Source organism: Cajanus cajan, chromosome 8 (genome assembly GCF_000230855.2).
Source record: "Cajanus cajan strain Asha chromosome 8, NIPB_CcT2T_4, whole genome shotgun sequence".
NCBI lineage: Eukaryota > Viridiplantae > Streptophyta > Magnoliopsida > Fabales > Fabaceae > Cajanus > Cajanus cajan.
In genome coordinates this window covers 11,968,889-12,040,977 of record NC_138524.1, presented here as the reverse complement: position 1 = coordinate 12,040,977, position 72,089 = coordinate 11,968,889, and the positions used below count along the sequence as shown (strand labels likewise).

Genomic DNA, 72,089 nt, shown 5'->3' with positions numbered 1-72,089 from the left:
TCCGGCTCGGCAGTGTCGTCGACAGCGGCAAAATCCAAAAACTCCCCATTGAAGAAGTCCTTGCTCAACTCAAAGGAAAAGCCGGAAGGAAAGGACCCGAAGTGAGTGGCCTGCTGAACGGCATGCCAAAAACCATCCTCATGCTCTCTAATTATTTTCTTCTCACAGTTGGTCTGAAAGGCCGCCATAGTAGCGTCAACATCAACCCTTGCTTTTTGCTCTCGAGCGTCGAAAAGGGAACCTAAACCGATAAAGAGCACACCTTACCCCTTCGGCTTGGAACATGACCAAATACCCCTTTGGCCTCAAGCATGACCGAATACCCCTTCGGCCTCAAGCATGACCGAATACCCTTTCCCGATCAGAGATACCAGAGTACTCTAAAGTGGACAAGATATAATCACAAGCACCCCTTCGGCATCAAGCTCAGCCGAATACCCCTTCGGCCTCAAGCTCAGCCGAATACCCCTTCGGCCTCAGGCTTGGCCGAAGACTCGAACCTCAAGGTTAGCCGAATACCTCGTCGGCCAACAGCTTGACCGAAGATTCAAAAGGAAGTCAACTCATGAGGGACACATGGCAAATTAAGACATCTATTATACAATGATTAGCACGTCTAACTAAGAAGGATTAGACTAATTAAGACATTACCCATCTCCCAAGGCATAAAGCCCACCAGACCCAAGTATGTCACTATAAATACACAGGTGATGGGACATAAATGAGGTACGTTATTATCCAATATAAAGCCTTTATTGCTCTGAACCGAATACTTACTTAATCGTCGGAGTGCCTTTGCAGGTACCCTCCCCCACCACTTGGAGGCAGTATTCGATCGGCACCAAAGACTTAGAAGACCGCAAGGAAGGAGCTACGAGAGGAGTGTTTCTACGCAGGAACATTAAGTTTAATCTTTTAGAAGTTTTAATTTGTCTACAGCCACTTTTCAATTGCAATTATAATTCCATTCAGTTCTAATTCAAATACGCGATCCATGTGATAAGAAAGATAATTTATTATTTGATGATACCGTACACTTATTATTTTTGCAAATCACATAACAAATAACCATTAACTGGCTATGTCAAAGGAATACAAAATCAAGCCAAAATAAAACAGCAAATAGTTGACAATTTATTCAATGCTTGCCACAAAAGATATGGCAAATTCCCTATCAATGAGATGAATCCTCAACAGACAGTGTACATAATGAAGAATGGCATCTGCAATAAAAACAGTACCCAACCGTTAATGGAATTGTCACATTCTAAGCTTACATGTACACTTTTCCCTTTATATATTGGAAAACAAAACAAAATTACTTTTTAAAGATAATTTTATATCCAGAAGAGATATTCATTTATATTTTGCCTAAGACCATCCATATCATTTATATCAATTATAAGCTATTATGTAATTTCTTTTGACAATGGCTTTGATTTATCTGATCTAAATATTTTAGTGTTTTTTATAAGTGAGGATATGGGTCGAATAAAACAAAAGATTGAAAAGAGTAAAAGAAAATTGAAAAGAGAGTATCATATGAAACATACATAGTGTGGTCCTTCTCTTGCATTGTTGTACTGGTGAGACTAAGGATAAACCTCAATGATAGAGAATAAACCAGAAGTTGGAGTTATCTTGTAGTTATGGAAACCACTGGAGGAAATCAGATTGGCCCATTCTTTCTCATTTCTTTCTTTTGCTCCATAAAGCACCATCATTTCCATATCAAACCACAATTGTTGGTCAATTATATTTTCATTTTCTGTCTCTTTCTCCAACACTGCATCTATGATGATAACCTTTCCGTAGATAGGTATTGCCTCCTTGCACTTTTTTAGTATCTTTACACAATCCTCATCGTTCCAGTCGTGCAATATATTCTGTTTATTAGTTATCAAAGTAACAAGAATAAGAATCACTAAAATGAAATGAACAAGATATAGCTCATTTTTAAATTTGGATATAAGTTGAAAACATTTTAATTTTTTCTTTTTTCACTGAAAAATACTTTTTTATTTTTCATGAAAAAACTCATAAGAATGTTTCTAACTTATATCTAAACAGATTTAATATTTAATTATTTACCATCATCAAAATGGAATCAGCGGAAGGAATTGCTTCAAACATGTCCCCTCCAACATATTTTACGTTCTGAGTTCCTTGCAAGTTAGCAACAACACGTGGGAGATCAAATACAGTACACTTGAGTTGGGGGACTAACTTAGCAATTTCCATAGTGAAGGTCCCAGTTCCTCCTCCAACATCAACTAATGACTCCAATCCCTTGAACACTTGCTCGCTCATGAACTTTTCAATCACCACATTAGAATGTAATTGATTTTTAAGTTTCAGGACATAATTGAACATGTCATTCATTTTGGGCTCACGCTCAGTATAATCCCAAAATGACATCCCATTTGCTGTGTGAAATGGACTAGGGTCTTCTTTTGTGAACCATGTTGATAGTTGACAGCATGATTGAATCAAACTCGGGTCAAGTAAAAATTTGTACCCAAATGCAAAACTCAAGGGATGATCCGTAACGATCAGTTTACCTGAATCAGTTAACTCATATCTTACTTCTTGCTCATTTTCAATGTCTTTGTGAAGAGAGACGAAACCATCATGAGCCAAAATTCGCATTAAGCGGTAGATGAAGCTAGTCTTTGATGGGTGGATTGGTAGTGAAGCAACGAGTTGTGAGAGTGGCATGGGTTGGCCATACTTGTGTATGATATCTGGTATGTTCAAGTCAATTGCACATCTAACGGTCATAGTGTTCATGAATCTGAGACAATGATTAGATGCATGTACAAAAGCTTGTTGCATTTTCTTAGCGTGCTCTTCGCTGAGGGATTCCATATGTAATTTGATATTTGGACTAGCAGCTAGATTTGTTGTATAAAACATCATACATCACTTTGGTCTATTTATAATCCCAACAAGTGTGCTATATCAACATCTTGAAGGAAGGACAAAATAAACATTACTTAAATTTTTGTTATTAAATGCGATATATAAAATTCGTAGCAAATATTATTTCTACGATTTTTTTTGCAAAATTTTATCTTCAAAAAATATATTTTTATAAATTTTAAAATTCGCAAGGAAGTGTCTACAACTCTAACATGTAATACATAACCTTTGATTATAAGTCTAACACTCAACCATACAAATCAACTTGCAAGATAAGTATTATCCTAATTTATATATTCTTTAATTATTTTATTTTTAATCGATGTAGGATTTGAAGTTTTCTTTTAAATATTAATCTAATCGAGTTTTTAGAAAAATGGTTAATTCATTATATTGAACAACAAAATTATATTATTATAAATTATTTTAACTCTTAAAATATTCAATATTCTAAAAAAATTAGTTTTATTATTAAATAATTTTATTTTAAAAACTATCATTAAATTAAAACTCATCATCATTAATTATACATTTAATTAAAATAATATTTAATTTATTAATATTTTTAATTAAAATTAATTTTTGTAAAATATTTATAAATAATTTAGTAAAATAATATTTTATTAAGTAAATATTTTTAATTTTAAAATTTTATAAATTATCATTAAATTAAAACTCATTATCATTAATTTATCATCTTTATAAAATTTTATATATTTAATTTAATTAAAATTAAAATTAATTATAATGATATATTTATAAATAATTTAGTAAAATAACATTTTTAATTAAAAATATTTTAATTATTAAACTTATAAATTTAAACATTTTTTTTTATTTTTCCTACGAATTAAAATTGACAAGAAAATTCGTAAGAAAAATTACCTGCAAAATTTTTCTACAAATTAATAAACATTACTTGCGAATTTATTTTTATAAGAAAATCTACAATAAACTAAATAAAATTCTTGCAACACTTTCTGCAAATTTTTACCATGAAAGGAATTTCTCTCATCATTAAAATTATAGCAATAATTGTAAAAATTTCTTGTAGACTATATTTCATAAAAAAAATTTCTAAGAAATATCTGTAAAATATTTTTTTCAAATAAATGTTATCAATTATTTCTCTCTTTTTTTAATTCATAAACATATATTGTCGTATTTAGTAATAGTAGATAACATAATTATGACAAGTACAAATATTATTCTGCTTGTAAAGTAGAAACATGCTATTTGTTATATAATTTTGATAATTATAAATTAATTAATAAAATTTAATATTATAGTACTACGTATGCTTACTTATTTTAAATTAGTAAGTTTAAAATATATTTCACAAACAAAATTAGATAAAAGTAACGATTTTTAGATAAAATTAAAATAAGCTAAATTTGTTGTTTTAATTAATAATTATATAAGAAATAAATTAATAAATAAAATATTATCTATATATATACATATCAGTATACTTTTTATTATTTAGTTATTAAAATATATTCATGAATGTTAATAATAAATAAAATAATGATTAATTTTATTTAGTTAAATTATACTTTTAATTCTATATCTTATTTTCAAATTTCATTTTATTCTTTATCTTTCAAAATGTTGATGTCAATCATTTACATTCTAAAGTTGGTTATTACAAAATGGTGATATTTTTAATTTTGGAACATAATTTTAATTTTTTTTAATTGACTAAAAACATGAAGTTTCGCTCATTAACATACATGAAACTGTAAAATCCAATTATATTAGTAGACCTAACTCTATTTAATGAACAATTAAATCACAGACATATTTATTATATAATAAATACAATTAAATATTAATTATTATATTAAGTTGTAACATGCTATTTATTTATTTATTTTTAATTGTTGACGAGCACTGTGACACCCTCTACTCCAACATATATATGAAATTTATTCTTGGTTTAAATAAAATCTTTATAATTAAAACAATAAATCCATTAACATAAGAGTAGATGATTCACATTCGTATATTTCAAATATAGTAAAATGCGAAATTTATAACTAAATGAATATTTTCCAAAATAGAATAACAATAAGAAATCCTAAACTAAATCTAGTTATGACCCGATGTCACATATCCTATCAGAGCATGCCTAACTAGGCATGGCAACGGGGCGGGGAACATAAAACCCGCCCCCGCCCCCGCAAATTTAAACTGCCCCTGTCCCCGCTCTTGATACTCGTCGGGAGTAAAATCTAAGTCCCCATCTCTACCCCCGACGGGGTTCGAGTTTCCCCGCCCCGCCCCCGCCCCCGCCCCCGCTCCTATTTTTTTTTCTATTTTCTTTTTCTTTTTTTCTTTTAAATAAATATGAACAATTTTAAAAAAATAAAAGAAAAAAATAATATAAATTTTTACATATAAATATTTCTAATTTTGGTTTATATATATATAAATAATTTTTTAATTATATTATTAAGCGGGGTGGGGGCGGGGGCGGGGTGGGTATTAACATCCCCGTCCCCGCCCCCCGCCCCCGATTTTATCAATCGGGAAAAACTCGAACCCGAACCCACGGGTACCCACGGGGCGGGTTCGGGCGGGTACCCACGGGGACGGGTTAGATTGCCATGCCTATGCCCAACTGAAGCTTAAGCCTCATCACCAACATCCTCGTGCTGATGATCATCTGCAACACAACTTAAACATGTACAAAGAACAACAAGGGAGTGAGAAATACTCACTCGATTCCAGGTGTAGAAATAACAGTTAGGAAACACACACACGAATCATAACAATCACAGCCATAGCTACACAATATTCAGGTGCAAATTCAAATTATACATACAATAGTAACACATGCACAATCATTCATCATGCTATGATCTCATGGACTCAACTCATAAATGCATGTGACGCCAGTCACGTGTCTCATAATCACATTTCTCATCATTTCATCACTGGTAACTCAAGGTACACTTTGTTAACTTGTTACATCACTTGGTGACACAAGGTACACCTGTTACATCACTTGGTGACCAAAACACTACAAGAAAATGACGATTTTGCGACAGTTATATGGCCTACATTGCGACGGTTAGAACTGCCGCAAAGACAACATTGGGACGGTTTGGGAGCCGTCGCAGAATTATCCGTCACCAGGAAATTTTGCGACGGTTATCAGAACCGTTGCACAAACCGTCGCAAACTTGGAATTGCGACACCCTTTCATCAACTGTTGCACCAACTGCCTCTATATTAACATTGCGACCCTTTCATCAACTGTCGCACCAACTGCCTCTAAATTAATATTATGACTCTTTTTTTACCTGTCAAAAATTATAATGTTTTTTTAATTTTAATAAATTTATTAATGTAACAATTCTCATATTTGGCCTCTCAAGGGTTCTATTTCACTATTTAGCGTGTTTTATCCTTACTTGTGCAATTTCTGGGAAACTTCCCAGAAGATCACCCATCCCTGGGATGTTCCAGGTCAAGCACGCTTAACTGTGAAGTTCTGATGAGTAGGCTATCGAAATGTATATGTATGTTGTCAGTATAACTTGTACAAATTAATTCATTTAAGTTATCCTCAAATATACAATCTCATATTTGTACTATAATAATAATATATAATAATTTTATATTATAAATAATAATAATATAATAGTAATAATAATAATAATAATTTTTCTATTTAAAATTATAATTTAAATTATTTAATTTTATAATTTATAATGATAATATAAATTATAAAATTATAAATATTTATTTATTAAATACTTATAAATTAAATTTTAAAATTTTAAATAATTATTAATTAATTTAATATATTTATTTACCTTAAATCAAACATATAAAATTCAAAAAAAATGTATTTATCCTTGTTTTATTTTCTAATTATCAACTATAAAATACTAACTTAAAATCTTATCTAATTATATATAATATTCTCATATCAAATTTAAAAGCAGATATTAGTTATACAAAAATATTAAGATCATATAGTAAATTGTCAATAAGATTTTAGTTAAATAATTTAAAATAATTAATGTTTCAATTATATTGTTAATTAGCTAATAATTTATTCCAAAACTAATTAAATTTTTTATATTAATTATAAGTAAAATTTAATAACTTTTAAATTAACAATTAATTGGATCGATGAAATTCAACACACACCGTGAGTTATTGAGCGAAATAACTTTACCAAGAGTTATTTTGTAAGTTATCTTAAATCAATATATAATATTCAAAAAAATGTATTTATCCTTGTTTTATTTTTTAATTATCAACCATTAATAAAATACTAACTTAAAATCTTATCTAATTATATCATAATATTTTCATATCAAATTTAAAACCAGTTCTTACATTTTCGACAAATATAAATTTTTCTGAAATATTCCATCAATAATATAGCTTCTCCTACAAAAATTTTCTCATCGAAAATATAAATTTTCCGACAGATTGAATTTAATTTTATAAGAAATCATCTTTGATTAATATAACATTTTGTATATATGATTTAAGAGTAAAAGATTTTCAAGTTAACGGTTGAATTTACAAAATTCACATTTAATATAAAGTTATTGAGCGGTGTAACACTTAGTAAAATTTACACCGATGTAATTATAACCCCCCTCATATATATATATATATATATATATATATATATATATATATATATATATATATATTAAATGTGACTATTACTAAGTATTACACCGCTCAATAACTTTATATTAAATGTAAATTTGGTAAATCCAACTATTAGATTGAAAGTTCATATATCTCATAGATTATATATACAAAATTTTATATTAATCCAAGATGATTTGATACTTCATTTTTATAAAACAAAATTGATGTAATATATTCATTTCAAAATACACTAAAATATAAACACTTTGATTACCTTCCAGTTGTTCAATTTTAACAAAATTTGATATACACTTATAAAGTGATATGAATTTTCAAATTAACGGTTGGATTTACAAAATTCACATTTAATATAAAGTTATTGAGCGTCATAATACTTAGTGAAAGTTACACCGGTATAATTATAACCCCTTATATTATATATATATACAGGGACGGATGCACGTTTGGAATAGTGGGGCACTTGCCCCCACTACTATTTGACATATACATAATTTTTTATCTAAAAAATAATATATTTTAAAAAATAAAAATTATATTCTAATAAAATAAAATATAGATTCTGAAAAAATATTTATTTATTTGATATCTGTCAAATTTTTGAAAGAAATTAATTCTCATGTGATAAAAAAAATCTCTTAATAATGAATTAATTTTTAAAAAAGTTTAATTATAATATATATATATTGATATATATATATATATATATATATATATGTCTTAATATTCACATATATAATGTAATATATTAAAAAAAATTTGATAAAATAAAATTTGTCAATGCATGTTATCTTTTGTGTTTTTTATTTATTGTATACGTTGATTGAAAAAATCAAAATAGTAAAATTGTATATATTAATTAAAAAAATCAAAATAAGAAAAATCTGAAGATTTATGTTCCATTTAGAATTGTTATTATAAGATATATTTTAACATAAATTATCATCTAAAAATATATATTAGATATTAAAAACATATTTATATCATAAATAAATTAAACTGGATTTTTATAAAACTTAACATATTTATTTTTATATTTTTAATAGTGTTATAAATGTGACACCCTTCTACCCCAACATTAATAGACAACAAATGTAATAATAAAATTTTTTCTTTCTTTTTGAGTAAATAAAATCTTTCATAGTTGACAAATGTCTCAAATATTACAAGGTAGAAGATTCACATTCATAGCTCATAAATCATAACTCCAATGTAAAAATTACAAAAGAAAAGAAGTTAAGATTTTCAATACAGTTTAGTGACAATAAGAAATCATATATATATATATATATATATATATATATATATATATATATAATAATACAGGAAATATAAATTAACTCCAGTAAAGGTGGCAGTGCCTCCTGGTTAGGAATTAATTTATATTTTCCAAATCATGTAATATAACAAAGATATTCATTCTGGTATTTTATCAAGAATGTTCAAATTACAATTCTTAACATACATTTTCCTTAGATTATAAACTTTATCTACGTTATCTCTTCGTTAGAAATTACAAAAGAAGAGAAACTAAAGTTATTAAAATAATAACATATTAAACTAAGCTAACTATGCCCCGATGTCACATCCTATCAGAGCATGCCCAACTGAAGCCTTAAGTCTCATCACCAACATTCTCATGATGCTGATCACCTGCATCATAATTTAAACATGTACAAAAACAACAAGGGAGTGAGAAACATCTCACTCAGTTTCAGGTGCAGAAATAAAGGTTAGATAGCCCACACACACACAACAAATATAAGTCACATGTAAATAACATACATAAATAATCAATATCACATATATATTCATTTATCATGCAATAATGTCATGAACTCGACTCATAAATGCATGCATGTGGCGCCATAAGGAAGTTTCACATATCATCACTGGTGACCCAAAGGTACACCTGGATACATCACTAGTGACCCTAAGGTACACCTGGTTACATCACTGGTGACCCTAAGGTACACCTTGTTAGCAAGTTACATCGCTGGTGACCCTAAGGTACACCTCGTTAGCAAGTTACATCACTAGTGACCCTAAGGTACACCTCGTTAGCAAGTTACATCACTGGTATGCGGCCTCAACGGCACACCTGGAGTAATATATGCATATGATGCATGTCACACATTCATTATTTCATTAACTCAACATTTAACTTATTACAGAAATAAAGTAGAGTAAATAGAAAATCAGACAGAATAACGGCAAGGAATTGGGATTACATAATCATTTATTATTTTCAACAAGAAATAAAGTAGAGCAAACAGAAAATAAGACAGAACAACAGCAAGGGATTGGGGGCCAATCCGACAAACAAACTATCTAACAATTATCCCCACACCCCTGAGCGAGGTTTCTCACTCCCCCCTTACCTGGATAAGCGGAGTTGAAACTTGGGTAGGGCCTCCTCCTCTGGATTCCCTCTTTTTCTTTCCCTCTCTCTTTCTTTCCCTCTCTCTTTCTTTCTTTCTTTCTCTCTCTCTCTCTTTAAGATTTCACTTTCTTACTCTGTATAAAATTTTCACCCCCCGCCCCTATTTATAGGCAATCTGACGCACCCGGAATGGCCCGTACTGATTTCGGAACGGCCCATTTCAAAAAGCAGAACAGCCCGTTCTGAAGTTCACGTTAACACTGATTGACCATAGTTGGAACGGCCTGTTCCCAACTAAGGTCTTTAGGCAATTTTAGAATTTTGGAACGGCCCGTTTACAAATTGGGAATGGCCCGTTCCACTTTTGGAACGGCCCGTTCTGCTGCTCCAAAAATAGTATATTTCGATTGTTTGGAACGGCCCGTTCCAACGTAAAAAAATAATTTTATAAAATTTTTCATAAATAATTTTAAATTATTAAAAACCTTTACAATATTTTACAAAATCCCCTTTAATTAACTAAAATAACTATACAAAAATAAATAATAATCAACATTATACTAGTAGGAAAATTTAGGGTGTTACAATAAAGATGGAATTTAAAATAAAATTTATAAAATTTAACATTGTAAATTATTCAATAATATGTGATCTGATAACTCAAAAATTAAGTTATAAAATGATAATTTTATTTATTTATATACTCTAACACATCTTAGATACAAGATAAATTCATAAGTTTGTTGAAAGATAAATTTATATTCTAGTCACGATTTTGAAATTATATAAAGAAAAAAAAATCGTGTACCTCATGTTAAAGAAAGTATATATAAAATTGTTAATAAAATATAAGTTTATTAAGATAATATACATAATACTTAAAAAAAATTTAATTTTAATAAAAAAAAATTGTCTTGTAGATTGCGACGGTTTATAGTAAACCGTCGCAATACTGAAAATTTTGCGACGGTTTATGACTAATTGCCGCAATGTTAAAAAAATTTGCGACGGTTTATGATTAACTGTCACAATCTTCAACAAATTTTGCGACGGTTTATCATAAACCGTCGCAATGTTCAACAAATTTTGCGACGATTTACGATAAACCGTCGCAATGTTGAACAATGTTGTGACGGTTTTTGATAAACTGTCGCAATGTTAAACAAATTTTGGTAAACCGTCGCAATGTTCTACAAATTTTGCGACGGTTTACGATAAACCGTCGCAATGTTGAACAATTTTGCGACGGTTTTGAAAAACTGTCGTCTGAAGGGTCGCAATATCAAAGCGACGACGGTTTATAGATAACCGTCACAATTTGTCCGTCGCAATTTATCATTTTCCTTGTAGTGAAAGGTACACCTGATTAGCTTGTTACATCACTTGGTGACCAAAAGGTACACCTGGTTAGCTTGTTACATCACGTGGTGACCAAAAGGTACACCTGATTAGCTTATTACATCACTTGGTGACCAAAAGGTACACCTAGTTAGCTCATATATGCACATGATGCATGTCACACGTTCACAACCTCATGAACTCATCACTTCACTTGTCATGGAATTTCATGTCTTATCACATTTCACATTCTCATAGTCATGGATTATCTCATCTCATCACATTTCACATCCTCATAGTCATAGTGTTCACATTAGCACATTCTCATTCACATCATAAATCATGTCATTTGTTCATATTTCATATAGTTATATACTCATAATTGTTCCTCATAGGGTTTCACACAGGAACCCATAGAGTACTCTAATTTATATCAAAACATATCTAATTTTGAAATCAAATACATATTACTCTCTACATCACACAAGGAACGCAACAAAACATTTAGAAAATAAAATAGAAAACATTCATATTTTGCCTATTTTCTCATAGGGTTTCCCGTAGGAACTCACAGAGCACTCTAATTCATATCAAAATATATTTATTTTCAAAATTAATCACATACTCATACATCACATCCAACAAGGACACACAACAGAACAATCAAAAGGAAAAATAGAAAACATTCATACTTTGCCAGTTTTCTCATAGGGTTTCCCACAAAGCACTCTAATTCATATAAAAACATATTCATTTTCAAAATTAACTACATACTCATGCATCACATCCAACAAGGAACACAACAAAGCAATCAAAAGACAAAACAAAAATATTTATACTTTGCATGTTCCTAGAAGCATGCATTAGGCAAAGGATTGGGGGCCAACTACCCAACAATTATTCCCATATCCCGAGCGAGGTTTCTCACTCCCCCCATACCTGGATAAGCAGAAGACGAATGGTCTTGGTGTGATCTAAGATCGTTCCTGAGTACTATTCCTTAGGAGTTCTTTGTTTCTCCTTTTTTTTTTTTACCCTTTAGAACGCAAGTAAGGCAGATAGGGTTAACGCTACTTGACTCTTTTCTTAAAATTAATCTATTGGGCTGGGTCGACCCAACCTATTTTCTTTCTCTTCTAACCCACTTCTCTTTTTTCTCAAAATAATTAAATAAAATAAATATATGTATATTATAAAATATTTTTCCTCTATAATAATAATATATTTCTGACGCAAAATATAATAATATAATTTTAATAACAAAATATCATATAAAATCAACCTTCTCTTAAAACATATAAGTATTTATTCAAAAATGTTAATAAAAATACTTATTTAATACATACAAAATAATTGTCCAAAATATTAATTATTTAAAACGTACAAAATAATATTTCTCTATAATTATTAAAATAATTATGACCAAATACCATATAATAATAATAATAATAATAATAATAATAATAATAATAATAATAATAATAATAATAATAATAATCATAACCTTTTTGAAAACTGGGATACTACAAGCACATGGACCAATTATTATGTAATTTGTTCCAGCTCAAATAGTAATATTGAGTTCAATTCTTAGCACGAAGATGCATTATGTATTTTTTTAATAAAAAAAACCTTTATTTCCTATAATTTTCTTATTTAACAGATGTGAGTTATATATATATAAATAAATAGAGATATTTAATTAGTACACACTATTGCTAATTAAGCATTTTAGTCCCTTTTAACAACATCATAATATTATATCAAGATCTTAATTTGAGACTTTGATTTAGAGTTGAAGTGAGAAAACTAAAAAATAAAATTACAATGCAAGGTTGTATTTACAATAAAAAAGTATATTTTAATCTTTTGATTTATTAATTAAACATGTTATAAAGTGACTAAGTGAATTATGATTAAATACTTTGCTCTCAAATAAAAACACGGAGAACTATTTTAATTTCATAAGGATTAATTATAAGTATCATGATGTTAATTCTTATTTTAATTATTTATTTATATATTTTTAATATATAATCGGTATGTAAAAAGTGAATTATATATTTTCTAAGTAACAAAATCATTATAAAGTTGAATTAATTCTTGAAACGATAATTTTAATGAATGTGTGGACTTTTTTTTTTAATATAATTGTAGTCACTACAAAAAAAATGTTATAATATACAAAATATGTTATTATAGATACTATATATATATATATATATATATATATATATATATATATATATATATATATATATATATATACGTGTGTATAAATGTATTTGACATATAATTATATACAATTTTAGTTTTGATTTTTAAATGAAATTCAACAATATATATTTATATTACTATAGTCCATATTTACACTTTCTAATAATATACCAATATATATTTTATTTATAGTGTAGGTAAAAATAATATTCCACCTTTTGAGGTGCCTCCAACGTAGCGAGGAGATTAGTCAAATAATAATCAAAAATTAATTATATTAAGTTACTACTTAATGATATTAAAATAAAGAATAAAACTAGTTTATTTATTCAATACTATTTATAACAATTAATTAAATTTGAATATAAAGGAGATTTGAACAAATATTAGTCATTAATTATTACTTTAACTTTATGATAATTGTTGATTAGATGTAATTATATTTAATGGATCTAATTTTACTTAATGAAGAATTAAATTTGCTCATTAAACCTTAAATTCTAAACCCTAAACCCTAAACAATTAATTATATTTATTTGTATTGATTCATCCGTCATGCTGGTAAGTAGAGTTGGGTGGGGGTGTAGGTGGCGATGGTGCAGCTAAGGAGGTGGAGGGTGCAAAGTGTGGAGAGAAAGTTGAGAAAGGTGAAGGAGAGGGAGAGGTGAGTGGAGCAATTGGAGAAGCTAAGGACATTTAGGGAGAGAAAACTTCATTAAAAGTCATGTGCAAATTAAATGATATGCATTTTTTGGGGTCGTGGGAGGTAATGTAACATCTATTTAACTTTTAAGGGATCTTATCGTAAGTCTAAACCTTGAAAGGATATTAGATGCAATCTTAAAAAAAATACAGGAAGTGCAAATATAATTTACTCTAAATATATACTATATTACAACTTATTCATTTTCTTAAATTAGTTACTTAAATGTCAAAAAATAAAAGTTAGTTGCTTAAAATAATCTCCCATAAAATAGTAATTAAAAGTAATGATTTTATAAATATTTAGAGAATTTAAAATAATTCAGATTATGTTATTTTAATTAATAATCATATAAGGATAGAAATTAATAAATAACTATTATGTATATATAGTATTGTAATTTAGTTATTTTTAATTAATCTAGTTTTTAAAATATATAACACAAAGACTAATAATTAAAAGTAACTACTCTCACCAATAGATACTCTATATAATACCATGATTAAAAAGAAAAAGGTAATTGTAGTAATTTTTTAAGTATCAAAATATTAACTCCCATAAATATTAAAATATTATTTTTTTTAGTAAAAATTATATCTTGTAACTATAAATTAATTATTGGTTCATGTATCAGTGGTGGATGACCCATTTTAAGGATTTAGGATAGCTATGATATCATCTTAGAATAGTAGATTTAAGCCTAACTCAACCCTACAAAACTAACTTGTAAGGTGGGGATTGCTCTCCACTTATATACTCTTTAATTGTTTTATCTCTAGTCGATGTGGAACTTGAGTTTTTTTCCAATAGTATGTAAAGAATATGAATTGATATAGGTCAAATAACTAAGTCGGCCTTTAAATATATAAATTAGATTTGTTCTATAAAATTAAGATATAAGTTTGATCTATTATTTAATATAATTTTATGTTTAAGATCTGACGTGACCTATTATGTTTAAAGCCTATCTTATATTAATAGGTTAAATAAGATAATAAGATAACAAACTTAATTTTGAATAGGTGAATTAAATTTTTTTAATTTGTGCGGTAAAAAAAGTGATTTACTACTAAAGTTTAGTTTTAAAAGAATTAAAAGAATAATAGACTAAAGTAAGATACAAAATATTAAAAGAATGGTCCTTGTTTTTGTTCATGAAATTAAAAAAAGAATAGTGAAATCTAGACCTAATAACGCCTACAATGTTTGTAAAAAGGAAACCACGCATAATCTAATTATAAATAATTTATATTTTTTTATTAGTAGTGTAATATTTTTATTAAACTTGTTATTATGTTATATTATATAAATAAATTAACCTATAATTCTATATGATTTAATTAATAGACTTTTTAAAAGCTTAAATATAGTTTTTTAAATAATTATTTTTAAGCTCAAATTTTACATTTTATTAAATAAGTCAGATTATGATAAACTTTAAATAGATTAGATCATAGATTCCTATTTAAAATTTAACTTATTTTTATTCTTAATTATATATATATATATATATATATATATATATATATATATATATATATATATATATAGTTACTTGAACAAATTTAGTTAATAAATCAAAACTTCAACTTTAGGTTATCCTTTAGCCGGATTTAATTAAATATAATGGACCCAAATGTATTTAATGAAGGATTAAATTTCTGACATAAATGTTATTTTATTTTATATTAAGGTAATGGCATGTGAAAGCATCATAAATTGACACCCCAACACCTACCTATCATCTACCTACCTATCATCTAAAGCACACCAAAATTTATTAAATAGACGGGAAGAAAAACTCTAATGGTGTGTTTGGATGAAGAATTTTACAAATTCAAGGAATTTTAAATTCTTGGTATTTGAATTACTTTGATTTCAATTTCTGTCATTCTTAAAATATTTTGTTTGGATAAGTCAATTCAAATTTATCAAATTTTAAATTATTAGGTTGGATATAATAATTTGATTCCACTATAGTAAAATTGATTTTAAAAATATATTTATATGTTGATAATTTTTAAATTAAATTTTATAAAAATAAATATTAGCAAAATTTTAAATATTTAATAATTTTAAAAAATTAATATTATATAATATTTAATAATCTTAAAAAATACTTTTGAATATTTAATAATTAAAACATGAAAAAATAAGAGATAAGATAAAATATATAAGTGAAATAAGAAGAAAAAAATATGAGGAATTTCAAATTCTTACTTTTTTGGGAGAATTTAAAATTCTACTATTTCAAAGAATTTCACAAATGCTTGAATTTCAAATTCCTTATAAATTCTCCATCCAAACAAGGTATTTTACCTCAAAGAATTTGAAATTCTTTAAATAAATGAATTACTCCATTTAAATTCCCTATCCAAACACACTAAGGTCATGGGAGGTCTATACATAAACGAAACCTAGCTATAAAAAAGTAAAACTAGTCTATTGCATAAAAAGATATCCCTAACAAACACAAAGATCCCACTGATCAAGAACTTTTCTAGTTTGAACTCGGTAATTACCTAATTTATCTGCACGATCATCCCATTTTTTATAAAATATAATATAAATATTTAATAAATATTATTTTTGATATTTTTATTTTAATTAATAAAATTTTGTTAATATTTATTTTAATTATTCGGTATGTCTTGAAATATAATATAAAGTATATTATTAAAGGTTTTATTTAAATGTTTTATTTCATTAAATTAAAAGGGAACAGAATTAGTAATATAAGTTAAGTGTTTTAATTAGAGAGTTATAAAGAGGTTAAGTTTTAAAAATAATTTTCTCTTAATTAGTTTATGCTTCTTTCATTTTTACGTATGTTTTCTTTCATGTTTCAGAGTTTGGAGAACAAGAGTAAAAAGAAAATCAACCCATAATTGTACATCTATTTTCTTTTGCTTACCAAGATAAGAGAGGAGTGTGAGATTATATGTTGAATAGTGAGATTGACTTCAATCCTGTCTATGTTGTATACATACATACATATATATATATATATATATATATATATATATATATATATATATATATATACATATATATATATATATATATATATATATATATATGGGGGGTTTTCCATATGCGTCTTTTTTGCCTCTTATTTTTCTTACACCTTCCAAATGACATAAATTTTTTCAATGTATGATCAATTATATGTTTTAGATTGTAATTGTATAATCTGAGATTCCTATGAAAAATCTTAAGGGAACTTCTTGTGTTAGTTTGTGAAAATATTGATTTATATGTGTAAATTGAGTTATTTGGAATGTTAATTGCATGTTATAGAGCACTTTTACCGATTATATATAATTTTATGCATGAAATTAGATGTTGGCAACCTGTAGTCATTGAGGAGACGTGATTTCTAGGGAGGAAGATCACGTTCTCGCTTAGTAAGACGTGTGTTGGGTGGCTTAGCAAGAAGCCCTAGGTGGCTCAGATTGCTCAACTAGATGTCATTCGCTCAATGAGAGGCTCCAAAGAGCTCAACGATTGTTAGTTGGTTATTTTACCCTTGTAATCTTGATGTTACCTTTTTACTAATGACTAGTTGATGTATTTAAGAATGTACATGGGATTTATAAGATGATATGAGGAATATGTGATACGTGAAGTGAGATCATGTGTATGTTATTGCATTGAGTCTGTTTGACATGCATCATTTGCATAAAATGTGTTTTAGGGGTACAATATGGAATACATCGCCATGAAAAGTCCCTTGTGTAAAAGTTTGGGGATAAGTCATTGGGGATAACTCGGTTTAGAAGTCTTAGTCCTGCCCTTATGTGCATGAGATGTATCTTACGTAGCTTTATTATCATGATCAAACCCTGGTAATATGTTCTCCTAGTGAGAGTACGTAAAGGATGTGATCTGACATGTACTCCTATTGTAACACCCCAGTTTTTATTTCATTTTTATTTTATTTTATTGAGGGTATTTTGGTAATTTTTATAAATGTATAGGGGTGATTTAGTAGCTTGGAACAGGCTGTTCCAGAATTGGAACGAGTCGTTCCAAACTACCAAAATGTATGTGAGTTAGTAGCCCAGAACGGGTCGTTCTAAAGTTGGAACGGGCCGTTCCGGACTATTAAAAACTGCCTATAATCCTAAATGGGAACGGGCTTGGAATAGGCCGTTTCCAAATATGGCCATTATGAGTAATAAATGCACACCAGAACGGGCCGTTTTGGTTTGAGAACAGACCGTTCTGGATGTGATTTTTACCCATGATTTAAGGGTCCAGAACGGGCCGTTCCGAATTTGAAACGGGCCATTCCGGCAAAGCCTGATGCCTATAAATTGAGCTCTCTGCCACTCCCAAAAAGCACACCTCTCATTTTCTGATTTCTTTTCTTCTCCTCTCTCTTCTTTTCTTCTACTTTCTACTTTAGACCGAGGGGAACCCAGCGAGGGAGATCAACCAAATCTTGTGTAGGTTCAGCTTCTACATATCCAGGTACGGGGCAAAAGGGGATTATTTATATGTAGAGTTACATGAGGGGATTGGGTAGAGGAAGAACTCTTAGGATTATGAGTAATTTTATAATTATTTCTGTTTGGAGAATTATTGATCTTATGTAATTCTGTATGTATTTAGGACTATGAATATATGATTAATTTGTAAAAATGATGCTTTGGGAGAGAGAACGAAATTATAGAAAAGTGTCTGTAAGTTAGGTTTTGGAAATATTAGATTATTTCTGTTTGAGGAATTAATGATCCCATTAGATTTTGTATGTGTTGAGGATTAAGAATATATATTTAATTTGTAAGAATGATGATCTGGGAGAGAGAACAAAATTGTAGAAAAGTGCCTGTGAGTTAAGTTTTGGAACAATTGGGGGTTTTACTATTTATGTTAAAATTGTATTAAATTGATAATTCTATTGATTATTATATTAACTTATGAATGTTATTCTTACATTACTTGATAAAAATTGATGATTTAGATGTGAATTGCTTGAGGTGTATGAAACCCATTATTTTGAACTTATCTGTGTGTATGGAATTGAACTATGAGATGTTGTGTGGAATGTGAATGAGATGTGATTGTGGTTCTTCACACTTATGAGCAGGGGTGACCACGACTCGAGATTATTACATGGGTATTGTGACCTTCGTTAACATGTCAGGGGTGAGCACGGCCCTACGTTAGGGGTAACGTGACCTTGGCATAGTGTTATATTAGGGGTGAGCACGGCCTTGGATTGTTACGTGGGTATTGTGACCTTGAATAACATGTCAGGGGTGAGCACGACCCTGGGCTAGATATGCTACAGAGGAATCGTGACCTTGGCATAGTGTTATATTAGGGGTGAGCACGGCCTTGGATTGTTAAATGGGTAGTGTGACCTTGGCATAGTGTGAAGTGCAAGATTTGTGATGATTGGTGTGATTGAGAATTATGACGTGATGACGATGCATGATTGATTGAAATACGATATATTGAAATATTTATGAATATTAAGTTATAATGAGATAATATGTTGCGTTTCTTATGTGCTATATATATAGATGTTTTCTTTTCTCACCGTACGATTTGTGGATGTTTTAGGTGAGGAAGATCCGACTTTGAGTGGCACCTAGAATGCCAACAATTGAATTTTGGGTATGCTCTTATATTGTGACATCGGGACAGAGGATTTTTAGGACATATATTTTTATATGGATTTGGAATTGTAAATATTATTTTTGAAAACAATTTGTAAACTCTTACGTTTCATTTTTATTATTGTGGTTATTGAAGAATAATTTTGAAGATTCTCATGTGAACCCTTTTATCGAAATTGAAAAATTTATTTGTAAGTTTTCATTATTACAATATATGTGTTGAGGTAGTAAGGGTGTCACATTTAGTGGTATCAGAGCAGGTCGATCCAATCAGTCGTGAGTTTTGAGTCTACTATGCTTGTTTGGTAGATGAATGATGTAGTGAATTGATTGTTGAACTTATTGTAATGCTAGTATGACGATTGATTAAGTTTGTTGTTTATTTTTAATTAGAGTATAATTGTTAACTTTTCTGGAAATCAGAAAAGTAATGGTAGGAGGTAGGAATGATCGTGCAATCCCTGATGCTCTACAAGCGATGGCTCAGACTCTTGGTAATATGAACCAACGACCAGAGGTAGATTGGCTGGAGAGACTCCAGCGAAATAATCCACCAAGTTTCCGTGGGGGTTATAATCCTGATGGAGCTGTTGACTGGATTTTTGAGGTTGAAAAGATATTCCAAGCTATGGGATGTCTTTTGATACAGAAGGTGACTTTGGCTGCCTTCATGCTTTCTGGAGAGGCTGGCATCTGGTGGAAAGGTGCTTTGCAAAGAATGATAGCTGCAGGTACCCAAGTGAACTGGGAGAATTTCAAGCAGCTATTCTTAGAGAAATACTTTCCCCGAGATGTGAGACATAAGAAACATATGGAATTCCTTGAGTTGAAGCAAGGAGAAAATTCTGTGGCTGAGTATGTGACTAAGTTTGAAGACTTGGTTAGATTTTATCCTATGTATGATGGTGTGGGCAATGAGGAGGACAAATGTGTAAAGTTTGTGAGTGGTCTTCGCCCTGAGATTAAACAAGTTTTCAATTATCAAGGGATCACTCACTATCATGAATTGGTAAACAAGTGCCAAGTATATGATGAGGAAAACCGTGCTAGGGTAACTCATTATAAGAGTGGAGGACCCATGAGGAATAATAAGTTTGGTTCATCTAGTAAGAGTAAACCTTATACCAAGTCTGCTGGGGACTCAAGTTCTAAGGTGAATAATCAAGGTTTTGTGCAACAAAAGAGCCAAGCTCTAATGGCTAGCCAAACTTCTAGAGGGGGAAGTGTCGGTTTTGTTCCACACAACAACTGCTACAATTGTGGGAAGTCAGGTCATAGGGCATATGAGTGTCTGTTGCCTAGAGTAGTAATGTGCTTCAACTGTCAAGAGAAGGGACACAAAGCTCGTGATTTCCCTAAGAACAAGACAATAGAGGTTGGAAGGAGTGCTAGAAAACCTAGAGCAACAGGTAGGGTGTTTACCTTAAGTGGTGCTGAAGCTACGCAATCTGAAGACTTAATCCAGGGTATGTGTTTCATTAATGGAACTCCTCTAATTGTTTTGTATGATTCTGGTGCGACTCACTCTTTCATATCACATGTGTGTGTGTCCAAATTAAAATTACCTGTTTCTTCCTTGTCTTTTGAATTAATAGTAGAGACACCAACTAGTGGTTCAGTGTCTATTTCTGATGTCTGTTTAAAGTGTCCTCTGATTATTGATGGTAGAGATTTCATGGTTGACTTAATTTATTTGCCTCTAAGTCAGCTAGATGTTATTCTGGGAATGGACTGGTTATCTTCCAATCATGTCCTTTTGAATTGTGCTGATAAATCTATTATTTTTGGTGAGCTTGTCAAAAAAGTTAGTAAGGATTATTTGACTGCCAACCAAGTTAAGGTATCTTTGCAAGAGGACGCCCAAGTGTACATGTTGTTAGCTTATTTGAATTCTGAGAGTAATGGTTTGGTGAGTGAACTACCTGTTATGTGTGACTTTTCGGATGTGTTCTCTGATGATATGTCTAGCTTACCACCTAGAAGATAAGTAGAATTTTCCATAGACTTAGTACCAAGAACATGACCTATTTTTATTGCACCTTACAGGATGTCACCCATAGAGTTAGTGGAGCTTAAGAAACAAATAGAAGAATTGTTGGAGAAAGGGTTTGTGAGGCCTAGTGTATCACCTTGGGGAGCACCCGTACTATTAGTTAAGAAGAAAGATGGTAGCATGAGATTATGTGTAGATTATCGCCAATTGAACAAGGTGACCATTAAGAATAAATATCCATTGCCTAGGATAGATGATCTTATGGACCAGTTGGTGGGTGTTTGTATATTTAGTAAAATTGATCTTAGATCGGGGTACCATCAGATTAGGGTTAAGGGTGAGGATGTACCTAAGACAACATTTAGGACTCGTTATGGACACTATGAGTATCTAGTAATGCCTTTTGATGTGACGAATGCTCCCGCAATTTTTATAGATTACATGAACCAAATTTTTCATCCGTACTTGGATGAATTTGTAGTTGTCTTCATAGATGACATACTAGTTTATTCCAAGACTAAAGAGGAACATGAGGAACACTTAAAGGTAATACTTCAAACCCTCAGGGAGAGACAACTTTATGCCAAGTTGTCTAAGTGTGAATTTTGGCTAGAGGAGGTGAGTTTCTTAGGACATGTGATTTCAAGTGGGGGTATAGCAGTAGATCCATCTAAAGTTGAGGCGGTGCTTAAGTGGGAGACACCTAAGTCAGTTAGTGAGATTAGGAGCTTCCTTGGATTGGTTGGATACTATAGAAGATTCATAGAGGGATTCTCTAAGTTAGCGTTACCCTTGACAAGTTTAACTAGGAAAGGAGTTGTGTTTGTATGAGATAGTAAATGTGAGAATAATTTCCGAGCCCTTAAGGAAAAGTTGACTAGTGCACCTATTTTAGTGTTGCCTGACCTTAGTAAGACTTTTGTGGTTTATTGTGACGCTTCTAAGATGGGTTTGGGTGGAGTGTTAATGCAAGAAGGAAAGGTCGTATCTTATGCATCTAGGCAATTGAAAATACATGAGAAGAATTACCCCACCCATGATCTTGAATTAGCAGCTGTGGTATTCACACTTAAGATTTGGAGACATTATTTGTATGGTTCAAAATTTGAGGTGTTTAGTGATCATAAGAGACTTAGGTATTTATTTGACCAAAAGGAATTAAACATGAGGCAAAGGAGATGGTTAGAGTTCCTTAAGGACTATTATTTTGATCTTAGTTATCATCCGGGCAAAGCCAATGTGGTGGTTGATGCTTTAAGTAGGAAATATTTGCATTTGTCTTCTCTTATGATTAGGGAGATGGACCTTTTGGCTCAATTTAGAGACTTAAGTTTGACTTGTGAGGTGACCTCTAGTAATGTGAGACTAGGTATGACTCGGGTGACTAGTGAGTTGTTGAGGGAAATTGGAGAAGCACAGTTAGTGGATTCATTTCTAGTGGCTAGACGTGATGCTATAGGATAAGGTATTGGAGGAGAATTTACCTTGGGTGTAGATGGAGTGTTAAGACTTAAAGACCGAGTGTGCGTTCCTAGTGACCCTACACTTAGACGTTTGATCCTAGAGGAAGGTCATAGGAGCAAGCTTAGTTTTCACCTAGGAGCAACAAGATGTATCAAGACCTTAGGAAGATATTTTGGTGGCCTAGGATGAAGAACGATATAGCTGAATTTGTGAGTGCCTGCTTAGTGTGTCAGAAGGCTAAGATAGAACATCATAAACCTTCAGGACTACTTCATCCTTTAAGTATACCCAAGTGGAAGTGGGATAGCATTTCTATAGATTTTGCAGTTGCTTTGCCTAGGACTAGGAGAGGGCATGATTCTATTTGGGTTATAGTTGATAGGTTGACTATGAGTGCACATTTCTTACCTATTAACATTAGGTATTCTCCAGAGAGATTGGCTAGACTGTATATTGATGAGATTGTGAGATTGCATGGGATACCATCTAGCATAGTGTTCGACAGAGACCCTAGATTCACCTCTAGGTTTTGGGAGAGCCTACAATGAGCTTTGGGGACCCAACTTAGACATAGTTCAGCTTACCACCCTCAAACTGATGGTCAGACTGAGAAGACTATTCAATCTTTAAAGGATTTTCTTAGAGCCTGTGTGCTGGACCAAGGGGGTAGTTGGGATAGTCTTTTACCTTTGGTAGAGTTTACCTATAATAATAGTTACCACTCTAGTATAGGTATGACACCTTATGAAGCCTTGTATGGTAGGAGATGTAGGACCCCTTTGTGTTGGTGCGAGCCTGGTGATAATGTTATCTTAGGACATGAGATTGTGCAACAAACCACTGATAAGGTTAGATTGATACAAGAGAGGATGAGGACAGCTCAGAGTAGACAGAAAAGTTATGCTGACAGGAGGAGAAAGGACTTGGAATTTCAAGAAGGTGACCATGTGTTCTTGAAAGTCACTTCGTGGACTGGGGTTGGCAGGGCACTGAAATCCAGAAAACTTACTCCTAGATTTATTGGTCATTTCCAAATTCTAAAAAGAGTCGGTAGTGTTGCCTAGCAAATTGCTTTGCCTCCTAATCTGTCAAATCTCCATGATGTTTTCCACATTTCCCAACTTCGAAAATACATCCATGATTCTTCGCATGTGATTGAGTCGGATCATCTTGAGGTTAAGGAGAACCTAACTGTGGAAGCTACCCCGGTGAGAGTTGAGGATCGAATGGTGAAGCAACTTAGGGGTAAGGAAATTCCTTTGGTGAAAGTTATTTGGGGAGGAGTTACACCTCAAAGTGCTACTTGAGAGCTAGAAGAGAAGATGAAAGCGTCATATCCATTTGTATTTGCTTCAAGTAATTTCGAGGACGAAATTTTTTAAAAGGAGGGGAGAATTGTAACACCCTAGTTTTTATTTCATTTTTATTTTATTTTATTAAGGGTATTTTGGTAATTTTTATAACTGTATAGGGGTGATTTAGTAACTTGGAACGGGCTGTTCCGGAATTGGAACAGGCCGTTCCAAACTACCAAAATGTATGTGAGTTAGTAGCCTAGAACGAGCCGTTCCGGACTATTAAAAACTGCCTGTAATCCTAAATGGGAACGGGCTTGGAACGGGCCGTTTCCAAATATGGCCGTTGTGAGTAATAAATCCACACCAAAATGGGCCGTTCTGGATGTGATTTTTACCCGTGATTTAAGGGTTCAGAACGGGCCGTTCCAAATTTGGAATGGGCCGTTCCAGCGAAGCCTGATGCCTATAAATTGAGCTCTCTACCACTCCCAAAAGCACACCTCTCATTTTCTGATTTCTTTTCTTCTGCTATCTCTACTTTTCCTTTACTTTTTGCTTCAGACCGAGGGGAACCCAGTGAGGGAGATCAACCAGATCTTGTGTAGGTTCAGCTTCTACATATCCAGGTACGGGGGAAAAAGGGATTATTTATATGTAGAGTTACATGAAGGGATTGGGTAGAGGAAAAACTCTTAGGATTATGAATAATTTTATAATTATCTCTGTTTGGAGAATTATTGATCTTATGTAATTTTTTTTTTATGTATTTAGGACTATGAATATATGATTAATTTGTAAAAATGATGCTTTGGGAGAGATAACGAAATTATAGAAAAGTGTCTGTAAGTTAGGTTTTGGAAAAATTAGATTATTTCTGTTTGAGGAATTAATGATCCCATTAGATTCTGCATATGTTGAGGATTAAGAATATATATTTAATTTGTAAGAATGATGATCTGGGAGAGAGAATGAAATTGTAGAAAAGTGTCTGTGAGTTAGGTTGTGGAACAATTGGGAGTTTTAATGTTTATGTTAAAATTGTATTAAATTGATAATTCTATTGATTATTATATTAATTTATGAATGTTATTGTTACATTACTTGATAAAAATTGATGATTTAGATATGAATTGCTTGATGTGTATGAAACTGATTATTTTGGACTTATCTGTGTGTATGAAATTGAACTATGAGATGTTGTGTGGAATGTGAATGAGATGTGATTGTGGTTCTTCACACTTATGACCAGGGGTGAGCACGGCCCAAGATTATTACATGGGTATCGTGATCTTGGTTAACATGTCAGGGGTGAGCACGACCCTGGGTTAGGGGTAACGTGACCTTGGCACAGTGTTATATCAGGGGTGAGCACGGCCTTGGATTGTTACGTGGGTATTGTGACCTTGAATAACATGTCGGGGGTGAGCACGACCCTAGGCTAGATATGCTACAAGAGAATCGTGACCTTGGCACAGTGTTATATCAGGGGTGAGCACGACCTTGGATTGTTAAATAGGTAGCGTGACCTTGGCATAGTGTGAAGTGCAAGATTTGTCATGATTGGTGTGATTGAGAATTATGACGTGATGACGATGCATGATTGATTGAAATACGATATGTTGAAATATTTATGAATATTAAGTTTTAATGAGATAATATGTTGCGTTTTCTTGTGTGCTATATATATAGATGTTTTCTTTTCTCACCGTACGATTTGTGGATGTTTTAGGTGAGGAAGATCCGACTTTGAGTGGTACCTAGAATGTCAACAGTTGAATTGTGGGTATGCTATGATATTGTGACATCGGCGCAGAGGATTTTTAGGACATAGATTTTTATATGGATTTGGAATTGCAAATATTATTTTTGTAAACAATTTGTAAACTCTTGCGTTTCATTTTTATTAATGTGGTTATTGAAGAATAATTTTGAAGATTCTCATGTGAACCCTTTTACCGAAATTGAAAAATTTATTTGTAAGTTTTCATTATTATAATATATGTGTTGGGGTAGTAAGGGTGTCACACCTATGTTACTCTACGTGTATTGCTAGAAGCAATGCACAAGTGTGATGTTTTTATTGGTGTCACGTGCATGATAACATGTAGCCCATTGCATATATATTATCATGTTAACTATTATTGCTTATTATTCCATGAATGAACTAAGCATGATAATGATATTATCTGTGTATGTCATGTCTTGTAATTGTATTCTTTGTTTGTATTTGGTTGTCCGATTTACATTCTTGCATTGTGAGCCAGTGAGATGTTTCTCACTCCGTTGTCTTTGTTGTTGTTCTTGTATTGATTCTGTAGATGATGATCAATATGATGTTAAAGATGTTGGACTTTATATTGAATTGCTCTGATAAGATATGTGATATCGAGACGTAATTAGGGGTAGGTATACGGACTAGTCCGGCTCGTTTAAGGCCCGGTCCGTAAAACTCGCGTTTTATACGGGCCGGATAAGTCTGGTCCGTAAAATAAATGGATTTATTTTTTAAGTCCGTATCCGGCCCGCCAAAATCCACAGATAACAGACTGGTCCACGGGCCTAAATAATGGTTCAAAAAAATAAACTTTTAAAAAATAAAAATACATAAAATTAGAAGAATTTTTTTTTTATTTATAAGCTAAATTTAATCATACTAAAATTTATTAATAGTTAAAATGGTTTAAAATACTAAATATTAAAATATTAAAATAAAAAAATTACAAATATTTAAATAACAGTACCAAACTTTCAATAATAAAAGTATCAAAATGTCATAAAATAATTCAAATGACAAATACATACCAACTAAACACAATTTTAATGTCATAATAATTTAAAAATTAAATACAGAACTTAATATTAAAATCGTAATATTTAAAATTATTAATTAGTGAAGTCCGCGGATTAGCCCGCGAGCCCGCGGATTAAATTCGCCAAGTCCGCGAACTTCACGAGCTAGACTCAAAAATTAAACATAGTCATACGGATTTTAAAAAAATGGGTCCGTTATCCGCGAAATCTGCTGGCTTACAGGCCAATCTGTATACCCGGGTCTATCTACTCACCCCTAGATGTAATTAGAATTAGTTTAAGATGTTATTTTGTTGGTTCATTTAAAAAACATTAATTTTTAGTTTCTTTGTAATTCTTTCAATTATGCTATATTTATTTAAGATATAATTCTTTCTACTTGTCATAATATTGAGTTATTTTATTATATTGAAATTGTTAAATTTTTATATTTTTTATATGCTATGACATTCAAAGTAGGGTGTCACAAATATCATCATATAAGAAGACATAAACTACTTCTACAACAAAGAATAAGGCAAACTTTTCAGCGACGATGTATATCGCAAAGAACAATATGGATGAAACTTTTAATGCAACCAACCAATATAGTGACATTATAACTACAAATACAATCTTGCTGCCTGGAGATCATGTTCAATTGCTAACATAAATATTATTTGTACTATTCGTACCGCTAAGCCGAGCTCTAGCTCAGCTTTACTGTGGAGGACGACCTCGGACACGTGCTAGGCGACATGAGCCCGATATCCAAATAGGTCATAACTGATCTCAGGCCCAAGACCCAATGAAACCCTAATTCACACAAAGGTACATGCATTACTTATATGAGACTCATACACTCACAAACACTAACTTTAGCATCGGAGTCTCTTTTGCAGGTACCACCCCCACTTGGAACAGCAATCGTACCAAGTGAAGGAGGCTCACCAATCTTGCCCAGCAGATCGCCCCTACGACCGATCTTCGGTAAGAACATTTGGCGCCCACCGTAGGGCCGAACAAGACAGCTCTTATCGGCCACGCTTATGTTTTTCACCCGAAGCCATAATAGACGAGCAACGGACGACTCAGATCGTACAACAAGAATGGATAGCGAAGCAACACTAAGAAGACTGATCGAACAGGTCGAACAAATGCGGCAACAACACATTGTTGACCTGCAAAGCATGTGTGCCAAGCACGAAACCGACTTAGCGGCGCTGCGTGTCGCGAATGAAACTGACCTAGCGACGCTACGCGCCGAGAATGAGCATATTCGCGCCCAACTTCCTCGGCGTCCTTCTGATCAACCCCCTCAAGCGAGTAATCATCACGAGACAGAGGGGCACTCGGTCTCCCAACCACCAATTGTACCCAGGGCACCGACCCACAGGTCTGCCACACATCAGTCACACGCACCGAAGAATAGGTCAGATCATGAAGTCAGCAACGCGCCCGCCCAAGATTCAAGACATAGGGCGAGCATCTGCCGCCACCCCTTTGTTGACGACATTATGGAGACGCCCGTCCCTTTTGGATGGAAGCCTCTCAACATCGACCGTTACGATGGCACGACTGACCCGGACGAGCATGTCGATCTCTATAGTACACAGGTAAACCTATACACTAATGAAGATGCTATTCTGTGTAGGGTTTTCCCGACCTCGCTCAAGGGGGCTTACCTGGCTTGGTACACACAATTGCCGGCAAGGTGGATCGACAACTTCAACACCTTGATAAGGAGATTGAAGGTGCAATATGAGACGAGCCGACCTCATCATGTCACATCAGCTACCTTGGCCAGTCTCAGACAGGGCGACGACGAACCACTGAGGACGTTCATGGAGTGCTTCGCCAGTGTCTCGGTCAAGATCCGAAACTTGAACCCTAAGGTCACCCTACATGCGATGCTCATGGCACTCAAGCCGGGCCCTTTTGTCGATAGTCTATGTCGATGATCTCCTAGTGACATGAACGAACTATGCGCCCGAGCTGCAGGGTACATTCAGATGGAAGAGCACTCCGCTTTCTGTGACCAGGTTCGCGGAAAATCACAAGCAAAACCAGACCACGGTCACAAAGAAAAGGTAAAGGTCACCAACGACAGTCAGTTCAAGAAGACTGCTAGGGCAAACAAAGGGGGTAGATACGACTTCTACACCCCCCTAAATGCGCCCCGAGTCCACATCCTAGAGGACGCCAGCAACAACAATCTGCTCACCTTGCCACCACCTGGCCACAATCCCAACAGTGCAGACAAATCTAAGCACTGTCGTTACCATAGAAACTATGGCCATACAACTGAGGAGTGTCGCACACTCAGAGATCGCATAGAGGAGCTCGTCCAAGGGGGACACCTCGGACAATACGTTCAACGGCAGCAAGGCCACCGAGGAGGTTAAAACGGACGAGGACGAGGGCGAGGTCGTGGTTCAGGCACGCGCACAGTGTTAAGTCTCAATTATACCTCTTTTTGGACAAGACTTAATGAACAATTCTACTCATTCTTTGAACCATTGCAATATAATTGTTCTCTTTTTGGTTCATTTTCTGTGCAGATATAGCTAACCCAGAATTTAGCTAACAATACCTTAATATACCTCATTTTTTGTGCAGGTATTGAGCTAGAGAATTGAAGATTGAAGGCCCTTAGGATTGGAAATCTAAGGAGCAGAGCAGAGTGGCTGCGCCGGGCGCAAGACTTGAGAAGAACAGAGTGTTCCACCTCTGCAAGTCACACCTACGCCGGGCATGAGACTACCCCCGCCAGGTGTGATCGAGACAGAGAGTACCTCAAACTCTCTGGAAGGTATTGCGTCGGGCGTGTTCTGAGGCAGAGAATACTTGACCTTACTGGAAGGCCTTGCGCCGGGCGTAGAAACTTATGCGTCGGGCACGAAACCCTAATCTGACTCCCCCAAGCTCGTATTTGAAGAAATTTTCGGGGTTTTCTACCTCATTCACACATTGGGCGCGTTTTATTAGGAGCTGTGGAAGGGGTTCTCGGAGCTTGGAGCCGTTCGTGTGTGTTTCTTTCCTTCGGTTCTTCATTCTCCCTTCATCTCTATTTTGTATTTACCCTCATTGTTTGAGTGGTTCTACCCATTTTTGTGGGGTTAGATGTAACCAACGTACTCTATTGTAATCCTTACGTTTTCAATGATATATGTATGTTGTTCATTCATTGTTGTGTATGTTTCTATTCTTAATGCTTGCTTTGGATTGATTCTCCTTTGCATGATATAGGTTCCATTGGGTGTTGGAAAATAACCATTGAAACTAGCTCTGAAACAAATGCCTAGTGGGAAATGTATCTAGGAATGGAGCTTAGCCCATTATTAGTCTTAAACCCTAGCCCGTAATGCGGGTGTAGATATTGGGTACTCAAGGAATTGATATTCAATATCCGCATCTAGGCTCTTGCTCTAAGGAATTAGGTTTGAGTAAACTTATGGATTGACTAAGCAATGTATGTAACAAGAGATTAAGGATTCATTAGTTTAACGTTTGGTGAAATCTGACCCCATAATCTCACAAAAACGATAATACCATTTTTACCCTTGTCCACTCACAAACAAATATTTTTTATAGCTTTCATTCCAATAGTCATAACTTTTGATTCAACTTGCATGACAAACTATGAATTTGGAATCATTCTTTAGTCACGAATAGTCAATAAATGTTTATGTTACCTTCTAATCCATGTGGATACGATAATTTTACTACTTAAATGGCCGGTATACTTGCCGTGTTTGAGACCGTTGACAAAACAAAAGTAATTTAAAGTGATAACAAAAGTGGTTTTAACGAAAATCTCAACACACAAACCAACCCTTCTGATCTTAACAAAATGCTGGTGGCACAGTACAGGCCGAGGTAAGTCAGGAAACAAGATCAAATCCCTTGAGAGGAGTTATCACCATAATTGCAGGTGGTTTCGCTTGGGGAGGCTCTAGCAGCTCGGTGCGAAAAAGACACTTGCGTAGCATCAACAATGTTTACTCTGCTACCTCGGCCCCGCACCACAGCACACCACCAATCACCTTCACCGATGAAGACTACACTGACATCTGTCCAAACTAGGATGATCCAATGGTCATCGCCGTGGAGGTCGCCAAATGGGAGGTCCACAAGACACTAATCGACCAAGGAAGCTCGGCTGACGTTCTATACTGGCCGACATTTCTAAGGTTAGACATTCCCCACTCCCTTATCCAACCTCACACAGAACCCCTAGTCAGTTTTGCAGGAGAACGAGTCCAGACTCGTGGGTACGTGGATCTGTTATCGACCTTCGGGACCCCCCTGACTCGAGGAGGATCATGGTCAGATACCTCCTCGTGGAGGCCAACACATCCTACAACATCATCATCGGCAGGCCTACATTGAATCAACTCGGAGCCGTGGTCTCCACCCTGCACCTTATGATGAAGTTCCCAGGGAGCAGCGACAAGATCATCTCGGTTAGAGCAAACCAGAAGACAACCCGCCAATGCTACGCTGAAAGGCTGAAGGTCTTGCCATCCAAGGAGCGCCACAAGAGTGACCCTCCTACAGTAGCTCACATCACCCAGGTTGACATCACCGACCTGGATCCAAGGTCAGAATCCCATGATGAGCGGCCGAGTCCCATTGACGAGCTTGATGACCTTCAGATTGGCAAACTCCCTGAACAATGCACAAGGATAAGCCGACAGCTCGATCTAGAGCTACGACAACAAATTGAAACCAAAATTACCAAGAATTCCGACCTCTTTGCATGGTCCAGCGCCCACATGCCAGGTATAGATGCTAACTTTATCTGTCACAGGTTGGCAATCCACAGAGAGGCAAAATCGGTGGCCCAGAGGAAGCGGAAGGTCGGTGGCAAGAGGCGAGAAGCTATCATCACCGAGACGCAAAAGCTATTGAATGCGGGCTTCATCCGCGAGGTCAGATACACCACGTGGCTGGAAAACGTGGTACTGGTGAAGAAGAGCTCGGGGAAGTGGCGCATGTGCGTCGACTATATCGACCTGAACAAAGCGTGCCCCAAAGACTCATACCCCTTACTGAGCATCGACAGGCTGGTCGATGGAGCATCCGGGCATGCCCTCCTCAGCTTTCTAGATGCTTACTCCGAGTACAACCAAATCATGATGTACCCACCGGACGAAGTGCACACGTCGTTCATCACCGACCACGCCAACTTTTGCTACCGAGTGATGCCATTCGGTCTCAAAAACGCAAGAGCCACTTACCAACGACTGATGGACAAAGTTTTCCACCAACAGATTGGGCAGAATATGGAGGTCTACGTCGACGACATGGTGGTCAAAACCACTTCGGCCGGAGGTCATGCTGCCGACCTGGCCGAGGTGTTCAGCCAGATCAGAAAACACAACATGCGCCTCAATACAGAGAAGTGTGTCTTCGACGTCTAGGGAGGTAAGTTCCTTAGTTTTATGATCACCAGCAGGGGCATTGAAGCCAACCCAGAGAAATGCAAAGCCATTATCCAGATGCAGAGCCCTCAGACTGTGAAAGAGGTTCAATGCCTGGCAGGAAGGTTGGTTTCCCTCTCCCGTTTTATCCCCAGGTTAGCGGAGAAGGCAGGACCCATCTTCACCTTATTGCGGAAACCGAAGAACTTTGAATGGACTGGCCCATGTGAAGAAGCTTTCAAGAGCTTTAAAATATTATTCACCACTCCGCCAATCCTCCAGAGGCCAAATCATCACTCCGAGCTTCTCCTATATCTAGCCGTGGCAGAAGGCCCAATCAGCGCAGTCATAGTGCAAGAGCACCAGAAGGTGCAAACGCCGATCTACTTCATCAGCCGAGTCCTTCAAGACACGGAAAAAACGGTATCAAATGATTGAGAAGCTTGGACTAGCACTTGTCACCACGACTCGGTGCCTCCGACCATACTTTTAAAGTCATCAGGTGGTCGTCAAAACCGACTACCCTATCAAGCAAATCCTGAGAAAGCTGGAGCTCGCCGGACGGATGATAGCATGGTCAGTAAAGCTGTCCGAATTTGGCATCAAATATGAGAGTTGCGGCCCCCTGAAAGCTAAATGTCTGGCAGATTTTGTGGCCGAACTAACTCCAACCTCGGCTGACGAGCAACGGGTATGGACTTTACATGTTGATGGGTCCTCCAATTCTAAGGGTGGTGGTGCATGTATTATTTTGGAAGGGCCAAATAAGGTCACCTTAGAGCAATCTCTCAAGTTTGGCTTCAAAGTGACCAATAACCAAGTAGAATATGAAGCGCTTCTAGCAAGGTTAAGGTTGGCTCACGACCTCGGAGGGTAGAGAGTAAGTTGCAAGAGTGACTCAAAGCTCATGGTGAAGCAGCGTAGTTGATGGAAGCACTTGGAGAAGATGAATGTTCTTCCAACCTTTCAATGCAAGGACCGAAATACTCTTGAGATTTTCCTTGGAATAGAAGCTTGAATCTCTTTGAAGCAATCTTCAATGGAGGAGAAGCATTGAGGAGGTTCGGTTACTCCTAGCTTGTTGTAGAAGCTTGAGGAACCAAGACAAAGTTTGAAGAAACTTTGATAGAAACCTTAGAGAGAGAGTTCTCTACGGTTTTTAAGACTCTTGAGTGAGAGAAAAATCTAATTTCTATTTCTCAAAATGTTCAAAAGTGAATACAAGTGAAGAGTATACAAATATATAGGGAGAGGTAGCTTCTAGTGTAAGATAACCTTAACAATGGTTCACTAGGAACCATGGTAAGGTGTAGCTAACCATCCATAGTTTCTAAAACTTGTAGGAGAAGCTAACCTTGACCATGGTTCACTTAAGAACCATGGTAAGGTCAGCTAAACCTACTAAGGTTTAGAAGCTTGGAAGGCAAGCTTCAAAACTTGTAGGAGAAGCTAGAAATTTCGGCCAAGAACAAAAGGTGGAGGCTAGGCGGCCAAGGCTCCAAAATTCTCCATGATTTATTTCAAAAATATTTGATTTGGTTTAGTTAGGTTCATCATATGATGATGAGACCTAGCTAAATCAAATCTATGAAAAATTAGGAGCAAAATGAGTCTAATATGCAAAATTTTGCCTAGGCCCAGTTCTGGCCCAATTACTAGTCACACCCTCAAGCATTGCTAAATGCCACCCCTTTTTCCCTGCTGAAAAAATAAAAAATGAATGTATCAACTAGGGAGGTTAAATGGAGTTAAACTCTCCAAGTAACCTATCTTAAAATCAATATACAAACACTAGAAAAAGCAAGTAAAGTGCCTCACAAATACAAAGACAAAAATAACCTATACAAAGAGACTACTATATGTACAAACATATGAAAAGGTCTTTAAGATCATCTCATTCCTCTTGGTTCTCTTAAGATATCACCTCTTGGATTCCTTGGCCTTGGCAATAGTCTATCATTAGTGGGGCTTACCAGACTAAGGACACCTTACTGTAGAGGTACTTCCATGTAGCCTCCCAACAGATCTCCTCCTTCGAGGAGTTCACAATCCACCATGTGCCCCGCGAGCAAAATGCAAGAGCCGACCTCCTATCCAAGCTCGCCAGCAAGAAGCGCCCCGAGCAACATCGGACTATCATACAAGAAACGCTAAACTCGCCCAGCCTAGAGACAAGGTCGTCAACACCAGTAACAGCGCAGATCAAGGATGGATGGCAGGAATTTGGAACTACTTAAAGGCAGGGACTTTACCTGAAGATAGAGAGGAAGCTCGGAAGATGAGGCTACGATCGACTAAGTTCGTCATCATTGGAGATGAACTGTTCAAGCGTGGAGTCTCCACTCCCCTTTTGAAATGCCTAGCTGAATCCCAGGCCACCTATGTCGTCGAGGAGATCCACCGAGGGATATGCGGCATGCATTCCGAAGCATGCTCAATGGCGACCAGAGTACTCTAAGCTGGGTATTACTGGTCGACATTGAAGTCGGATTGCCAAGCCTACGTACAAAAGTGCAAGGAATGCTAGCAGTTCGGCAATGCACATCGGCAACCTCCTGAAGCCCTCCACCAGATGATGTCATCGTGGCCTTTTGCCCAGTGGGGAATAGACATCCTCGGGCTATTCCCCCGCGAAAGGTCAACTCAAATTCCTCCTGGTGGCGATCGACTACTTCACCAAGTGGATCGAGGCATGCCCACTCGCCAAGATCACTACCGAGAACGTACAAAAATTCACCTAGAAGAGCATCATATGCAGGTTTGGTATTCCACATTCGCTGGTCTCCGATAACGGCAGGCAGTTCATTGCGCAGATTTTCGAAGACTTCCTCTGAGAACTTGGAGTCAAACATCTCCCGACCACAGTGGAGCACCCACAGACCAATGGCCAAGCCGAAGCTGCAAACAAGGTGATACTCCAAGAGCTCACAGCGCCAAAGGAAAATGGGTCGACGAGCTCCCCAGCATCCTCTGGGCGTACCATTGTACCCCCCAATAAACAACGCAGGAAACGCCTTACAGGATAACCTATGGAGCCAATGCCATGATCCTAGTGGAGGTCGGTGAGACGTCTCACCGACATCATGTTTTAGACAGTGAGCAAAATGCTCAAGAGACAACGGTCAACCTCAACCTGATTGATGAGCTCAAAGAAGAAGCTCGGATCCGTGAAGAAGCCTGTAAACTTCAACCCTCCAGAAGGTACAACACGTGTGTCCGACCTCGCTCCTTCTGGGTCGGCAACTTGGTGTGGCGACTAGTAGGCGACGCTCGCAAAGATTCGTCAGAAAGGAAGCTCGCGCCCAACTGGGATGGCCCATTTAGAGTCACAAAAAACTTAGAAAACGGGGCAACCGACTAGAAGAGTTCAGCGGCAAACCCATCCAACGAACCTGGAATGCCACACACCTCAAGTTCTACTTCAGCTGAAACTGTATGAATGAGTTGTGCACTCTTTTCCCGACTCAGTCTTTTGTCCCAAAAAACAGAAAAATGGGTTTTGGCTGAGAGGGTTTTTAACGAGGCACATCCACGACATTAATAAAATGACTCATTCTGTTCATAGCTTTTTAATTTTACATTGTTTTGTCATAAAATGCTTTATGTTAAAACCTAGGTCGAGTTCTAACCTTGGTACGATCTATTTTTACCCTAAGCCGAGGACGAGTTCGAACCTCGGTACGAATTATTTTATCTGACCCTGAGGTTGAGTTTGAACCTTAGTGGAGGCAGCTCGAGATGATCCCTCAGGTGGAGGACTCCCGGTTAGGTCAACGGTGTCGGCGTCAGCAGCCTTCGACGTCACTTCTTCAGCATCATGAGGGGCGGAGGTCCCCCCGACCTCCTTCTCCCCCCTCTTTCTTTTTCTGCAGGTCTCCAGGGGGCAATCTCCTCCTCCTAGAGCTCGGGGACCTCGATCTCGACAACATTATAGCGGGCTTTCAGCTCGCGCCATTTGCTTCTCCCCATGATACCTGCAAGCATAAAAATTCAGCTCATAAGCAAAAGTGAAAAGGAAGAAAACGAAATAAACCCTGATAGCTAAAAATGACGAGGTACTCACTCCCTATACCCCTCTCCTTGTACGCCGAGTTAGCAAGCGACAAGACGAGCTTGCAATCTAGGGGACGAGGTCGTCAATTGAAGGTTGGACGACCCGTTGAACCTGACTGGACCCTGCTGCCAGTAGAGTGGGAACCTCGGCAACCCGCCGAAGTGGAACACCTCATCCTTCAGCGGGTCGACCTCCTTGGGCAGAACCTGGAAGAACTCTTGTTTGAAATTCTTGTAAGACTGGGAGTAAAGAGAAAATAGTCCCCCAGCCTTACTCCCACTCAAAGACAACCAACCATAGGGAGGTACACCCAATTTCAGTTGATAAAAGTGAAGAAAAATAGGAAGAGACAACCTTATCCCTAGGGTCGAGCACAGGACCTAAAATGCCCTCAAAAAACCCCAACTATTGGGGTTCAACTGGCAAGGAGTCGAGTTGACGAAATTCAAAAAGTCACATTCAAATTGGGAAAAGGGAAAGCAAACGCCTAAATCCCTAAAAAAGCACTGGTACATATAGAAAAAGGGGGCATTAGAGGTACCCTCCATATATACACGCTCGCCAAGGTTCAAGCTGGATGAGCTTGGAAATTGACGCTTGGCAAATCCTGTGCGATTTTCACATCGCATTGATCTCCATAAACGACTTGAAGACGCTGTGGAACTCTCCGACGTCACCCCTAACCCATTCGTAGCCAGTGATGATGGGGAAAGGCTCCCTAGGGTGGTTCCCACCCTTTTTCTTTTCGGCGGCGGCCGTCTCGACGGCCATCGCCTTGCCGCGCGCCTTGTCTTTACCCTTGGCTGACGCGGAAGGAGCGGCACCACTGTCCCCAGCCATCGAGAACAGGAAAGATTGGAGAAAAGGAGAAAGACAAAGAAGACTGGTAGGGAGGAAGAGCAGAAAGCGAAGACAGAGAAAATGAAGTACCTGGTACTCCTTTGGTATTGACCTTAACAACGACGGAGTTGCCAGAAATGGAGACGACAAAGGCAAACAGAGATGGTGGAAGGAGAAATGCAGAAATCGGCGTGCACAAGAAGCCAAAGAAGAAAGAGAACGAAAAGAGTAAACTGATAAAGGAAAGGGCGCGAGAGAGAGAAAAGGGGTCTCCAAAATTCAAAACGGCCGTGACGCGTGTCAGGGAGGAGACACAACTGACGACCCATTTAATGAGACCCATCATGGCAAAGTGTGCCATCATTACAAAACTGTCACCTCTCATTAACACGCCGCCCACGCGTTATGGGAACGAGGTGACGGTTATGACACATGGCATCATGATAGAGAGGCGTACGCGAAGAGTCACGGCCCCTTGGCGAGCTCGGCATTAACTCCTCGACCCATGGTCTTTGGAGCTCGGGGGGCTAGTGTACTATCCGTACCGCTAAGCCGAGCTCTAGCACAACTTTACTGCGCACGACGGCCTCGGACACGCGCTAGGTGACATCAGCCCGATATCCAAATAGGTCATAACTGATCTCAGGCCCAAGGCTTAATGAAACCCTAATTCACACAAAGGTACGTGCATTACTTATAGGATACCCATACACTCACAAACATTAACTTTAGCATTGGAGTCTCTTTTGCAGGTACTACCCCCACTTGGAACAACAATCATACTCAGCGAAGAAGGCTCACCAATCTTGCCCAGCAGATCGTCCCTACAAGATCTCCGGTAAGAACATTATTTATTATACAATTTTAATAATTAAATATTAAATTTTATTTTAAGAAGTAAAATGCTATTTATTTTATAATTTTGATAATTAAATATACATTTTGATAGTGAGTAATATCATTAAATATTATATTATTCTTTATGCTTGTTTTTTTTTAAAAGTAGGTACCTTAAAATATATTCAGTGGAAAATATTAATTAAAAAGTAATAATTTAATAAATATATTATTAAATTTAAATAATAAGTACTTATCAAAAGAAAAATTTATAATAACTGATATATATTATTTTAGTCACTAATTATATAACGATAGAAATTAATAAATAATTTATTTTTTACATATACCCGTTTACTTATTTTTTTAATCTAGTTATTATAATATATTTCACGACAATCCACCCTTTATATAAATTCAGAGTTCTAATGGTGATACACTTTTGGTGTAATTTCTTTTACATTATACCAACTAATTACTATTATAACTTTTTATAATAATTATTATAAAAGTCAATAAATTTATATTTTTTTTATATAAATTATAAAAATTATCTTAGAAGAATGTATTATTCTTTAATGTAAACTTTTTTAAAGGATTATTCTTTAATGAAAGTGATTTTGAATTTTTTTTAAACTTCTTATCTCATTTAATTTATTATTTATTATTTTATATTAAATTTTAATATTGTTACAATTAAATTATTAATAATTAAAAATAAATTTAATTTACAATATAAATTTAATTTATTGAAAGATAATCTATCGGTAACATGCTGAGTTTTTTATGGGTATATTCACCCATGCTAATTTTATTAGCAAATATATTTTTATTGAAAGATAATCTATCGGTAGCATATGCTATGTGTTTTATGGGTATATTCACCCATGATAATTTTATTAGTAAATATAATAAATTCGTCGGGAAGTATTAATTAGATTATTTATGGAAAGTTGGTCAATTTTACCTGAATTTCTTTATGTGTTATTGATTAATCCGACGATAATTTTACTGTTATTTTTATTTTCATTTTTGATAAATTTACTAACCAAACTATTATACAATATTACAATTTGATTAATAATATTATATAAAATAAAGTTCAAAATAAACATTATAAAATAAGCATAATATTAAAGGGTGATACTAAAATTTATCATAATAATTAGTATGCAATATAAATTTATTAAAGTGTCAAATCATTCATAACTCAAAAACCATCATAGTAATAAATTTACCACAAAGTGTTAAACCATTCATAATTTTAAAATGTTAAAGTACAAATAACGTGTTTTTGATACAATCAAATATTCATTATAATTTGAACTCTTGTTGCTACTAGTTTTTATCTTGGTCATCATGTTGCAGTTGATGTCATAATTTGGGATCACAAAATAATTTAAATTTTTAAGACGTATAATGTATTGTACTTATTAAAGAATATATTTTCATATTCTTATGCAAGCCCCCCAAGATTAGGGATGGGTAGATGGACTTGAATCTGTGGACCGATTTGTAAGTCCACATACTTTGCGAATAACAAACCTGTTTTTTAAAATTCGTATGATTATGTTTTAGTTTTTGAGTCCGGTCCATGAAGTTCGTAGACTTGGCAGATTTAATCCGCGACTCGCGGACTAATCTGCAAACTTCACTAATTAATATTTTTAGATATTAAGAATTTAATATTAAGTTATATATTTAACTTTTTAAATTATTATGACATCAAAAGTATTTTTAATTTAAGTCTTTCAAAACTATTTTTAATTTGAGTCTTACAAAAATGATTAGAAGAAATTTTTCTTCAATAATATGCTTGATATATTGTTGAGGTATTTACTTTACCAACTCTATAAACTAAGAAAAATGACTTTAACTAAAGATATCTTTCATAAAAAAAAAATCATACTATATTTTTTATTTAAATCTTATAAAAAGAGAGGAAAAAGTATCATTATCATTGATTATTCATATCATTATAGAAATAACTTATATTATTGCCAACACACTTCTTTCATTTCACTTTTACTTTTTTTTTTTTCTTTCTTTGTTTTATTAATTTACCACATACTATATCACTTTCTCTCTTGGTACATTTATGCTCGTATTTTCATTGTACAAATCACTTTGACCCCACTGATACTCATTTATTGGAGCAAAATATTCAGATCCTATCACGGAGGGAGCAAGTAGTTCGCTTGGAACGTGGGACATGTCAGCGATATATGGCTGTGTCCAAAAGTTATCTGCGTATGCATCCAGAAAGCCTCCAAAGTCATTATCCACAATCACACTTTGCCTGCTTGAATATTGATGCGGAGACAATGCAAAAGAATCATGGATTTGGCTAGAATCTGTACTTTGAAAAGAGCCATTATTGATATCTCCTGAATGTCCTGATACTACTTCACACGGTGCATTGTAGGAAATGTTATCAAGATTTAGCTCCGTCCAGAAACTTTCACTGAATGAATCCAGAAAACTCAAGTCATTTTCAAACGCCAAATTTTCCATACTGGCAGCAGTGGAATGATCAGAACTTATGGAGGAAAAGTCGCTAGAGGATGAAAGTGTGGATAATGAGCCTGATGAGTTATCTGAAATCTGGGAAGTAGGTGGAAGAGTAACACTAACAGTAACACCATTGTTAGGAATAGGAACCGAGTCCCTTACTGACTTGGATCTTTTATCCTTCGATTTGGAGGCTCTGGCTTCTTCATTTGTGAGTGTGCTTTGTTGAGAACTCTTCTTTAGTGTGGTGTGCCAATGGTTTTTTATTTCGTTATCTGTTCTTCCAGGTAACTCAGCCGCAATGGCAGACCATCTGCAAGTGAAGAATCATATCAGCTTTTTTCCAGTATTAAGTTGTTGACTCATTTCAAATGGATATTTATATAAGACTGGTTTGAATTGTTGGTATTTTGATTTAGAGGGTACTTTTCACTGAATTGTTACAGTATTAGTCCATTACTATAGTCTCTAGCTAACTAGTTTTTACAGCTTTTATAGAAATTACTCATTGTTTTCAATAGTAGACTATCATTGTCATGATTAAAAAAGAAGAGGCTAGTTAGTTTTTGCTAGCAAACTTTGTGGTTGTGGAGAAGCTAGGTTGTAGCTTGGAACTGGTATATAATATAAGAAGTGATCATACCTGTTACCAAGATCTTTGTGCATTCTGATGATGCACTCTTCTTCTTCTTTAGTGAAGTTCCCTCTTTTGAGGTTAGGCCTTAAATAATTCATCCATCTCAGTCTACAACTTTTCCCACACCTTGCAAGACCTAAAATGCACCAGATAGAGAATTAATAAACTTTTTTTCTTCCTATGACTATAAACTATAAAATATAAATCCTAGCGTAATTAATTTTCACAAGTTTTCAAATATATATATACCTGCAAACTTGGGGAGTTGGCGCCAATTCCAGCAGCCATATCTAGTGACATAGGCAATTAACTTCATATCTTCCTCAGGAGTCCAAGTACCTTTCCTCAATCCACTTTTATCACAAGATGGGGTTCTCACCATCTTTGCCAGAAACAAGTGCGATATGATGAGTGTGTGTTTTTTCTGCTAGTTCAGATGTTTTGCCAGTTTTGGTTCTGTTGGTAAGGGAGCATGTGAGGGTAAGAATGGTTTTTGTGTCAGACCAGAGCAGTCACTAATTTATATGGTGGACGCGTTCACAACCGAAACGTGTTCCATGTTCAATAATACTTACACTATCCGATAAATAAAATATTCATGTGGTTTCTTTATAAGGGTCTTTCTCAGCAGATACTATCCGTTCATGTCAGGTACTCTTACTGGTCAAAATAGGTGTTTCTTTGCTTTCACATTAGTATAATTTATGGGGAGAGACAGTGACATTACCTGCCATCCGCTACTTAGTATCTTCCACGAACGTAACACGAAACTCGTGTCCTCCTTTTGCAAATCAACACGTGAGCAAAATCTAAAAACATAAACACAAGTTCACTACTGCATATATATATATATATATATATATATATATATAAATTAGCGTCAACTCATGCTAGGGTCGGGCAATTTTATGGGTAAGTAATATTTTTGATTGTGATGCTACCTAATAGGCGGTATTTGATTATGGAATATACATGTTGTTCGATACCTATAAAAAATTATTTTTAAAGAAATTTAATGTAATAATCACCCAAGAATAGTTTCCAAGTTAATTCTTTTTTTTTTTTGGTTATGATTGAAAATGAGTATTTCGGTTGGGCATGGAAATTTTTAATCCCTTCTATGAAATTTGATGGCATTCAAGAAAAATTTTCTCTCTCAATATAGGATTTTTGTCCATAAATTCATGAAAATGAAAGCGATTGTTGTCCATATCTGTAATCATATATTTTAGAACACAAAATAGCTTGTATGAAATAAATTATAAAAAGTTAATCCTATAAAATTAATTTTATTATTCCTTAAATATACCTATAGTTTCACATATATGCAAGTTTAGTTTCTTAAAAAAAATTTATTACAAATTTAGTTTTCTAATTTTTAAAATTAATATTAATCCATTCATTAACATGTGTTAAAAAAAATAAACAAATAATGCTGATATGTCTATAAATGATCTAACAATTACCTAAACGTATTGGCTTTCATATAAACAACAAAATTACATTTTATCATAGATATGTTATTTTTTTTCTTTATTTTAATTGAAATTTATAATCTGTTGATATTTTTTAATATTATTATTTTTTATGTGACTAACTATCTATTAGATAGTATTATGATAAATATGTCAGCATTTTCTATTTAATTTTAGATGAGGTGTTAATAGGTAGATCAATATTACTTAATTTTGAAAATCATGAAAATTAAATTTGCAATAAAAAAAATTAATGACTAAAATTGCATGATAAAAAACTCTAAGAAACAAAAGTTGATTTTAAGTATGTTATTATAACGAAATTTATATGAAAATAGAGTAAACTTTTCTAGTTAAGGGAGATCAAATTCTAATTCTAGTTTTCTTTCCTTATTTTAATCTTTTGATAACTTTTTCTTTTCTTATTCAACGCTAGTGTGTATATATATATATGTCGTTAAGAATAATGACTTCACTTTAAGAATTAATAAAGCTACAGATCTTTCTTGATCTTTCTTTTGGAAGAATGTTATCGTGGCTTTATCAAAAGAATTAAAGCTGCTTTTTCTTCTTCAATGGTAATTTCTCTGGAAGCATCTTATTCAGGTTAAATCAATACTCGATTGGGGATAAATCCTTCATTTACGTATTTTTGTTAAAAAAAAATAATAAGTGATATATTCGGTAAGAAGTATATTGATTTTTTGGTAATTTCATTTTTTAAAAGTAATTTTACATCATTTCATTAAAAATAATTATTATATATATATATATATATTAATACCATTTCAAAACATAAATTAAATATTTCAATTTTTTTTGATAAATCAATTCTATTATAATTCTTTCAAAACTAATTTTATTAAGATATATATCAAACATATCCATAAACAGTAAGAAAATTCCATAAACAGTGACAGGGGAGAGAAAACTTTACGCTAGAAAATATGCAATCTGCTCTAAGATTAATCTTATAAAATTGCATGCGCCTATTTTTTAATTAAGTAACGTGATTCTTTGATCTTACTATTTCTTTTTTTATGAGTATTCTTTGATCTTTTTAAATCATGCAAAGAATTGGGTAAATTTAACATTTTTTTTAGATCACAAGTATTATCTGTTGGAGATAATATATTACTAAGTCTAAACCGATAAAATCACTACAAATAATATTTTTTTAAAAATATTTAACACAATTATCTATTTAAGATTTGAATTCGAAATCACGTATTAAATTATACTTATCACTAAAATGCTATTTGTATCATGAGAAAATGCTCCTTTTTAAACTTCAAACTCTTTTTTTTATTGTTTTTACTTATTAGCATATTCACGATGTATGTTTGAACCAGTGAGCTAATGACTATAGTTAGATTAGTTATTGGTTTTACTTTTGAGGCAGTATATAATTTTTGAGACATTATATAGATTATGTTGATAGATAAATAAATTTTATATATATATATATATATATATATATATATATATGAGGAGTGTTTAAACAACACCGGTGTAACTTTAATTAAGTGTTACACCACTTAATAACTTTATATTAATTATGAATTTTGTAAATCCAACCGTTAGATTGAAAGTTTATATTATTTTATATGTATATATCAAATTTTATTAAAATTGAACAATAATTTAAAGGTAATCAAAATGTTCATATTTTAGTATATTTTGAAATGAATATATTACGTTAATTTTGTTTTAAAAAAATGAAGTATCAAAATATCTTGGATTAATATAAAATTTTGTATATAATAAAGAATTTTCAATCTAACGGTTAGATTTACAAAATTTACAATTAATATAAAGTTATTAAGCGGTGTAACACTTAGTTAAAATTATACTAGTATCGTTTGAACCCTTCTCATTATATATATATATATTTTTATATCACTGCATTCAATTGCTATTATATATATATATATTTTTATATCACTGCATTCAATTGCTATTGGACGGTTTTCTGTTACCTTAATAATTTTGGTAGTCGTTTTGTCAGTTTATGGAAACACCAAAGCATTTTTTTCTACAACAACGTGAGGGGATTCCTTTGCTGCGATAATAATATAGATATCCATAACCTAATGGTTTATTATTTGTCGTTTTTGTGATTTCAAGTTATCATGTGCTAATTGACACAGTCACGGGAGTAGACATTTTTCAATAATTTCACATAAATTGAAGGTCATCAGGTTATGGATTCTCAGTCTTTTTTCGTAATTAACTTATGTATCAAAACAACGCGGTTTCTGGTATAAAAATTAATTAGTAAAATATTAGTCAGAATAAAAAAAATAAAAAAAAATGGTTTCCTTATTCCCGTACGTGATTTAACAGTCGAAATTAGTGTACGTATTTCTAGAGCAGATTCCTTTTTTATTATTATCATCTAATTGACCGAATAGGTTAACATTTGTCTAATTAACAAAACTTTTTTCTTTTATTTATAGAAGTCCTTGGTCAAAACTCGTTATGACAGCTCACATGAAAATATATATTTACTAAGTACGTTTTTCTCCGATGGTAAGTAATAAATAGTAGAACAAAAATATGGTCAGAGTCTCCCCATGGATGAAAATTACAGAACTCTTTTTATTTTTATTAAATGCAATTTGATATTTTAAGGCATGGAATGTGTGAGTCACGTTGGCTTTTGACTATGAACTCTTTGATAAAAAAGCGTGTCTAAAAGTAATTCTAAGGTAGAATTCAACTTAACTAGTTTACTAACAAAAAAATTAAACATACTTGTGACCGAGTAAAAGCCTGTGGTATTAATGAATTATAAGATGACATATAATTAACACTTCTATATTTAGTTGGCCTATCAATAGCTAAACCAAACTTGCATGTTTCCCCTTTAATTCAGAAGGAAAAGAACGGGCGTTTAATGGTAAAATGGATTGAACTTATCGGATTAGCTTGAATCCTATATAATAAATTATAGAATTTGAACTCTCAATTATAATTTTAAATTAAATGTAATTTTTTTGACTCAATGTAATAAAATTTGTGTCATAAACATGTTTAAGTCGGACTATTCCAATAGCATCACAAACTATCCGCTTTTTTTATTTAATTTGTTAAATGATTAAGAAAAGTTTAATAGTTAAAAGAAAAAGACTAAATAAAATTATTACTTTTATAAACTTTAACTGAAATAGTAAAATATTTTATTAAATGTATAAGTACTTTTTCACTATAAATTTTATCAAAATGATAGATAAGATTAATATATTATATGTAAGTGTTTTTCATATTAAAATTAATTACAACTATTGTCACATTATCATTTTTTAACACATATAGGCATGGTTTGCAACACCGACTTAACTAAAGTAAGTCTACCAACAAAAAAAAGTTGACCAGTTTTTTAGTGTGACAATCGCTGATTCACTTTCTCCAAAAATAAATCTGAATGTATCTTTAGAGACCAAATTATGAAAAATAGGAATCCCCCTAAATATTTGTCCAAGTCACTAGTGTTTTGGAAACCCAACTTCCGACACAGATAATGTGTTGTCTTTGCTAATCAACATTGCGTGAAAAGAAGACACGCGTTTTATCACAATTGACCTTCTGGCCAAAACTTGCACAAAACATACCCAGAATGCGAAAAATGAGTTCGACTTGCATTTCATTAGCTTTTGCAAAAAGTAACAGATCATCTGCAAAAGCTAAATGAGATAATTTAGGGACTCTCCTAGCAATCTTAATAAGCTTCCAATTCTTAGCCTCAACCTCCAACTGGATAACCTGAAATAAAAGTTCAATTCAAAGCACAAAAAGATATGGAGAAATAAGATCTCCTTGTCTTATTTTATCATTTAATTAAATGTCAATCTTGAATTCTTCTTGCTCAAACACTTTGTTTACTTTGGCGCCCTAAAATGTTTAGTATTCTACAACCGCAAATCAAATATTCCAGATATATAGAGCAACCTTAGATATAAAGAATTGACTTTCATCTTTATCTGTCATAGTAAAAATTTGGTTTTGTGATCCTACAATGGAAAATAGTGTACATCATATATTGTTGCTATTATAATTGAGAAAAACAAGCTAGGTATCAATTTTGTTAGAAGTAAGCTTTTGAGATAAAGAAAGAAGGGTAAACAAACAGATTGAAAAGCCCTTGACCGGAGAAAAGCCACAAACATGAAGAAGCAAATTATATAAAAAATTTGTACAAGTGATACAAGTGAAAAATTTGACCATATCTGTACTTCTTGAATCCATAAGAAAATACACACTTAGTTTGTCTTCTTTATCCTCTTTCTTTGTTTTTATCAATTTTGACTATTTTTTGTGTGATTAATTCTTTCTCACTTTGGTCTAATTTTCCAAGGCAACAACATAATTCCTAGGGTCCTTATTCAGAATCCTAAAAAATGTTAAAGGGGTTCATATCATTAAGTCTTGTCACTAACATCATCAATATCCTGATGAGTCCCACCTACAACAACATATATAATAAATGACATAAACAAAGGGAGGGAGAAACATCTTACTCTAACTCACGGCATGAACTGAGGTCAAATAGCCAACTGTTATGTCTCATTTATACATATGTTTAGATAGGAATTATTGAGCAATTCCACTCACCCCATGTACTCTTGCAATATAATTGTTCTCTTTTTGATTCAATTTTTGTGCAAATATAGCTATCCCAAAACTCATCTAACAATACCTTGATACACCTCTTTTTTTGTGTAGGTATTGAGTGAAGAGTTGAAGTTGAAGACCCATTGGATTGGAAATTAAAAGAGTAAAGGAGCAGGATAAGTAATATCACGTCGGGTACAGACTACCCGCGCTGGGCTTGAGAAACACAGAAAGCATCACCTCTGCACTTCAGCATTGGGTCGGGCGCAAGAGCATCTGTGTCGGGCGCGTTTCAAAACAGAGAGCATTCAAAACTCTCTGGAAGACATTGCGTCGTGCGAGAGGTATAACGCGTCGGGCGTGTAATCCTATCCTGACTCGACCAGTTCGTATTTGAGCAAAGCTTCGAGGCTTTTCCGTCTCATTCACACATTGGGCGACTTCTAGGAGTTGTGGAAGGGATTCTCGGTGCTTGGGACCATTCGTGTGTGGATCTTTCCTTCGGTTCTTCCATCTCTCTTCCATCTCTATTTTTGTTTCACCCTCATTGTTTTGAACAGTTCTACCCATTATTTTATGGGGTTAGATGTAATCAACGAAACTCTTTTGTAATTTTCACTTTATTAATGATATATATATGTTGTTTCATTCATTGTTGTGTTATGTTTCTATTCTTCATGCTTGCATTGGATTAATTCTCCTTTGCTTGATATAGAATCCATTGGATATTGGAAAATAACTTTTGAAACTAGCTTTGAAACAAATGCCTAGTAGAAAATGTATCTAGGAATAGAGCTTAGCCCATTAGTAGTATTAAATCCTAACCCGTAGTGGGAAAGGTGCTGCACAAATCCTATTCAACACATTATTGGGAAGGAATTGGCGAGGTAGAGTAAAATCCCAATCCGCCAAGCTATCAACAAATTCGCATGGTTTATGAATCAACAAATCATCTGACACCCTCCTGATAGATGCTTTAGTTAGATTCATATGACCAGGGACCTAGTTATCCAGCCAAAAACTAAATGACTCACCATTCCCCACATTCTAGGATAGCATATCCTGAACTCAACCCCAATTATCACACAAACCTCTCCAAAAATTAGATCCTGGATGCTTCCCATCAAAAATAGACAAAACAAAATCACCACAATTGTATTTAACTTGAACAACTTGAACCCAACACCGATTAGGTTGTGAACACAATTCTCGGGCGCCATACTTCATCAAAAGTGCTTTGTTAAAATTGTTGGCTGACTACAACCCCATACCACCTGCAACCTTAGGAGTATAGATATGCTTCTAGGCCACCAGATGAACCTTCCTAGGATTAGTAGTGTCCCCCCCATAAGAAGCTCCTACACCATCACAGATAGACATAGGGAGTTTGGTGGACTACATAACATATATATAGGCATGGTTTGCAACACCAACTTAACTAAAGTAAGTCTACCAACAAAAGAAAGTTGATCAACTTTCTAGTGTGACAACCGCTGATTCACTTTCTCCAAAATAAATATGAATTATCTTTATATATAGCAACCTTAGCTATATATAAAGAATTGACTTACATCTTTATCTGTCATAGTAAAAATTTGGTGTTGTGATCCTACAATGGAAAATAGTATACATCATATATATTTTTGCAATTATAATTGAGAAAAACAAGTCCGGTATTAATTTTGTTAGAAGTTAGAAGTAAGCTTTTGAGATAAAGAAAAAAGGGTAAACAGACAGATTGAAAAACCCTTGACAGGAGAAAAACCACAAACATGAAGAAGCAAATTCACTATATCAAAAATTTGTACAAGTGATACAAGTGAACGCCTATACTACAACACTGTTATACTTATACAAGTGCATATTTAACCTTTATGGATTTATCCAAAAGCATAAAGGTCCATGCTAGCCGGGTTAACAACTCGGATCACCAACTCATACACTATCTCAAAACTATTGATCTCTGAACATTGAGTATTTTTTTTCACTAGAATAAGCTAAAGTTTTCATCGTACAAACTACTTTAACCCCACAGATCATCGTATATTGGTGGAAAATAATCAGATTCTGCCACGGAGACGGAGGGAACAAGTAGTTCGCTTGGAACGTGGGACATGTCAGCAACATATGGATGTGTCCAAAAGTTATCTGCGTATGCATCCAGAAAGCCTCCAAAATCATTGTCTATGACCAAACTTTCGCTGGTTGATTGATTCGGAGAGAAAGCACTAAAATCATGGATCTGGCTAGAATCTGTACTTTGAAAAGAGCCATTGTTAGTATCTCCTGACACTGTTTCACTCGGTGCATTATAGGAAATGTCATCCAGATTTAGCTCTGTCCAGAAACTTTCATTGAATGAATCCAGAAAACCCAAGTCATCTTCAAACATCAAATTTTTCATACTGGCTGCAGTGGAATGATCAGAACTTAAGGAGGAAAACTCGCTGGAGGATGAAAGTGGCGATAATGAGTCTGAAATGTCTGAGATTTGGGAAGTACATGGAAGAGTGACACTAACATTAACACCATTCTTAGGAACCGAGTCCCTTCCTAGCTTGGATTCTTTATCCTTTGATTTGGAGGCTCTGGCTTCTTCATTTGTGAGCGTGTTTTGTTGAGACCTCTTCTTGAGTGTGGTGTGCCAATGGTTTTTTATTTCGTTATCTGTTCTTCCAGGTAATTCAGCCGCAATAGCAGACCATCTGCAAGTGAAGGAATGATCAGATTAACATTCCAGTATTACGTTATCGACTCATTTCAAATGGGAATTTATAAGAACGGTTAGAATTGTTGTTATTTTGATATAGAGAGGTAGTTTTCATTGGATATTATGTATAGTATTAGTCTATAGTCCCTAGCTAGCATTTTATGCTATGCAAAATGGTCATGGAGAAGCTAACTTGTAATTAAGTTGCAATAATGATATATAGGAATTAATCAATACCTATTGCCAAGTTTTTTGTGCATTCTGATGATGCATTCTTCTTCTTCTCGAGTGTAGTTCCCTCTTTTGAGATTAGGCCTTAGATAATTCATCCATCTCAATCTGCAACTTTTCCCACATCTTGCAAGTCCTAAAATCATTGCACCAGAGAATATTAATTAATAATCTTTTCTGCTAAGATAAATCCTCTATAATAAATTAATTGTCTTAAATAATTTTCACATGAGTTCAAGTACCTGCAAACCTGGGGAGTTGGCGCCAATTCCAGCTGCCATACCTGGTGACATAAGCAATTAACTTGCTATCTTCCTCAGGAGTCCAAGTACCTTTCCTCAATCCACTTTTATCACGAGATGGGGTTCTCACCATTTTGTGACAAACAACAACTGCACTATTATTGAATGCTTTGTTGTTTGTGTTTCACTGAAAGTGGATATTTTGGTTCTGTTAGAAAGGGAACGTGTGAGTGTAAGAATGGTTTCTGTGTCAGAGCAGCTAGTCACTTATTTATATGCTGAACGCGTTCACATCTCAAACGTGTTTCATGTTCTATAATATTTATAATTGTTTATAAAATCCGATAAATAAAAAGATTCTTGTGACTACCGAATAAGGGTCTTTCTCCGCAGATTCAAACCGTTCGTGTCTCGTGTCGTGACGAGTCAAAATTTGTGTTTATACTTTGCTTTTCAAATTATGATAATAGGGACATAGTGACATCATCTGTCACCTGCTCCCTAGTACCTTCCCGGAACGTAACACGAAACTTGAACCATCTTTTTAAAAAGTAACACGTGAGGAAAATCTGCAAACACAAACACGACCATAAAATTGCGTCAAGTCATTCAACTGTTGTTTTCGCCATTTCGGCACCTAGAAGGATGACTGCTTTAAATATTTATTTAATATCTTAAATTTAAGTCAAATTTATTTTTATTCGTTTAAATTTAAATGTGATATTTTAAATTTTTAATCACTATAATTTGAAAATAATTCATTTTTTGTTTTTATTTTTTGATCATTTTAGTCTTCGATAAAAATTAAAATTGGACTGTTTTAAAATTAAGATACCAAAAATTATTTTTAAATTTAAGAGATTAAAGGATACAATTATATTTTAACCGATATTCAATTGTTGACACTTGTATTAATAATATGTTCTTTCTTAGCCCTATACAAATCTTATATAAAAAGTTATATGTGTCATATATATATAAATAAATAAAGAAGGAAAGTTAGTATTCACTTAAAAACTAGAAGAGATTTATGTATCATTTAAAAAGAACTTAAAAGAGTTCGGTGCAATTTTCTAAATAAGTTATTTAGAGAAAATAATAAAATTGGTAACAATTTATTTTAGATGTTTATATAAAACATAGATAATTATCTTACACTAGAGCATTTTTAAAGATTTTTCTTTGACTATAAACTTTTTAGAGATTATTTTAACTTTGTATCTAAATTTAGTTTTATTTATTATAATTATTAATAAGTTAAATTTTAATATTTTTAAAATAATTAAATTATCAATAATTAAAAATAATATTGTGCTATAATATAAATTATTTATCATAAATATAAAATATAATTTATATATTAAAAATATCTATTTATTTAACACATAAATATAATATATACATTTAAATATATTATTTATTTATATACATAATTTATTTTAAATTTTCATTATATATAATAAACATTTAATTTGTAGTTATTAAAATACTAGTATCCAATAAAACTATGCCATTATAAAATTAAACAAATGAAATTCACATGAATTAAAATAGTAAACTTTTTTAGAGAGACCAAATATTAGTTTTATCTTTCTTTTGTTCTTTTACTCTTTTAAGTGCTATTTTTTCTTCTTCAACGATAATATCATTAAAAATAACGACTTCTCTAAAAAATAATAATAATAAAGCTACTTCTTTTTCTTTTTCAATGGTACGTAATTTCCTTTGGAAGCATCTAGTTCAGGCCAAATCAAATACTGAAGTGGAGATTAATCCTTCATTTAAATATTTCTTATTAAAATTTAATATTAACAATTTGTGAGAAGTATATTAATTACGTGTTTTTGTAACTTTATTTTCAAATGTGACTTTACATTATTTCATTCAAAAATTAATTATTCTATATGAATTTTTAATACCATTTCAAAACATAAAACTTTTGGTAAAGGAAAATTTATTAAGTTTAAAAACAAAATTTTAATATACTTTAAATTAAAAAAAAAACATAAAATATTTTCTTTAAAATATTAGGGAAACTTGTATATTTCTCCAGTTCTGCACAACTGATTTGGATGAAGGATTTAATAAGATCCATATGAATTGGCCAACGATGAAATTATAGTATACTCACTTTTTTTTTTCTTTTTTCATTAAAAAATTGTGTTTTATTCCTTTTTCTAAACAGAAGTACTACGTAGTGAGTTAATCACTAGCTAGATTGTTGGACGTTGATAGGTTACCTTATTAATTTGATATTCGTTTTGTCAGTTTATGAAAACACCAAAACAGAATAATTCAATTGTTGCCCACAGCACGAGGATTCCCTGTTGCGATTATACAAAGATGTATCCTAATATTAATGATTTATTATCTGTCTTTTATAGGATTTCAAATTACCATGTGCTTAATTGATAGAGTCATGAGTGGATATAGACAATTTTCAATTTCATGGAGAATTGAAGGTCATGCTATGGATTCTCAATCTTTCTTTATAGTTAACTTATTTATCAAAACAACGCGGTTTCTTATAAATTAATAACACATTGACATTACTCAATAGAAAAATAAATAAATAAAACAGGTTCCTTCCCGAGATTTGAAATTAATTATTGCCTTATTGGTGCACTTAGTAGACTCTCTTTTGGTATTTATTTAACTAATTAGCAAAACATGATACTAACATTTTTGTACTCAACAAAACTTTCTTCTTTAATGAAAGTCATTGGTCAAAAGTCATTACAGCTCATGTGAAACATATATTTAAGAATTAGGTTTCTCTGACTGCTACTGATAAATGTAGTATACATATTAGAACAAAAAATATGGTCAGAAAGGTATTAGCCTCTCTTGATGAAAGAAGATTAATTACATTTTTTTTTGTCTTTTATTAAATGTAATTTGATATTTTAAGGGATGTGAGTCACGTTGGTTTTTGACTCCTGAACTCTTCGATAATGAAAGCGTGTCTTAAATCAATTCTAAGATAGAATTCAACTTATTCATTTTTTAGCTAAAGATTTAAATATGTACTTACTTGACTTTCTAAAAGCACGTGGAAATTAATAGCAATATAATTAACACGTCTACGTTTAGCATATCATTATCAACCGCTAGCAGACTTGCATGTTCTTTTTTCTCATTTCTAATTCAAATGTATAGTGTTTAAGTAGAAAGTTCAACATACTTAAACTAATAAAGCTATAAATTTATTAAATACAGTATTTTTCTCACGAATTTTTATAATATTTTGTAAGAAAAAGTATGAGTAAATTACGTTATCCCCGTGACAAACAATTGTTTTCGCTCTCTTATATTAAAATACATAATTTAATTTATTTAACTTAATATCATTAAAATAAATTACACTTTTCTCACATAATAAATATTGTAACACCATGAGTTTTCCTGTAATTTACTCTAAAATATATCATAAATCACACTTTTATCTCTTAAAGATATGAGTATTGCACTATTACTCTTCTATTATATTAAAATATATAATTTAGAATACTTAGCATCCTAAACAAAGTTATTAATTATAGGATTTTAAAATATATATTTTATTAAAATATATGTCAAAATATTTTTATTTCATTATTATTTATTAACTAGAAAATAGTATAAAATTATTTTTTTAAAACTTATTTTTATGCAATTTACAACATGTTTATGACACTTTTTGGTTTAAACTTCAATTATAGTTAATATTTTTAATATAAGTGAATATAATGAGATAAGTTTTAAATTTTGAATCAGTAAAAAGATCATTCAAAATTTTGTAGTAAAATTAAAAATAATCATTGTTTCAAAATGACTAAATTAATCCAACTTTAAGAGTTAAAGAACCAAAATGATCATTTTACAAAATACAAGACCAAAATAAATCTTAAAAATGAGATAAAAAGAGGTATAGTTTAGCCAAAGCTGTATACTTTCTATTCTCTTTTATAAACAACAAAAAAGAAACATGCATCGTTTTTCATAAATATTAGCAAATTTATTTTCTTTTAATATTTATTTAATAATACTCTTCTTAAAATATATTTTTGATAAAAAAAAAAAAAGATTTTTCAACAAAGACAATTCAAGAAGAATATATGAGAGGTAGAAAAATACAAAAATTTATTATTAGTATTAATCACTTCTGTCACTGTATAAGACTTTTTTTCGAGATATAAAAATATTTTTCATTATTTATCCTTTTTATAAATCTTTCTCCAGTTATTTCTTAAATTAACTATTTTTTCTGTAATATTTTTAATTAATATTTTTATGAAAAAATAATAAATACTAAAAATTAATGAGTTAAATTATTTTTTTATTAAGATTGGAAAAAGATAAATAGATATGAGTTTTAGATGATTAATGTTCTTTTTCTAGACATATATTAATTAATTAGATGAATTACAATTAAGGGGAAATTAAGAGAGATGATTAAAGTGAAAATATATGATGGTTTATAATTGAATGATAATGTAAAACTAATTTATGTTGTTAGTGCATAATTTTATTTTTCTTCATATTTTTCTAATGACAATAATTAGTTAGCTCGTATTATCAATCGTTTTAATTTTTTTAAAAATATTTAATTAAACTTAAATTAAATAAAGTAACAATTTTGTTTGGTCTATATTACATGTATTTTCTACTTGAGATAATCATATTTGAGATAGATAGAAAGATTATGAGAGATAAAATCATTTTTTTTAGTATTTATTAATGTAATTGCATGGTTAAGATTCAAACTCAAAATCACCAATTAAGTTGGAATAACTCTGTACTAGTTAATCTGTGTATTCAATTTTAAATAAAGTATCAACTCATCTAATTAGTTTAATTAATTATACTAATAATCATTTTTATTGCACATGATAATAAGTTTTAATTTTCAGAAGATAATTTTTTTTTCAGTATCTATACTAATATACGAAGAAAATATTTTTTTTAATAATCATCTTAATCTCCACATTTGGTAAATCATTATACCATTCTTTCAAATATTTAAAGCAATTGCATAGTCAAGATTCAAATCCAAATTACTAATTAAGTTGGAACAACTTCACATTAATTGATTCACACATTCAATTTTTAAACAAAGTATCAACTAATATAATTATTTTAATTAATTATAATCATAATCATTTTTATCACATATCATAATAAGTTCTAGTTTTGGAGAGAATTTTTTTTAGTATCTATACTAATATATAAAGAAAATATCTTTTTTAATAACTATTTTGATCTCCACATTTGATAAATCATTATCTTTTACTATTAAAAAAATTAATATTTCTATCAAATTAAACTATTAAAAAAATTAATATTTCTATCAAATTAAAGATCTTGAGGTTTAAGGATAAACTACAAGTTGACACAATTTTTTTGTGTTGGCTAAGCGTCACTAACAAATTTATTTATTTTAATTTTTTATTGTCAGTTAAGCCTTCTTTATCTTCTTTTTCTAGCTTATCATTTATTCGTTTATATTTTTAATATTCGTTCGTATTTTTAACATTCCCGGGACTCGATCCGTGAACCTTGAAGTCTTAAGTGAACTTGATAACCAAGTGTACCAGAACACATTATGTGTATATATTATTGAAAAAAATTATCTTTAACTCTCTAAAAGCATATATACTGTCGAAAAAGCCGACGCTATATTTAAAGAATAGCGTCGGCTTTTCCGATGCTAAACTTAAAATATTTTAAATTCAGTGTTGGAAAAGCCGACGCTATTCTTTAAATATAGTGTCAGCTTTTCTGACACTAATTTAATTTAAATTTAAATTAAATTAGCGTCGAAAAAGATGACACTATATTTAAAGAATAGCTAGACTTAATTTAAATTTAGTATCCAAAAAGTCGATGCTACATCTTAAAATAGCGTCGACTTTTCTAATACTATTTGCATCAACTATTAACCGACGCTTATTTTCCGCAACTTATTCACCATTTTCTTGTAGTGGAAGTATGTGGATCTCACTAATTATATAATAATATTTTTACTTAAATTATAATGATACACAATCTTAACTTTAGTTAATTTGTGAAATTTAGATAAATAAAACCTCGTTCATTTTTTTACATCCCCGAAGGCTACCTGGCTAGGTGTTGTTATCCCCGGTGACCTGGGCCGGGTTCGAATATCTGGATTGAGTCTATATTACTTCAAATTGGGTCGATTGACTAGTCTCACATTCTTAGCCATTATTGTGTATTCTATAAACTTAAATTAGTCCATTGTTAAACGTATTTTCTTATTATTAATTGTTATTTTTATTTAATTACTTGTGATGTTTTGTAACTAACTAACTATAGTGTTATTGCACATCTCTCTATGAGAACAATAAAAGTTTTTTTTTTCAAATTACTTTTTCATATAAAATATTTCGTTATCAGAGAGAAAATTCTACAATTTTATACTTGAGTACTTTGTTATGGAGTGTTTGTTTGTGAATCCATTAATCAATTACAAAATTTTAAAATTTGTAGTTTAAGTAAATTTAGTTAAATCTTTTGAAGTATTGGTTAACCGGAAGCTTAAAATTATATCTTCTTACCCATATCATAATTAAAAAAAATCATGAGATATCTATTTGAAGAAGACACTTGTAATTGTATATGCATGACAAAATTAAGATGCTTAGACATTCTTTTTGTTAGGGGTATATATATGTAGAGAGAGAAAGATGAGGGATCCATTTATTTTAGGAAAAAATTTATTTAAATTTATTTCGTTTAATAATTTATGTTCAATATCAAATTTTAACAATATTACGTTGCATTCAAAATTTTTAATACATAGATTAAGTTTGTAAATTTTTTAAATATTTGAAATAGATTAATTCAGTATAAAATAATTTTATGGTTATTTATTAGTTTGAACTAATGAAACAAAATATCAAATAAATTATATTTCAATTTTTAAAAATTTTTGTAGACTTGATCTATGTATTAATAATTTAATTTTAACGGTTAGATCGTTAAAATTAAGTGTAGAACATGAGTTATTGAATAAAATAAATTTAAATAAACTTATTTTTAGAATAAATAAATCTCCCTTTATATATATATATATATATATATATATATATATATATATAATATTCATACTGTGTTTGAATTAAATATACACTTATAACATTTATTGTTAATGCTTATATTATTCTTTGATCATGGATGATTTACTATTAGAAAAATATTACATACAATAACATATAAAACTTGTCATTATAAATATAATATATATTTATTTAAATTTATTTAATATATAATTATACGATTGATGAATCAAACATGTGATTAAATTAAAACATTATAAAATTATCGACGTTACATGTAAGACCCACTTCTTTTCCCCTTCCCACTGAACCTTTTTCTCCCTCACTCGCATTCTCTCAAACTCTCTCCTTTCTTCTGATTGTTCTTCTATTCCTTGCTCTCTCAAGGTGTTGTGTAGTGGTGATTTGGAAGCTAGCTGAAGTCTCTCTTTTCTCCGTCCTTTTCTTCTCCTCTGTTGAGCCATTCCTCCTTCTCGGAAGCTCGGAAATCTTCACCCGAGGTAAGGGAAGTTAGTTTTCGGGTTATGGTTTGGTTGAAATGAGTCTGAGAACTCAAGTAGTTGGTGTTGATTTTCAAATTTCTGGCTGTTGGGTGTGACATTTAAGTTTTGGGGACTTTGGGGATTTTTGGGGAAATTTTTGATTTCTATGATTTTGTGGATGCATGTATGAAAAGAGGGTGTTTTTGAACTCTTGGATGGAAATGTGATACTTTGGTTGGATTGCATGTACTTGAAAGTGACTTTTGCAGGTGTCTGGGGAAATTTTCGAACTTGGTAGGGTCGTAGATGAGCTTCGCGCTGAGCGCTGTTCATCGCGCTGAGCGCGTGACCACCAGGGAACCTCATTTAGCCAAGCTCGTTGAGCGCCTTGATGAGTGCGCTGGGCGCGCTTGAGAATGTGGTCTCTGGTTGGCCCTCGCTGGGCGCGACTTGGATTGCGCTAAGCGCGATACCCATTGTAACTTGCTGTTAGGCTCTAGAGGCTGCGCTGAGCGCGACCCTTGTCGCGCTGGGCGTGAGACTCCTTGGGAGTCTGCCTCGTGGGCGCTGGGCGCAATTCTGAATTGCGCTGGGCGCGAGACCAAGGGATGGTCTCTGCCTACACCGCGCCGAGCGCTGGGTTAGGTACGCCGGGCGAGGAAGACTCCTTGAAGTCTCTGCCTGGTTTTCACTGGACGCAATGGATATTGCGCCAAGCGCGGGAGAGCCTTGTGCTCTCTGGCTAAGTCCCGCTGAGCGTGAGCATGCTTGCGCTGGGTGCGCTGGCCTTGGGGCTCTCTAGTTGTACTGCGCTGGGCGCAACTACGAGGGCGCCGGGCGCGGAGATGAGACATTTCCTTTTATGTATTGAATTATGTTGTTCTATATTAAGTAGAGTTGCAGTGGATAACTATCGATGATAACTAGTGGATAAATGTTGGTTGATTTATGTTGAGTAGCAAGGTTGTGTTGTGTTGCAAGTTGATATTGAATGGTGTAGTTGTGTAATGTTGCAAGTTGATGTGTTGAGTCGTATAGTTGTGCAGTGTTGTTATTGACTGAGTTGTTGTAGGCCTTAATGGCTGAGTTGTTGTAGGCCTTAATGGCTGAGTTGTTGTAGGCCTTAATGGCTGAGTTGTTGTAGGCCTAAATGGCTGAGTTGTTGTAGGCCAAAACGGCTGAGTTGTTGTAGGAGATCTCTGAGGTGATAAGCGTGACGACGCATTACTATCTAATTTGCTGGTTGGTTGTATAAATTGATGGGTAGTAGAATGTTGTTGTGTTGGCGGTTGAAGTTGTTCTAATTACTTGAATTTTGTTGTACATTGTTTCTTTCTATACTAGCTTACCCTTTTCTGTTTCCTTGTGGTTGGACTGCTATGATCGTATTATGTACAGGAGCAGAACAGGAATAGGTGTTTTGGTTCGTGGTGAGTCGGCAGCTGGTAGGCGGAGCTGACCCTGTTTTTTTTTTATGTCTTGTTGTAGTAGCTACTAGATGTAGCGATTGACGATGTATTTCGTTTTGATTGGATGTTTTTTATACACTATAACTCTAGTCGGATTGAGGCTTTGTATATTTTTATATTCTAGACCCTATAATTATATACTTGCTCTTTCTGCCTAGTGTTTCCGGTGTTCAGTATGTTGTGTAGGACCTGTCGGGTCGTTACACTTTAGTGGTATCAGAGCAGTTCAAGTCTAGTGGTATCAGAGCACTTCCTTTAGGCTTTTGTTGTGCTAACTCTGAGTTGTGATGTCTTGATGTGTTGATTGCTGTGTTGGTTATTGTGGTGTTTTGTTGTATTGTTGAATTGTTGTTGGTTTAGATATTGTTGCTAAAGGTGTTGTTGCTTTTGTAGACAATGTCTAGAGCTAACGAACAGATAGCCAGGGCCATGGAGATGATGGCCATGGCTATGTGATGGGTTCCTTCTCCATGGAATGACGTAGAGATGAAGGAGAGGAAGCCTTGCCCTTGATCTAGGTTCAACAAGGTGGACAAAAGGAGGATATATGGTGAAGGAAAGGGGGTTGGCGTGAGATGATGGTGTTTGGGCGGAAGCACTTAGGGTGGAGGTGTTTGGGTGCTCAAAGTTGGCTCACTCCAAGGTAGGTGGAGGCCACTCTAGGTTTCCTACTCTCCAAGGGTGGAGATAGGAGGAGGCTAGCCGAACTAACCTAGGGACTAAGGAAAGGATTTGAGGCAAAAATGCTCTCTCAAATTCATATAATCCAAAGTGTTTACAAGTGGTGGGGTGTGGGGTTTTTATAGGAGGAGTTGCATTTAGGGTTGCATTTAGGGTTGCATGGCCGAAAATGCCAAGGCCAAATGCACTCCAAATGCAATGCCAAATTAACCCTAGATGCAACTTGGTGGCCAAGTTTGGAATCTATGGGTTTAGATTGGCTATAACAAGGTGCATGATAAGACCATGCAACCTTTGCCCTCCACTTGGGCCTAAGCCTTTCTAACACCAAAAATAGGTCCAAACTTTGCCAAAAATTGCGTCACCTCCTCTAAAACACCGTAGCCCAAAAATTGAAAACCCTAATTATCTAAAGCACCCCATAATACAAGGGTAAAATAGGAAATACAAAGAAAATAAATCCTATGACTAAAATACCCCAAAATACAAGGGTAAAATTGGAATAAACCAAATAAATCCTACACTACTCAAAATTAGTCATAGCATTGGACCATGTGATGGGTTTCACATGAAGTACCATGGATGGTCCTCCATCACTATGCAACAGCAAAATGCCTATTTTGCTAGGATGGAGGCGGAGAGAGCTGCAACTGGTGCAGCAAGGTCCACTGGGTCGCAGGAGAGCCGGGACCTAGCTGAGTTTCGGAAGTGTCATCCTCCTCAGTTCAAGGGGGAGGCAGACCCAGAGGTAGCTGACCACTGGATTTGCGAGCTTGAGAAGATCTTCACCGTGCTAGGATGTTCTCAAGAGAGGAGGCTAGCATACGCAATGTACATGCTTGTTGGAGAAGCCGAGCATTGGTGGAGGAGTACCCATCATATGCTGACTGCCAGAGGGGTGGTTGTGGACTGGGAGTGCTTCAGAAGGATGTTCTTGGAGAAGTATTTCCCCGAGAGTGTGAGACATGCCAAAGAAGCTGAGTTCATGCGCTTACACCAAGGGGGGATGACCGTTTCTGAATATGCGATGAAATTCGAGCACCTAGCTCGTTTTTATTCGCAAGGCATCGCCGAGGCTTGGAAGTGTCAGAAGTTTGCAGAAGGATTGAAATATGATCTGAGGAGAGTGGTGGTGCCTATGGCCATCACTGAATTTCCAGCCTTGGTGGAGAAGGCGAAGGTGGTTGAGCGGTTGGAAGGTGGTAACCGCGGGGTGAAGACTGCTGAGGGGCCATCCGGGTCCAAGAAGGGAGGGAACCAGAGGAAGCCATATGATAGGCCCCAACCACATCAAGGGGGTCCTGTTATCAGGCAACCTGCTGGTGCTGCTGGTGGAGGAGGACATGGTAGAGGTGCTGCCTTGAGATGTTACAGGTGTGGTGGGTCCCATATGATCAGGGATTGCCCCCACACAGAGAATCGGTGTTTCAGATGCCAACATATGGGCCATGTATCTTCCAACTGCCCTGCCAGGGCCAGACCAGAGAGGAGTGCTCAGAGGAGTGATACTTAGAGAGGAGATGCTCAGAGGGGTGGCAGACCCACCACAGCTGGTAGGGTCTTTGCATTGACCGGTGTTGAGGCTTCGAATTCTTCTGATCTAGTGAAGGGGAAGGGCAGAGCTGCTGGTAAGGATGGGGTATTTTTGTTTGATTCGGGAGCTTCCCACTCCTTTATCTCTTATGCTTGTGTTGCTATGCTGGATGTACCTGTGTGTGATCTGGGGTTGAGACTGCTAGTGTCGACGCCCGCGTCTACTTCCGTAGTTGCTTCTGAGTTGTGTGTTGGTTGCCCTATTGATGTGAGTGGGAAGAGGTATAAGGTAAACTTGATTTGTTTTCCTTTAGTTGATATTGACATAATCTTAGGGATGGATTGGTTATATGTCAATCGTATCCTTATAGATTGTGCCAATAGGCGGTTGATCTTTCCCCAAGAGGAGGATGAGTTGTTGATTTCAGCTAGCCAAGCTGAATCACTATTGAGAGATGGGGCAGAGTGCTGTCTTCTGCTTGCGGCGTTGAGTGTTGAGACCGAGCGGGCAATTTCTGAAATTGAGGTGGTGCGAGATTTTGCTGAGGTGTTCCGGGATGAAGTACCTGGGTTGCCTCCTACTAGGGAGATGGAGTTTAGCATTGACTTGGTTCTAGGAGCGGGGCCAGTGTCGGTGGCTCCCTATAGGATGGCTCCTGCTGAGTTGGTTAAGTTGAAAGGTCAGTTGGAAGACCTATTGGAGAAGCAGTTGGTGCGGCCGAGTGTTTCGCCATGGGGTGCTCCTGTGTTGTTGGTGAAGAAGAAGGATGGAGGTAGTCGACTTTGTGTAGATTACCGGCAGTTGAATAAGTTGACCATTAAGAACAAATATCCACTGCCACGGATAGATGATTTAATGGATCAGCTTAAGGGAGCATCCATTTTCTCGAAGATTGACCTAAGGTCGGGCTACCACCAGATCAGGGGGAAGGAGGGTGACATACCGAAGACTGCTTTCAGAACTAGGTATGGTCACTATGAGTATGTTGTGATGCTGTTTGGTGTGACCAACGCCCCTGCAGTATTCATGGATTACATGAACAGGATCTTCCGGCCGTTTTTGGATAAATTTGTGGTGGTATTCATTGACGATATCTTGATTTATTCAAGGACCCAGGAAGAACATGGAGAGCACTTGAGGTCGGTGCTGGAGATTTTGAAGGCGAAGCAGTTGTATGCCAAGCTTTCTAAATGTGAGTTTTGGTTGGATGAGGTGAAGTTCTTGGGCCACGTGATTTCAGTTGAGGGGATTGTTGTTGATCCGGCTAAGGTGGAGCCGGTGTTGCAATGGGAGCGCCCAAGGACTGTCACTGTTATACGAAGTTTTGTGGGTCTGGCGGGTTACTATCGGCGGTTCATTGAGGGATTCTCCAGGATAGTAGCGCCCCTGACCCAGCTGACGAGGAAGGAGCAGCCGTTCATTTGGACAGATGCCTGTGAGCAGAGTTTTGAGGAGTTGAAGAGGAGGTTGACTACTTCTCCTGTGTTGGTATTTCCGGATTCTGGTGGACCCTTTGATGTGTACTGTGATGCCTCTCACCAGGGTCTTGGGTGTGTGCTGATGCAACACAGGAAAGTGGTGGCATATGCTTCAAGGCAACTGAAGAATCATGAGAGGAATTATCCCACTCATGACTTGGAGTTGGCAGTTGTTGTTTTTGCCTTGAAGATATGGCGACATTATCTGTATGGTGCTCAGTTCAGTGTCTTCAGTGATCACAAGAGTTTGAAATATCTGTTCAATCAGAAGGAGCTGAACATGAGGCAGAGGAGGTGGATGAAATATCTGTTAAGGCCAATGTTATGGCGGACGCACTAAGCAGGAAATCCATTCACGTGTCTGGCATGATGGTGAAGGAGATGGAGTTGGTGGAGAAGTTCAGGGATTTGAATCTCTGTGTGGAGTTAGATCAGAATCACATTAGTTGTGGGACAATTACCATAACTAATGAGTTCTTGAGGCAGGTTGGACTCAAGCAGTTGCAGGATGTAGAGTTGGTGAAAATTTTGGGTTTGTTGGGTACCGAGAAGGCGGAGGGCTTTGAGTTGAGAGGAGATGGAATCTTGAGATTCAAGGGCAGAATTTGCCTGCCTCAGGATGCTGAGCTGAAGAGGGTTGTGTTGGAGGAAGGCCACAAGAGTAGACTTAGCATACATCCAGGTATGACTAAGATGTACCAGGACCTCAAGAAGACTTTCTGGTGGTCTGGTATGAAGAGGGAGATAGTTGAGTATGTGGCGGCCTGTCTGACTTGTCAGAAGGCGAAGGTTGAACATCAGAAGCCGAGTGGGTTGATGCAGCAGATGGAGATTCCAGAGTGGAAGTGGGATAACATTACTATGGATTTCATTGTGGGGTTGCCTAGATCAGCTAGGAATAGTGATGCTATCTGGGTGATTGTCGACCGGTTGACCAAGTGTGCACATTTCTTGCCTGTCAACATCAAGTGGTCCTTGGAGAAGCTGGCGTAGATATATGTGAGGGAATTAGTACAGTTGCACAGGGTGCCTTTCAGTATTATTTCAGACAGAGATCCGAGGTTCACTTCCAGATTTTGGCAGAGTCTACACCAAGCCTTAGGCACGAAGTTGAAGCTAGGTTCTGCTTATCATCCTCAGACGGATGGTCAGTCAGAAAGGACAATCCAGTCCTTGGAAGATTTGCTGAGGGCTTGTGTGTTGGACCACTTGGGTGGCTGGGAGGAGGTCCTACCGTTAGTGGAATTTACGTACAACAATAACTTTCATGCTAGCATTGAAATGGCGCCGTTTGAAGCCTTGTATGGCAGAAGATGTAGGACTCCTCTGTGCTGGTACCAGGAGGGTGAGTCAGTGGTTGTAGGGCTGGAGTTGATCCTACAAACTACTGAAAAGGTGAAGATGATTCAGGAGAAGATGAGGACTGCTCAGAGTAGGCAGAAATCATATGCTGACAAAAGGCGTAAGCCTTTGGAGTTTTGCGAAGGGGAGCATGTGTTTCTGAAGGTGACTCCAACTACTGGTGTGGGTAGAGCACTAAGAGCAAGGAAGTTAACACCGAGGTTTGTGGGTCCCCATCAGATCATACAGCGTGTGGGTCCGGTTGCTTATCGGTTGGCTTTGCCACCGTCTCTTTCAAACCTACACGATGTGTTTCATGTCTCTCAGCTGAGGAAGTACGTCCATGACCCGAGTCATGTGGTGGAGTTGGATGATGTGCCAGTGAAGGAGAACCTGACCTTTGAGAAGTTACCAGTAGCTGTGATTGACCATAAGCTGAAGGAGTTGAGGGGAAAGTCCATTGCTTTGGTGAAAGTATTGTGGGATGCTGCAACTGGTGAGGCTACTTGGGAAGTGGAGCAGCAGCGCAAGGAGCGGTACCCGTTTCTCTTCCCAAGTAAGTCCGTTTTCGGGGACGAAAACTTTTGTTGTTGGGGAGGTTGTAAGACCCACTTCTTTTCCCCTTCCCGCTGAACCTTTTTCTCCCTCACTCGCATTCTCTCAAACTCTCTCCTTTCTTCTGATTGTTCTTCTATTCCTTGCTCTCTCAAGGTGTTGTGTAGTGGTGATTTGGAAGCTAGCTGAAGTCTCTCTTTTCTCTGTCCGTTTCTTCTCCTCCGTTGAGCCATTCCTCCTTCTCGGAAGCTCGAAAATCTTCACCCGAGGTAAGGGAAGTTAGTTTTCGGGTTGTGGTTTGGTTGAAATGAGTCTGAGAACTCAGGTAGTTGGTGTTGATTTTCAAATTTCTGGCTGTTGGGTGTGGCATTTGAGTTTTGGGGACTTTGGGGATTTTTGGGGAAATTTTTGATTTCTATGATTTTGTGGATGCATGTATGAAAAGAGGGCGTTTTTGAACTCTTGGATGGAAATGTGATACTTTGGTTGGATTGCATGTACTTGAAAGTGACTTTTGCAGGTGTCTGGGGAAATTTTCGAACTTGGTAGGGTCGTAGATGAGCTTCGCGCTGAGCGCTGTTCATCGCGCTGAGCGCGTGACCGCCAGGGGACCTCATTTAGCCAAGCTCGCTGAGCACCTTGATGAGTGCGCTGGGCGCGCTTGAGAATGTGGTCTCTGATTAGCCCTCGCTGGGCGCGACTTGGACTGCGCTAAGCGCGATACCCATTGTAACTTGTTGTTGGGCTCTAGAGGCTGCGCTGAGCGCGGCCCTTGTCGCGCTGGGCGTGAGACTCCTTGGGAGTCTCTGCCTCGTGGGCGCTGGGCGCAATTCCGAATTGCGCTGGGCGCGAGACCAAGGGATGGTCTCTGCCTACACCGCACCGAGCGCTGGGTTAGGTACGCCGGGCGAGGGAGACTCCTTGAAGTCTCTGCCTGGTCTGCGCTGGGCGCAATGGATATTACGCCAAGTGCGAGAGAGCCTTGTGCTCTCTGGCTAAGTCCCGCTGAGCGCGAGCATGCTTGCGCTGGGCGCACTGGCCCTGAGGCTCTCTGGTTGTACTGCGCTGGGCGCAACTACGAGGGCGCCGGGCGCGGAGATGAGACATTTCTTTTTATGTATTGAATTATGTTGTTCTATATTGAGTAGAGTTGCAGTGGATAACTATCGATGATAACTAGTAGATAAATGTTGGTTGATTTATGTTGAGTAGCAAGGTTGTGTTGTGTTGCAAGTTGATATTGAATGGTGTAGTTGTGTAGTGTTGCAAGTTGATGTGTTGAGTCGTATAGTTGTGCAGTGTTGTTATTGACTGAGTTGTTGTAGGCCTTAATGGTTGAGTTGTTACAGACCTTAATGGCTGAGTTGTTGTAGGCCTTAATGGCTGAGTTGTTGTAGGCCTAAATGGCTGAGTTGTTGTAGGCCAAAACGGCTGAGTTGTTGTAGGAGATCTCCGAGGTGATAAGCGTGACGACGCATTACTATCTAATTTGCTGGTTGGTTGTATAAATTGATAGGTAGTAGAATGTTGTTGTGTTGGCGGTTGAAGTTGTTCTAATTACTTGAATTTTGTTGTACGTTGTTTCTTTCTATACTAGCTTACCCTTTTCTGTTTCCTTGTGGTTGGACTGCTATAATCGTATTATGTACGGGAGCATAACAGGAATAGGTGTTTTGGTTCGTGGTGAGTCGGCAGCTGGTAGGCGGAGCTGGCCGTGTTTTTTTTTTTTTATGTCTTGTTGTAGTAGCTACTAGATGTAGCGATTGACGATGTATTTCGTTTTGATTGGATGTTTTTGATACACTCTAACTCTAGTCAGATTGAGGCTTTGTATATTTTTATATTCTAGACCCTATAATTATATACTTACTCTTTCTGCCTAGTGTTTTCGGTGTTCTATATGTTGTGTTGGACCTGTCGGGTCGTTACATTACATTATTTATTTTTCATTAAATATTACTTGTAGATAAAAAAAAAACATTTTTAATTATTAAGTAGGTTCACGGTTCACCAACAGGTTGAAACTTTACTCACTTCCTCTATGTGGTGCGAGAGGGGTTGACCAGTTTTGGTGGATCAACATCAAATTGAGGTTTTTTGTCACCCATAATAGTTACGAATGAATATGTTATAATGGGATAATTTAGTAACCGTTTGTTAAAAAGTAGAAGGAAAATTAAAAATTAGTGACAAAAAAGCAAAGCAAGCAAAATTATGAAAAAAAGAAAGAAAGTATATCTCATGCTTATTTAAAAAGGAATAAAGTCTATGTATTAATTAGTCAATGTTTTAAAAATAAGACCGATGGTAAAATTGGTTAAAGTATTATATCTATAACACCATGATTTTCATACCTTATATTAATAATATTTTAGAAATTATTTTATTATGTTAATGTACTTATTTTGAGATTTTTGGTATTATTTAAGTATTTATATAAGTATTATTTTGTTATAAAACATGATTTGTAATTATTATTTTTATATTTAATGTAATTATTTTAGATTTTTGATATTCTTTAATTAATTATATGAGGACTATTTTATTTATGAGATGTGATTTATAATTATTATTTTGATTAGTGATATATAGGCAACTTTTATAAAATGTACTTTATTAATGATTATGCTTATGTTAATTGATTAAAGGAAAAAGGTGTATTTTAAGTATATTATATTATATTAATTATTTTATGAGAAGGGAAGAAATGATGTTTTGGTAAATTATTAAATAGTATTATTATTATTATTATTATTTTTAATAAAGGAGTTATCGGGAATTGAGGGAAGTTATTTACGCTTCATCTTTTTCCCTCATTTCTTTCTATGCTCGGAAGACTAAAGAGAACTCAAAGAAGAGGAACATTCAGATTCTGCTTTGACTTATGTTCATCAAGGTAAGGGGAGTGAGAAATTTCACTTGGGAGTGTGGGAATATCTAATGGGTAGTAGGATTGGCCCCCAATCCTTGCCTAATGTATTCTCTTAGGAACAGGCAAATTTTGAATATTTTTTGTTTTGGCTTTTGAGTTTTCTGTTGTGTTTCCTCATGATTACTAAGCATGAATGTATATTTAATTTTGAGTTTGAATATGTTTTGATATGGATTAGAGTGTTCTATGGGTTCCTATGGGTTCCTATGGGAAATTCTATGAGAAACAAACAAATTTCAAATGTTTTCTATTTTGGCTTCTAAGTTTTATGTTATGTTCTCTGGTGATTACTGAGCATAAATGTATGTTTAATTTTGAGTTTTGATATGAATTAGAGTACTCTATGAGTTCCTATGAGAAACGAGAAACAAACAAAATAGGCTAAAAACCTATTTTGGTCCCTTATAATCTTTTTTTGTTTCAATTTAGTCCCTCATTAATTTTTTGTCTCAATTTGGTCTCAAACTAATTAATTGGTTTCAATTTAGTCCCAAATTAATTAATTGGTTTCAATGTGGGACTTTCCGTCCAAATTGCTTTAACGGTGTTAACTTTTGGCCACGTGGACGTCACGTAGATGCATACGTGGATGCCACGTGGATAAGAATTTTTTTGAAAACACCTGGACCCAGAACGGCCCGTTCTGAAACCGGAACGGGCCGTTCTGAAACCGGCACAGGCCGTTCTGGGTGCACTTTTGGTGTATTAATTTTGCATCGGGAACGGCCCGTTCCAGGTGCAAAATTAACACACAGAAAATGTAACCAGAACGGCCCGTTCCGGTTTCAGAACGGGACGTTCTGGTTTTTTTTTATATATAAAATATTAATAATTTTATAAAATATATATTATTAATTATATTTTAATTATGTTATTATATCTAATAAAATAAATATATTAATATTTTTTTATATTTTATTTTATTATGTTTATCTTATTAATTTTTATCATTTTATTCTTTTAATCTTAAATAAGTTGCAAAAAATTATAAAGTGATATTTAAATATTTCTTCAAACAGAAAGAGAAAAAGAAAAAATTATTACTCTATTTATAAGACAATTATATTTTATAAAAATTAGTAATTTTAAAATTTTTACCATAAAAAAATATTTTTCAAAATTATTATATTTTTTAATAAAATTAATCAAGAATATTTGTTTAATTGCATGTTTTATCTCTCAAGTATTACAATTGTGCAGTTTTGTGATCTCCAAGATTTTAATTGCATAATTTTAGTCCTTAAAGAATTGCGCGATTTTGGTCCTTCAATTTTTAATTGAATAATTTTAGTCCCTCGAATATCATAATAGTATGATTTTTGTTTCTCCCATTAAAAATTAATAATTTTAATATATATATAATGTTTTAAAATTAAATAATTATTTATCTATTCAAATTAACGTATATTATAATTTTCGATATTCTATCAATAATATTATTAATATATTTATAGATAAACTAATAATTTGATAAATATAACTTGTTATATATTAATATACTTTTACAAAAATATAAATATATTAATTAGAAATATATATCTGATCTTATATATTTATATTTTTGTAAAAGTATACTAATATATATTAAGTTATATTTATCAAATTATTAGTTTATTTATAAATATAGTAAAAATATTATGGATATTAATTTATCAGTAATATTAAAATACTAATAATATATAAATTTTATTTATTTAGTAATAATAAATATATATCATTTGATACATTAAAAAAAATATACGTTAATTTAAATAAATAAACAATTATATAGTTTTAAAATATTATATATATATATATATATATATATATATATTAAAATTTTAAAATTATTAAATTTTTAATGAGAAAGACTAAAATTGCACAATTATGATATTTGAGAGATTAAAATTGTTCAATTAAAAATTGTGAGACTAAAATTACAAAACTATAATCTTTTAAGGACTGAAATTACTCAATTAAAACATTAGAGATCAAAATTGCATAATTATAATATCAAAAACACAATTAAGTAAAGAATATTTTATTCACAGTTTTGGAACGGGCCGTTCTGAATCCAGAACGGACCGTTCTGAAATCAGAACGGGTCGTTCTGAAATCAGAACGGGTCGTTCTGAAATCAGAACGGGTCGTTCTGAAATCAGAACGGGCCGTTCTGCTTCACTGGTGGTGTTTTAGTTTTGCAACCAGAACGGGCCGTTCCCTCCAGGTGTTTTCAAAAAAAATTCTCATCCACGTGGATGCAACGTATGCATCTACGTGGCATCCACGTGGCCAAAAGTTAACTCCGTTTAAATTATTTGGACGGAAATCCCACATTGAAACTAATTAATTAATTTGGGACTAAATTGAAACCAATTAATTAGTTTGGGACCAAATTGAGACCAAAAATTAATGAAGGACTAAATTGAAACAAAAAAAGATTATAAGGGACCAAAATAGGTTTTTAGCCAACAAAATATGAATATTTTCTATTTTGATGTTTGAGTTTTCTATTGTATTCTTTGATGTTTGCTGAGTGTGAATATGTATTTAATTTTGAAAACAAATAAGTTTTGGTATAAATTAAGATGCTCTATGGATTCTTGTGGAAAACCATATGAGGAACAAAAATTAAGGTTTTTAATTTTCTGGGAGAGTCACAAGTGACTGGTGAGTCACGGTCGTGATCTCCTTGGCCCTCAAAGAATTGTTGAGACAAAATGAATCACGAATGTGACCGGTGAGTCATGGCCATGATTGACTCTATTTGAGAATTTTTTACTTTTGTGCGTGACTCACCAGTCACGGCCGTGATCTTCCCTGTTTGCAATTTTCATGGATTCTTTCACTCTTTATGATCCCTATGATGCTTTGCATGTTTTAAGCTATGTTTGAAAGTGCTAATGGTGTGAGAATTGTCTTATTATGGTGTTGATGCAAGCTAGTGGTGTATTTATATGAGCATGATAAGGATGAGAATCTCTTTATGTGACCTTGTGACTGTGAATGTGATAATGTGATATGAGAACAAGTGACATGATGAGATATGACAAGTGAATTGTTGAGTCCATGAACATGCGAATGTGTGACATGCATCATATGCATCTATGTGACGGGGTACAATATGGAGTACACCGTTAGAGAAGGCTCTTCGAGTGAAACATCTTAAAAGAGTCCTAGAGGATAAAAGGGTTTGGAAGGTCCAGTTCTGTCCATTTGTGTGCATGAGACGTATCTTACGCGACTTTGCTATCCCGACAAGACCTTAGCAATACATCCTTTTAGTTGGCTATGTATGAATTGTACTTGTACCTTGTGTTATGATTGTTGTGTGTGTTATTTGACATTTATTTTTGCACCTGAACCCGAGTGAGATGTTTATCACTCCCCGTTTGTTCTATGTATGTTTTCCTATGCTGTAGGTGATCATCAACATGTAGATGTTGGTGATGAGACTCGGGCTTCAGTTGGACATAGTTTGACATTTTTAAAAGTCTGACTTGACTTATTAACCTATTTAAAATCCTATTTTACATTAACAAGTTAATAAACTTAATTTTAAATAAGTTAATAAATTTATTTTTAAATATGTTTGTGAGTAAAAAAAAACTTCTAAAT

At 34.2% G+C, this 72,089-nt stretch overlaps 5 protein-coding genes across 6 annotated transcripts; 2 read left to right on the top strand and 3 right to left on the bottom strand.

Annotated features, from left to right (window-relative positions):
- Nucleotides 1-997: 997 nt before the first annotated feature.
- LOC109812753 (putative O-methyltransferase 3) lies at nucleotides 998-2,915 on the bottom strand. The gene is made up of 3 exons (XM_020376789.3): nucleotides 2,092-2,915; nucleotides 1,554-1,886; nucleotides 998-1,223 (listed from the first exon to the last, which is right to left on the bottom strand). Exons 1-2 carry the CDS (start codon nucleotides 2,866-2,868, stop codon nucleotides 1,593-1,595), a joined length of 1,071 nt encoding a protein of 356 aa, XP_020232378.2. The 5' UTR covers nucleotides 2,869-2,915; the 3' UTR covers nucleotides 998-1,223; nucleotides 1,554-1,592.
- A 28,792-nt stretch (nucleotides 2,916-31,707) lies between these two features.
- LOC145950244 (uncharacterized) lies at nucleotides 31,708-32,808 on the top strand. Its single transcript, XM_083061305.1, has one exon. The coding sequence runs from the start codon at nucleotides 31,708-31,710 to the stop codon at nucleotides 32,806-32,808; it is 1,101 nt and encodes a 366-aa protein (XP_082917431.1).
- A 7,625-nt stretch (nucleotides 32,809-40,433) lies between these two features.
- Nucleotides 40,434-42,192, bottom strand: LOC109812767 (uncharacterized). Its single transcript, XM_020376810.3, has 3 exons — nucleotides 41,937-42,192; nucleotides 41,694-41,823; nucleotides 40,434-41,363 (listed from the first exon to the last, which is right to left on the bottom strand). The coding sequence occupies exons 1-3, from the start codon at nucleotides 42,067-42,069 to the stop codon at nucleotides 40,610-40,612; spliced, it is 1,017 nt and encodes a 338-aa protein (XP_020232399.1). The 5' UTR covers nucleotides 42,070-42,192; the 3' UTR covers nucleotides 40,434-40,609.
- A 7,357-nt stretch (nucleotides 42,193-49,549) lies between these two features.
- Nucleotides 49,550-51,225, bottom strand: LOC109812750 (uncharacterized). Of its 2 annotated transcripts, none has more exons than XM_083062484.1 (3): nucleotides 51,090-51,225; nucleotides 50,724-50,853; nucleotides 49,550-50,481 (listed from the first exon to the last, which is right to left on the bottom strand). In XM_083062484.1, exons 2-3 carry the CDS (start codon nucleotides 50,813-50,815, stop codon nucleotides 49,800-49,802), a joined length of 774 nt encoding a protein of 257 aa, XP_082918610.1. In that variant the 5' UTR covers nucleotides 50,816-50,853; nucleotides 51,090-51,225; the 3' UTR covers nucleotides 49,550-49,799. The 2 variants fall into 2 exon arrangements, with proteins under 2 accessions (XP_082918610.1, XP_020232376.1); XM_020376787.3 differs by having other exon boundaries at nucleotides 50,960-51,210.
- Nucleotides 51,226-61,280: 10,055 nt separating this feature from the next.
- Nucleotides 61,281-65,638, top strand: LOC145950243 (uncharacterized). The gene is made up of 4 exons (XM_083061303.1): nucleotides 61,281-62,154; nucleotides 62,257-62,747; nucleotides 65,006-65,096; nucleotides 65,388-65,638. The coding sequence occupies exons 1-4, from the start codon at nucleotides 61,281-61,283 to the stop codon at nucleotides 65,636-65,638; spliced, it is 1,707 nt and encodes a 568-aa protein (XP_082917429.1).
- The last annotated feature ends 6,451 nt before the right edge of the window (nucleotides 65,639-72,089 follow it).

Excerpts from the sequence above, each read along its gene's own strand:
- LOC109812753 (XM_020376789.3), bottom strand. The coding sequence starts at position 2,868 with ATGGAATCCCTCAGCGAAGAGCACGCTAAGAAAATGCAACAAGCTTTT. Across the intron at positions 1,887-2,091 it reads CTGATTCCATTTTGATGATG|AATATATTGCACGACTGGAA; the intron begins GTAAATAATTAA and ends ACTAATAAACAG.
- LOC145950244 (XM_083061305.1), top strand. The coding sequence starts at position 31,708 with ATGGTCAGATACCTCCTCGTGGAGGCCAACACATCCTACAACATCATC.
- LOC109812767 (XM_020376810.3), bottom strand. The coding sequence starts at position 42,069 with ATGGTGAGAACCCCATCTTGTGATAAAAGTGGATTGAGGAAAGGTACT. Across the intron at positions 41,824-41,936 it reads CCAACTCCCCAAGTTTGCAG|GTCTTGCAAGGTGTGGGAAA; the intron begins GTATATATATAT and ends GGTGCATTTTAG. Across the intron at positions 41,364-41,693 it reads CACAAAGATCTTGGTAACAG|ATGGTCTGCCATTGCGGCTG; the intron begins GTATGATCACTT and ends CTTCACTTGCAG.
- LOC109812750 (XM_020376787.3), bottom strand. The coding sequence starts at position 51,092 with ATGGTGAGAACCCCATCTCGTGATAAAAGTGGATTGAGGAAAGGTACT. Across the intron at positions 50,854-50,959 it reads CCAACTCCCCAGGTTTGCAG|GACTTGCAAGATGTGGGAAA; the intron begins GTACTTGAACTC and ends CAATGATTTTAG. Across the intron at positions 50,482-50,723 it reads CACAAAAAACTTGGCAATAG|ATGGTCTGCTATTGCGGCTG; the intron begins GTATTGATTAAT and ends CTTCACTTGCAG.
- LOC145950243 (XM_083061303.1), top strand. The coding sequence starts at position 61,281 with ATGGAGGCGGAGAGAGCTGCAACTGGTGCAGCAAGGTCCACTGGGTCG. Across the intron at positions 62,155-62,256 it reads AGAGAGGAGTGCTCAGAGGA|TGAAGGGGAAGGGCAGAGCT; the intron begins GTGATACTTAGA and ends CTTCTGATCTAG. Across the intron at positions 65,097-65,387 it reads GAAGATGAGGACTGCTCAGA|TGAAGGAGAACCTGACCTTT; the intron begins GTAGGCAGAAAT and ends ATGATGTGCCAG.